Source organism: Vombatus ursinus, unplaced genomic scaffold (genome assembly GCF_900497805.2).
Source record: "Vombatus ursinus unplaced genomic scaffold, bare-nosed wombat genome assembly UNPS02014817.1, whole genome shotgun sequence".
Classification (NCBI taxonomy): Eukaryota; Metazoa; Chordata; class Mammalia; order Diprotodontia; family Vombatidae; genus Vombatus; species Vombatus ursinus.
Genome location: NW_020954595.1, coordinates 11605177 through 11673401, shown reverse-complemented (window position 1 = coordinate 11673401; position 68225 = coordinate 11605177). Strand labels below are relative to the sequence as shown.

Below are 68225 nucleotides of genomic sequence, written 5' to 3'. Positions count from 1 at the left end.
ATTTCACCTCTGCTACATCTCTCACTGATTTCACCTCTGCAACATCTTGTGTATATTTCACCTCTGCTACATCTCTTACGGATTTCAACTCTGCAACCTCTCTCCAAAATAATCCTACCCATCTCTCTGACCCTGTTCCCACCCTAGTGCAGACCTTTATCTTCTTACACCTGGCCTATGGCAATAGCTGCTGGGAGGGTGGGGGTCCTGCCTGCCCCAAGTTCCCCCCCCCCAAACCCTACTCCAATCCATTGTCCATTCAGCCACCAAAGTGGTTTTTTCAGTAAATTCCAGGATCAAATATAAAATCCTGTTTGGCCCTCAAAGCCCTTCATAATGCCCTCCCCCATAATTCTACATCCCAAGGACACTGGTCTTCTTGTAGCTCCTCTAACAAGACCCCCCCCCATCTCCCTACCCTTGGCAGGGTCCCATGCCAGCAATATGCCTCCTTCCCAGCTCTGCCTCTGCACTTCCTTGTTTTCCTTCAAGTTAGGCTAAAGTGGACCCTTCTACAGGAAGCCCATCCTGATCTCCCTTATTACTAGTGTCCTCCTTCTGCTGATTGCCTCCAATTTATTCTGTACATAGCGCTTTTGTACAGTGTTCTTTGCTTGTGGTCTCCCCCATTAGACTGTGAAGTTCTTGAAGGAAGGACGATCTTCTGCCTTTCTTGGTATCCCAAGCACAGTGCCTGGCATACAGCAGACATTTAATAAGTGTGGACTGCCTGCCTGCCAGCCCCTCCATTGGCTTCCATTCCTGGGTCCTGGTCAGTCTCTCCAGGGAGAGCTCCATGTACTCCCTGGGTTTATATACGGAATAAAGAGTTGCTGAGCTTCAGTGGAGAGTGGTGAACCTGGAAATATGGCCCTGGGTTCAAGTCCTGGCTCTGTCACTTGCTACTTGATCTCTTCAGGCTGTAATTTCAATCACTAAAATGCAGGTGCTGGAAGGCATGGTCCCCAAGGTCCTTTCTAGTTCTTGCCCTCTGGGCCTGGGGAATATCCTTCCTCTAAATGCGGTAAGCGTCAGTCAGCTGCCACTGATGCCCTCCAGACCACCCAGAAAAGCTGATGGTCCCCACAGGAAGCTCACGATCCAGTTGAAAGACAAGGACACACAGACATGAAGGTGAAAAAGCACAGTGCCTGATTCCTCTAACATTGTTAGCCAACAAAGAAACAGGGCTGCACAGGAAGAAGTCATATTAAGAGAGGCTGAGGAGACAGGACAGGGCAACCCTTGTCTTGGGTTGAGGGGCTGAGCAAACACCGGACACAGAGAAAAGAGGGAGGTGGGTAGCTCGAGTGTCCAAATTCCCAATTCCAAAGGGTGAACTTGGACTTGTCAGGAAGTCAGTGGGTACCCTGGACAGGAGCCTCCAGGCTGGCTCTCACTCCGCAGGCCCATATACCCAGCTCCCATGGATGGGGTCCTTGAAGATATCCACCAGGGGTATCCAGGCTGGGCCTGCCCTGCAACAGACCCTTGGAATGGAGATCAGGGCTCGAGGAAGCTCCAATGAGCCGGACATCAGCCATAGGGCCAGCAATGGGCTAGACATTCCCTTATCATGTCTGTGGTTGGCCCCACCTCCCTGAGAGTTTATTTCTGTCCATCCTAGGAAGAGTATGCCTTGGTGGAATTAATGGCAGGTAACTCCCTGGCTTTGACCTGACCTGGAAATTAAAGAACTCAATTAATAGATCCTCCTCTCAAATCAGGGGAAAAGTCCAACAGTGTGCCAACAAGCCAGAGGCAATCTGTCTACAGCTGAGTGTTGGGTAATAAGGGAAAAGGTCAATCACAGCTTCGCCAATGGCTGCGAGGCATCATGAACACGGAACTCCTGAATTCCTTCTTCCTAAACAGATCTAACTTTGGCATCTACAAAGGCCAAGAGTTTTCCATTTTCAGCCCCCCCTCCCCACCATCAACCCCTCCCCCATCCCATCTTTGCCACAGCAAACTATTGTCCCGGGGCCTAAACTGGCTGGGTGCAGCTGAGATGGCCTCCATTGTGTTGGCTGGGTCAGGGGGCTGACCTTACAGCTGGCTTGTTGACCTTAATGCCGTGGGGAATGTGCGCTCACCCCTCTCGGTGGGCTCAATGGTTGGGGTCCTGAGGGGTTGTAGGACTGCACACCCCAGCTCCAGGTCTAGCTGTGGGCCTGGTGTCCCTTGCCAAGTCTGAGGTCAAAGGGCAGGCAGACCAAGAGCTCGGAGAACTTTCTTTACCTTAGAAACTGGGCAATTCTGGCCATGACAGCACCGGCCCCTGGCTGCAGGACATTCCCTGTGGGCAGAGAGGGGGGCACTTCAGATGAGGGCAGAGCTACAGAGAGGACGCCTCGCGTTCAGGCCCAGGAAACTCTGAAGACCGAGAGAGCCGTCCCAGGGAGCAAAGGGCTGCCTGCGGCCTCTGGCCGGGGTGGGGTTCTTGATCACTTGAGGGGAGGGGTCATAATTCGGGATTCCTTGGGGAGACAGTTCTGTTTTTGTCTTTGTGCACTTTGTGCTCAGTGTCTGGTACACAGTAGGCGCTTAATTATTGCAGCAAGTTCAGCCAGTGTATCCTTGGCCAAGAAGGGTCCCTCCTCCCCTCCCTGGGCCTCAGCTTCCTTCCATGTTTAAGGCCCCGGGGGGGGGCAGCGCCCCTCGAGCTGCGGGCCCACACTCACCCACGCAGATGTCACCCAGCTCCCCGGGCGGCAGCCGCACGTCCCGCAGCACGGCTGTCATCACGACAGCCAGCAGCTCGTCTGGCGTCGTGTCCTGCGGGGACAAAGGGATGGAGGTGGGAGATCAGACGAGGCCCGGGGAGCCCCGAGAGGGGGGATCCGAGGCGAGGGAGACGAGCGGAGTCCGGCCCGGGGACGGGAGGCCCGCTACCTTGAAGCCACCGCGGCTGGCCTTGCCGATGGCCGTGCGCCGCCCGTGCACCACCACGATGTCGTCGGCGGGTGCCCTGGAGGGGGCTGCGGGCGCGGAGCCCGAACATGGGGCGGCCTGAAGGCCCAGAGCCCAGCCCGGCTCCGGGCGGCCTGACAGGTGACCGAGCACAACCTGCAGGCGCTTCATCCTGAGCCCGACTGACCCGGCCCACCCGCAGCGGGCGGTTCCCCCCCTCCAGGCCACGCCCCCGTCCTCCTCGCAAGGACACGCCCCCGGATGCCCCGCGCGACTTCCGCCCGGCTGGCCACGCCCCCGGATGTCCCGCGCGACTCCCGCCCGGCTGGCCACGCCCCCGGGTGCCCCGCGCGACTCCCGCCCGGCTGGCCACGCCCCCGGGTGCCCCGCGTGACTTCCGCCAGGCTGGCCACGCCCCGGATGCCCCGCGCGACTCCCGCCCGGCTGGCCACGCCCCCGGGTGTCCCGCGTGACTTCCGCCAGGCTGGCCACGCCCCCGGATACCCCGCGTGACTTCCGCCCGGCGGGACGCGTCGTTGTCCTCTCGGTCTGTGGCCCCTGTAGGGTTCCAGAGATCCGAAGGCCCGCCCGACAGGCTATGAGGCGGAAGTGAGGCTCCGCTCATGGGGGGGGTAGAGGGAAGCGGGGGGGAACAGAAGGCAGGCTCCGCCCCGCGCCTGTGCCTTGAGGCTCCCTCAGGCGGTAGGAGGTCTTGGCGCAGGCGCACACCTGCCTGGTCAATTCCACTTCGGTGACGTCATCCCTCGCTTGTCCTCCCCGACCCTGGTCCTTTCCCTCTTCATCTCCAGCCTGGATCGTTGCGACAGGCGGCGCGGGGCGGGGGTCTGCCTGCCTACGGGGTCTCCCCATCCAGTCACCCAAGTGATTTTCCTAAAACCCAGACCCGACCAGGTCACTCCCTACTCAGTAAGCTCCAGGGGCTCCCAGTGGCCTTCGGGGGCAAGTACAAAATGCCGTTCGGCCTTCGAAGCTCGTCACCGCTCCCCCAAGTCTACACTTCCCCGACACCGGCATCCGGCTCCTCCTCAAATCCAGGAAGGCTGTGTCCCTCCATCTCCCGACTCCACGCATTTTCTCAGGCTGCCCTCCGGGCAATGCTCTCCCTCCCCACGTCTATCGACTGGCTTCCTGGGCTTCCTCTAAGTCCCAACAGAAATCCCATGGGATTCCCCTTGGAAAAACCCCAAATTTCCCAATGCAGGGGCTACTCTGGGTGCAGAGTCCGCAGAGCGTCCACCTTCCTAAAGACTATCGCTCCTGAGCCCCTACCAGTGAGGGGCTCTTTAGCAGTCATCCAAAAGACACAATTAGCTCAGAGCAAAGGGCATTTCCTGAAATGGCAAAGAGAAGAAATAAACCATCTCCCCCACAAACAGGGGATTTCTGTCTCCCACACACAGACACCACATCAGCAGGAAGGCTGGACGGGCACCCAGCACACACTAGCACCAGTGGATAATATGATTGCTCATGCCAGCCTCTATCTCCCTCTCCAAGGAACATGGTTCCATTGCACTGTTGGAGCCATACTGCTACCTTTAGCTTCAGACTCTGCTGACACCCCAGCCTAGGGAATTGGCCAGGGTGCCCACACCCTGAGACTAGTAACATGTAAGGTCTGGGCTCTCCCACGTCCCAGGCACCAGCCTGGTAACCCCTCCAGCTACCCTCCTGCTTGGTGGTTCTTTCCTCAATATTTTTTTCCCCCTTAACTTTCAAGGCTGTCTGACTTCCTTCTTAACCTCCTGTTCTCTTCCGTGCACTTTTAAAAAGTGAGTCAGTGGCTCTTGATTTTTTAGGCAGTATGGTGGAGAGAGTCCTGGGACCGGAGTTAGGAAGACCTGAGTTCAAATCCAGTCTCAGACCCTTACTAGGTGTGTGATCTTGGCCAAATTACTTCAATTGTAAAATGGGGATAACAAAAGTGTCTACTTGCTACAGTTGTTGTGAGGATCAAATTAGATCATTGTAAAGCGCTTGGCACAGTGCCTGGCACATAGTAGGAGTGCAATAAATGCTATTCTCTCCCCTTTTCAGTAACCCTATTGCTAACTCCTCTATTCTCTTATCTCCACCCCCTCCCCAACTGCTCCCAACTGGGAAGAAAAGATCTTTATAATAAATAGAGTCAACACAAATCCCCACAATGGGCAAGGTACAAAAATGTGGCACCTCTGATTCTGCACTTGGCATTCATCACTTCCCTCTCAGGAGGTGGGCAACGTGCTTGCACACCTTCCTCACTGCCCTCTGGCATTGTGCCCGATGATGGCATTGGTCAGCGTCCTGAAGCCTTCCAAAGTTGTTTTCCTTTATAATGGTGATATGAACTGGTCCCCTGATTCATGCAACAGCTTTCCATTTCAGCCCTCCCCTGTTTTCCACTGTCAACACTCCAGTTTGGGCCTGGGTTTGGGGCAGTAACTCTCTGCTGGTTTCAAATCCACACTCTTCCCTGTCTGATCCATCCTACACGACTTTGCCAGGCTGAAAAGCCATGATGGCTCCCCACCACCTTTTAAAAAGGCCTCCACCATCTGGCTGCAAACTACTTTCCAAGCTTTCTCTTCTGTTATGCCCTCTCCCCCACAAATTTCGTGAGCCAGCCAAACTTTATTCACTGTTCCCAAACACAGTATGATTTGCCACTTTTTTTGATGCCCTTCCCCCTACTCTCTTCCTGTTGACATTTTAACAATCCTTCAAAGCTCAGACCAACCACCGCCTCCTTCACTGACAGGTCCCCAATCCTGCCCTGCCCCGAGCTGTGTCCCATGGCCTTGCTCTAGGCCTTTTTTTTTTTGTCATTTTATGGGTAGCTGTGTGGCAGGCCTTTGGGCTGTCCATCTCCAACTTACCATCTTAGTGACTCCACTGACATTTGCATGACTTGAAACTTTGCCTATAGAATCCCTGCGTCAACACAAGTGTTAGAAAGATAGACTTTTGTGTAGGGGAGCAGTTTGGGATCATTGCACTGTTATCGATTCCTCTTCCTTTCATTCTGATGTGGGCCCAGGTAACTATTCAGATACAAGTCCTAATTAAATGGAATGGTCTTCCAAATACATGTTACAGTTTAGACAATAGGGACTTTTAAAAACTATATTTTATTTTTTTCAATCAGCCACACTCTGATTTCTCTCCCACCCCAACCACCCTCCTCCATTAACTGAGCATGAAAGGAAAAAAAGGCCACTGTTAAAAACATGCATAGTCAAGCAAAACACATTTCTACATAGAAACTGTGGTGACAGGGGAGGGGAGGAGAGATAAAGAGAGACACAGAGACAGAGACAGACAGAGAGTCCAGGATAGCGGGGAGGATAAGCAGTTCTGTTTAGGACAGGCTCCTTTTAAAATGTCCACTGGACTTCCAGTTCATGAGTCTGAGGCAGGAAAGGCTGACTTGAGAATCACCAGCACAGAAATGGTAACTGACTACATGGAGCTGATGGGAATCACCAAGTGAGGTAGGACAGAGGGAGAAGGAAAGGAGACTCAGGACAGAACCCTGTGGGACACCCATCATTAGTGGGGGTGGGCTGGATGAAGATCCAGCAAAGGAGACAGAGTGCTCAGATAGGTGTCAGGGAGAACCAGGAGAGAGGGGTGTCCAGAAACCTAGAGAAAAGAGAGTCAGGGAGAGAGCAATCAACAGTGTCAAAGGTTAGAGAGGTCAAGGAGAATGAGGACTGAGAAAAGCCCTTTCTTTGGATTTGGCAACCGGGAGATCACTAGTAACTGGAGAGAGCCATTTTGATGGAAGGACAAGGTCAGAAGCTATACTGGAAGGTGTTTAGGAAGAGAAAAAGAAGAGAGAATGCAGAGCCCTCCATGGGAGCCAGCCCTTAGCAGAAGGTTAGCTACAAAGAGCAGAAGAGACGATAGTGAGTGGGGATAGAAGGGCCAAGTGAAGGTTCTTCTAGGTTAAGGAACCATGGGCATGTTTGCAGACAGTAGAGAAGGGGTGAGGAGGGAAAGATTGAAAATAAGTGAGTGGGGATGACAGAGGGGGCAATCTGCTGGAGATGGAATGGAATAATGGAGTGGGATTACTTAAGCAGGTCCAGGGCTTGGTGTTGGTCAAGAGATAAGGGTGAAGCAGGACAGGGGCAGACGGGACCTGAGTGATGGGAGATAAGAAAGAGGGGAAGGGAGGAACTCACTCAATTTCTATAAAAACAGGAACCAGGTTCTCAGCTGAGAGAGTTGGGGGGAGGTGGGCTGTGGGAGGTTTGAAGAGGGCTGAGAAGCTGCTGTGGAGAGTGGGAGTGAGTTGATAAGTGGGGCATAGCAGAATTGCCTAGCGGCTGTCTAACATAAATTTACTATGGACCCTGTCAGAACAGGACTCCACCTCCACCTTTCTCCACCTTCATTCAGCAGCACGTGTACGTATAGGCTCAAAGATAACGAATGGTGTGAGTGACTTAAGGCCAGGCCTTGGGTGGACAGAATCGACAATATAAGGGGTCAGGGATTCAAGAGAGGACAACAGTGTAGGGCTGAGCGGTTCACCAAGGGGTCAAGATAGGGAGGACAGAGTGGCAAGTGCAGGGGAGATGGCCTGGGAGAGAATTGAGGGGTCCAGGGACTGCACTGCGCGTGGATTAAGAGTTGGGTTACGTAAGGGAAGACAGAGGGCGAGGTGGAAAGCCAGCCAAGAAGCTGTGGTCAAATTAAGGGAATTTGGAATTCCTGAACATGGAGGTGGTAGATCGGTGGGTGATGGCCAGGCCATTTGTTTGTGCCTGAGGTTGGCTGGAGGAGGCGTTCACGGGAAGTGGGTAGACTGTGATCTGAGTGGTTTGGGCATTTGAAAGAGTATCACAGTATATGCTGACATGCCCTAGTATGAGAGTTGGGGAGGAGAGAAAACTTGTAAGCCAGGTATCCAACTAACTGAAGGAAAAAGGGGCATGACAACAGCTCCCAGGATTCCGATGGGCTGGACGACATGAACAGCATCCAGCTTCAAGGAGGAGAGGCTACTGAGTGATGGAGAAAGGGGGAGAACCTGGAAGGGCTGATGGGGAACAAGGAGCATTCCAGCTCCCCCGCTTCACCCAGTGATCCAAGAATGAAAGTGGCCAGGGAAGGTGTGCTGGCGTCTGAGGGAGCCAGGCATCAGTAAGAGCTTGGAGACGTTGGGAGGGGGGAAAGGAAGAGATTCAGCATGAAGGAAGACACATTCCAGGGAGCACAGTCAATGGCTGGATGGAGTTTGAAAGAAACTTTTTTCTATTATGAGGGCAGCTCGGTGGCACCACAGAGCACAGAGTACTGGGTCTGGAGTCAGGAAAACTTGAGTTCATAGCTAGCCTCAGACATGTCCTAGCTGTGTGACCCTGGGCAAGTCACTTAACCTCTGCCTCAGTTTCCTCATCTGTAAAATGGGGATAATAGTAGCACCTGCCTCTCATGGTTACTGTAAGGACCAAATTAGATAACTGTAAAGTACCTGGCCAGTTTCCTTGTCTGTAAAATGAGAAGGAAATGGCAAAACACCCCAGTATCTTTGCTAAAGAAAACCCCAAATGGGGCCACGAAGAACTGAACTCGACTTACAGCTGAACAACAACAAAAGCGCTTAGCACAGCGCCTGGTGCACAGTTACATAAATATTAGCTTATCATCATCATCACTAGCACGCATTAAAGATCTTAGAAGAAAAACAGAAAAAGCGAGAAAGAGGAAAACACTTACGAGGACGGTTAAGGAGAATCGTCTCCTACAATCAGTGTTCAACTGTTGTTTGTCCTTTGTATTGGCGGACCAAGGACCTCAGTGACGGGGGACAAGGCACAGTGGCCCACTGTGGCTGATCAGACCAGTACAAGCTCAGAGGGCTCTACCACAGGTCAGGCGCAAACAGTCCGTATGAACGCTGGCAATGCAGATGCCTCTCAATTTGTGCACTGCATGTTTCTGAGCTACGATTCTGCTCTGCTCATGGAGCACGATGCCTTCTCTGATGAGGGCGTGCCATGCTGGCCAGTGCTGTGCTGGTGCCTCCCATGTATCACAATTAACTCCAGAGTTCTTTAGAGACACCTTTAGCATCCCTGGATCGCTCGTTCTGATCATCTTTTAGGCAAACATACATCTGGCATTTAAACGACGTGGCCAGCCCATCGCCACTGCACTCTCTGCAGTAGAGTTTGAATGCTTGGCGGTTTAGTTTGAGAAACGACTTCAGTGTCTGGCACCTCATCCTGCCAGCTGATCTTCAGAGTCTTCCTGAGACAATTGAGACGGAAGCCATGCCGTTTCCTGGCACGGCGCTGGCAGACTGTCCAGGGTTCGCAGATGGTCAGCACATGGCTCTGTAGACCTTCAGTTTGGGAGGCATGGAGGTGGTTCTCTCCAACACTTTCCTTCAGTGTCTCCCAAAAGCTGAACTAGCTCTGGCAATGTGAGTGTCCACCTCATCATCTATGTGGACAGCCCTGGAAAACAGACTGCCAAGGTAAGTGAACTCACCCACAGCATTCAACATTTCTCCATTTGCTGGAACCGATGGTTCCATGTATGGATGGTGCACGGCTGGCTGGTAGAAAACCTGTTTTCTTGGTGTCGACTGTCAGTATGAAGGCTTGCCGGGTCCTTTTGAGGGCTGCTCATCCACCTTGGGTGTCCACCTGTCGCCCATCTCTCACCTGAGGGTGTTCAATTAGATCGTTATACAATAAACGGGAGAAGCTGCTGACACCTGAACCTTACTCACACCTGAAACGGTCAAAGGAGAGAAGAATAGATGCACAGAGTTGGGTACAGAAACACATTTCACTCAACAGGAAAATAGGAGGGAAAGAGAAGGGAGAAGGGAAATTTATGGCGGAATTAGCCCTAAGTAAAACAAACTCTAAGTATTTATAGCTCTTTTTGAAGAGGCAAAGAATGGGAATCTGAGGGGGGTGCCCTTAAATTGGGGGATAGCCAGACAAGTTACAGTATGGGAATGTGATGGAATGCTATTGTGCTGTAGGAAATAATGGAGATGGTTTCAGAGAAACCGGGAAAGAATTTTATGAACTGACGCAGTTAAGTGAGCAGAACAAGAAAAACAATTTATACAAAGGCAACGATATGGTAAAGAGAAACACCTTTAAAAGAATGAGGAGCTCTAATTGGTTTGATCACCATGATTCCAGAAGACTCACGATGAAAGCTGCTGCCCACCTCCTGACGGAGGGGAAGGACTTGATGGCAGGAGACAATGCTGAAATCCCTTTGGCTTGACTATTGGTAAGAATGCCTGTTTTTCTTTCATTCTCAGTTTGGGCAAGGGAGGGGAATTGGGTAGGAAGGAGAGAAGGGACATTTCTGTGGATTGCTAAGGGATGGCTTTCATCACCCCACTATGATGTGTCTTCCAGGTGCTCCAAGATCTCTTAGCAGACCTCTGTCACCTTACTGAAGATGTTAACAATAAAACTGATCATGGTACTGTTCTGTGTCTGACAGCTTTTCTGAGCGAAGGCTGGGGCCAGGCCCCTTCCCTTGCTCTCTCAGCTGAGAAGACACGTTGGTCTGGGGTCTTCTGTGTCTTTATCGATGGTGCTCGAACATGAGCAGACATAATCAAGCCTGTGGCTTCACAGATTCCACCACATGTGCCACATGCTGATTCAGGCCACAGGTTTCTCAGGATTCTTGGCAGCGTGGAGTTGGAATGCTCAGACTGCAATGCTGCAGGGGTTTGTTCGCAAAGCCTCTCCCCCTCGAGACTGGATTTTAACAGGAAAGTCCCACACGGATGGGGCAGTGAGGTGGATCAGTGGATTGAGTGCCAGCCCTGGGATCAAGAGGACCGAGTTCAAATCCGGCCTTCGGCACTTGCCTGACATGTGACCCCGGGCAAGTCATTTAACCCTGTTTGCCTCAGTTATCTCATCTGTAAAATGAGCTAGAAAATGGCAAACCTCTCCAGTATTTTTGCCAAGAAAACCCCAAAAAGGGTAACAAAGAATAGGCCACAACTGAAAAATGATTCAACAACCACCACCCCCTATGTGGTCAAAGACTTCCCCCCACCTCTTGGCAGGGGTAAGTGCCTCTCCCTGTGGATATGGTTTGTTATGACTAGCATGTTGTTTACATTTTTCTTATCTTCTTCCAGAAAGAAAGAGCCAACACACAGAAGATCCCAAGGCTGCCAGGGAACCCTGTGCCATCAAATGTGCAGCAAGAGTTGGCAACACTCTCCTGCCACGGCATCGGGCCCAAGTCTCCAGCAGGAGACTTTTAATAGACATTTGCTAACATGTGGAGTCAGTCAAATCTCTCCCTTACCAGCTCACATCCTCTCATGACCCCTATGGCATCATGGCGGGAGAGCAAAAGGTCCACTTCCTGGCACCATTCACGAATTCAGTAGAGTCCAATATGGCGCTCCCTCACACGGCTCCAACTTCCACCATAGTCCCAACAGTAAAATATTCTCCAGGAGACAAAGCTGGTGGCCCTAAGGATTTCTCTTGATTCTTGGGATTGTATGACTTCATTTCTGGGCTGCTCTCACTGTCAGTCATCCAAGGACAACCAAGGTTAAGAGGAGGTGGAATGAAACCAAGTTCACCAATAGATGGCATCCCCCTGGAACTTCTCTCTCGGTGCCTGGGGCCTCCACGACCTGGAACATCCCACCTCACCTGTGCTCTTCTCACCTCAAAACATCCCTCATTTAAGCCGGCACACGTCACCCATTGGTGAGGTGCTCCTGGAGCTTCCACTTTGTGCAGGGGTGCAGGCCGGCAGGCCTTCATTCTCCTCTAGGTCCTATTCCTGACTTTCTGGGCTTTAAAACCATGGCCTGTACTGGGCACCTTCACACCCCCACGCCCTTTTTCAGGTCCTTTTGCCGTCTTCCCTCCTCAGCCTGCAGAGGGCAGAGACTGTCTTTCTTTTTGCTTTGGCTTCCATCCCCAAAGCTTAGCAGAGGGCCTGGCGCGTAGTACGCCCTTAATAAACACTTGTTTCCTTCCTTCTCTGGCATCCCCATCTCCACAACTTCACCACTGTCACAACAGAAGAGAGCCACTCGGCACCTGTCTAGTGGGCTGCCATAAGTAACCATCTCCCAGGGATTAACCTCTCCACAGCTGGCCAGGTGAGTCTTACACGGGCAGATTCACCTGCTGCTGCATGGGTAGGGGAAGCCGGCCCAAGCCGGGAGACGTCGCCAGAGCTTGCCCCGTACGTGTGTAACCTCCAAGTACCCAGGACCACCTCAAGGAAGCATCAGACTATAACCTCATGGAAGTGAATACGTGAAAGTTGTTACTGGAATTAAACTAAGAATTAAAATCAGGAAATTCCAGTGATTGGGGCCCAGGCACAATGTACTAAGAAATTCAGACAGAGGGCACCCTCTCTCTGAAACAATCAGACTTTATGATTGTGCAGGCGGGTATCACAAAAAGGAAAGGTAGGCTCAGACAACACAAAAGAGGAAATCAGAGAGAAACACATGACCAGCCCGTCTCCAGCACTGCCAGGAAGGACAGAGGCCAGACACAGCTCTGGGCACCGTGAAGCTCCCAATGCCGTATCTCCAGTAAACAGTTTTCTGGTCTTAATCGAGTTTTGCAAAAATGCTTCTCCGTAAGGAAGAAATGTCTTTCTCCAGCACAGTATTAAATTGGTCATCTGACAATCACTCCCTGAATTTGATCATCCAGCTCCCGTAAGCCGACCTCTGACCTCGAGGCTTTTCCTGCCGTCTTCAATTAAGCCATTATGCTGATGAACACGAGGGCTGAAGCGTAACAGCAAGCTACTGAAGATGATTCAACAAAAATTCCACAAACAGTTTACTATAATTGACCTTTTATTAAAAAAACTAATTATAGGGATTGATTTCCAGTACATCTTGTTTTATAAAAAGTACTGTATATATCAAACATTTGTAATGAATCAAACATGACTGTTAATTCCCTTGAAGAGCTGCTTGTTTATTGGTTTTAAAAGGGTTAGTTCCAATTAATAGGGTATATTCTACAAAAGAAAAGTTCCATCATTGATTCTGGCATCAGAAAACTTGTTTAAAAAATGTCAAGCTTTCAACAAGCATGAAGAGGGCTTTTATTGCTGTACTGCAGAAGAAAAGATAACGCTAGCATATTCTGTGTGATGGGCATTCTTTGGAAAAACTACAAGTATAAAAATCACCTGTTTAACTCTGAGGGTCATTCACAGAAAATGGGCGTATTCAAATTTCACATTGTTCAAGGACCACAGGCTCCTTGCTGTAGACACTTTTACTTTAAACAGCTCTTTAAAGGAATAATATGCACTAACAACGATTTTTTCTTGCTATAATATCCGTAATTGAAATGAATAAAACATGGAAGACCAACATTGTCACACTGCGCTCCTCCTTAAAGGATGTTTAAAAAAGCACACATTTTGAAGCTCACTTGTGCTGAAAACATTCATGTGCATGAGAAGCTGAAAAAAAAAAAACACCTTTTTACAACATGATCAAAAGAAAGTTATAAATTTTCTGGAAATTGCACTGTTATTTAAAACACTTCCCCTCCAGTCCAACCCACTTCTCGGCACAGCTCTTTCTTGGCTGGCACAGGTGGTCAGGTCTAATTGGCCACCTGGGGAGGCCCTTCCGGGATGAGTGAAGTGAAGAAGGTGGTGACAAAGGACCAGGCTGAAGCCAGGAGCCCGGGCTGGGGCCCAGCCCCGGCGTCCTCCCCGGCATCCTCTTCACTCTCATCGCCAAGTCCGTCATCCATCAGACGCTCCTTTCAAACCAAACAAAAACCACATTTGTGAGGGACTCACCCTGCTCCGTTCTCCCTGGAGCCCCGGAGGGAAGATGGAAGCGGGTGATCTGAATGGGAAGGAAAGGAACCTGGGCGGCTGCACACCCCAGCCTTACAGAAGGAGGCGAACGAGAGACCACGCTCGGGACTCGAAGAGAGGAGGCGAGAACCTCACCACGTGCACAACCCGCTGGCCTCGCCTAGCCTCAGGTCATGGAATTAGGAGGAGAAAACCAAGCTGCCCTTTCTGAAGCTCCAGACGCAAGGCAGAATGGGGAAAGAAGTGACTAGGAGAGACCTGAGCTCCAGGCCAACATACCATTTCTTCAAGGTCTGGATTATTCCCATTCTGCCCATCATGGTTCACATCAGCATTATTGGGGACCTGGAGCTGCCCTCCTTCTTGTCTAAAGGGAAGCCATCCAGCTTGGTGTCTACGCAGCAACACAAGGAGAAAAAGAATTAGAAATCAGAAATGGCTGTACCATCTAACAGTGGGGGAAATCACCTATTCACGAGTGAAACAAGCCATCCAGACGATTTCCTCGGGCAGCTAGGATCAGTGCCACGGCTCACGTCTCAGGCCACACCACACCCCCCCGTGGGCTTCTCCCCAGGAGAGAAACCCACTGTGGTCTGAGGGCGCATTCGTACTTTAAACTATTGACCGGCTCTTTTGACAGCACATTAGGCCCACGAATCTTCTGGATATCAGTGAAACTTCAGAAACCACTGAAAGGTCATCTTGCCCACACAGACCCAAGCCCTGCCTGGAGGGCTTGGTACTGAAAGCGCCATCTGCAAAGGACAGACTTTGCCTGGAGCTCACTGAAGAACCTCAAGTCCTCGGGCTGCTGCTCATGTGGGCCAGGGCAGAAGGAAAGGGCACCCATCAGATAAAGGAGCTCTGGTGGAGGGGGAGAGACTCTTTGTTCCTGCCACTCAGATAAAGCCCAGGAAGGGCTCAGCAGGCGGCGGGGAACGTGAGCACGCGGAATGAATTCTACTCACAGGTAGACCAGCAGCATGGCGCCCATGACCATGACAAAGCGGCTGAAGGAGGAGTAGAAGTACACAATACTAAGGAGGATGGCAGCTCTAGAAAACGTGTACATCCAGTCCAGCCAGTCTCGGTTCAAGTCCTCCTCGTTGACCACAGGGCCTCCCTGGGCATTCATCTGCACATTGGGATTCAGGGCTCGGTTCTCCGGGGCCCCGGCATTTGGGCCAGGCGGGGGCTCCTGTGCAGGGACATTGGCCAGACTGGGAGCCTGGGCAGCAGCAGGTCGGGCTGGGTCAGTATTGGATGTGGCCTGGGCTGAAACAGCAGCTTGACTGAAATGATCAAAAGAAAGAGAATTACAAAGAAAAGTCACAGGACTTTGTTTGGCCTTTCTTCGCCTGAGGGTCTACATACATTTCACAGGGAAGCAACCTGTGAATAATAATTATTGTGAACTGTGAAAATAAGTGAAAACAACATCAATAAAATTGTGGCTCCCACCCTCAGCCTCAACTGGATCAGGCAAGAAAACTGCACTGGCAATACCAGTAAACCCAAGAAATCCGATGAGATTCCCCATCAAGCCACTCTCATTGACAGAGCACTGTGCCAGGTGCTGATGGAGACCCTCAATGCAGAGAGAGCACAGTTCCTGCTTTCCCTGAACTTACCTTATAACAGCAGGGCCTTTTCTATGAATGTAAGAGAACAGCGAAAAAGTGCTCCTAAGGCCTACAAGGAGGAAGACCACAGCCCCCGGTGGAGCGAGGAGGCCATCAGTGAAGAAAGGACAAGTCAACCGGGTTTTCAGGACAGGCTTCCAGGCAGAGGAATAGGAAGGAAAACATCGCAGGCAGGAAAAAGCTGGAGAACAGCTAGAGGAGGAAGCATGAGACACCCCCACTTGACCTCCCAGGCAAAAGGGGCATCTTTGAGAATCCTCAAGGACTCCAAGCAGAGGAGAGGCCTGACCAGGTCTATTTCCAAGGACGACTGGTGTGGCGGAGTAACGTACCACAGGAGATGAACTGGGCACCCAAGCTGGGGAAGTGGGATACAGACGGTGAGTCCACAAAGCAGACCAAGGAGACCTCAGCAGAGGACAATCAGAGCTGACACGTTACTACCGAGTACCCAAGGAGAGGATGGTCAAGGGGAACGCGGCCAGAGAAGAGGCCATCAGATTGGGTAACTGAGAGATCACATCTACCCAAGCACCCTTGATACTACGGTAGACGCAATCACCACGAGCTCCTCAAAGAAACGAACAACATAAACGGAAGAACGTTCAGTGCTCACAGCGAGGCTGAGCCATCTAATAAAATACCACCAATGACAATACCACCAAAATCAATGTACGTATTTAGTGTTATAGCAAACGACCAAAAGGATACTTTACAAGCTAGACAAAATAATGAGAAAATTCATTTAAAGAAACAAAAGATCAAGAATATCAAGAGAAAGGACAGGGTAAGACTGAAGGGTAGAGCTTTCGGACCTCAAACTAAATTATAAATCATCAGAACCATTTTGGTATTAGTTTAAAAGTAAGAAAGTAGATCAATAGAAAGAATTAGACAAGGAAGAATCAAAAATAACTGACCCCAATAACCCAGTCTGATAAACCTTAAAACAAATTACCTAATAAAGAATTCCACATCTTAGGGCAGCTAGGTGGTGCAGTGGATAGAGCACCCGCCCTGGAGTCAGGAGGACCCAAGTTCAAATCCGGCCTCAGACACATAACACTCACTAGTTGTATGACTCCGGGCAAGTCACTTAACCCCAACTGCCACACCAATAAAACAAAATACAAACAAACAAAAGAATTCCACATCTGATAAGAACTGCTGGGAAAAGTGAAAAGCCAGCGGGCACAAACTAGGTTTAGACCAATCTCCTGTACCACATACCTCCAAAAATTCAAAATGGATACATGACCCGATTTATTAAAAATTACATATTAAATGAGAAAAATAAGTGGATCATACACCTTTCACAGTTAGGGGTAGCAAATGAATTCTTAATCACATAAGTGACAGAGATGGCTACGGTTACAAAAGATAAAATAATTCATTCTGATTACAAAAAAATCACAAAGTTTTTGCATGAACAAAACCCAAAGAACTAGGATAAGGAGGCAAATAAGTGATAAAACCAGAAAATAAACCTCAAATCAAATTCTCTGATAAGAGTTTGATATACAAGACATAGGGACAACTGGAAGACTGAAGACTAGAAGCCGTTCCTCAATAAAGAACTGATCAAAGGTTAAGAAGACAGTTCTCATTAACAACCACATGATAAAAGGCTCCAGTCACAAAACTGTGGAGTTACAATCCCCAGGCACGGCTTCCCTGTGTCTGTGCAGAGGTGCCCACGAGCCATGGGAGAAGCACGGCGCATGCTGGATTTCTGCAATGTGTTGGTTGTGTCGGTTACTTCTGCTTATAATTTTTTAAAAATTCTTTATTATAATAGATGGCTCTCTGGGAAAGAGCGGGAGGAGGGAATAAAGTAGAAGGTGGAGGTACTGTGAAAACAAAACAATAAACCAATTTTAAAAATAAAGAAAATATCCATTAGTAACTTTGGAAAGAACCACTTCAATTGAGTGATAAGACTGAGAGCCAGACTGCACTGGGTTGACATGATAAGGAATACATATATGTGTACGTTTCTCTACATAAGCATGTATGCAGTGCCTACCCTCATTCAGAACGGTATACCCAGTGTAAATGGAAGGTAATCTCAACAGGAAAGACACTGGCAGCACAGGACTTGGAAGAGCCAGAAGGTGAGATTGGAGCTGACTCTTGAAGAAAGCTAGGACAGCTAAGAGGCAGAGGAGATGGAGCTGAGTATCCCAGGTATGAGGCTGGGAGATGGAGAAATACTCCTGGACTTCTCCCCCTGAGCCCCCTGCAACTTCTTCATCCTCCAAGATCACTTCTGCTCTCGAACTCAGACCTGAAAGATCACATTAGCCCAGAGGCTCACACCGGTCAGTCCTCTTGGCAAGTGGGGCCCATCCTCCTTCAGAGAGAAGGGTAGAGTCCCAAAATCTCCATTTAAGGAGGCCAGCCATCTCTTCATTTCTTACAAGGCAGGCTGCCTTCTTCCTTTCTCCCCTCTCTTTTCTGCTGCCCTGTGTGTGGTGCGTTCTTCATTCGACTGTAAACGCCTTGCACGCACACAGTAGGAGCTTTAAAAGATTACTGACAGAGTGTTGCCGGGTAGGAGAGACTGTGGAGGGGAATAAGGTACAAGAAAACTGGAAAGGGAGGAAGGAGCCAGGGCACAAAGAGCTCCTGCTCACAGAAGATTTTACATCGGTGGTGTTGGGGGGCCGCTGGAGTTTACTGAATGAGGGAGGGCAAAGACCTTAGTAGACCTGCCCTTCAGGAAACTCGCTTGGACAGCTGCACGGAAAAGGGACTGGAGGGCCTGGGCCTGTGTCTGAAAGGTGGCTGTGTGAACGAGAAGACGAGGACAAAGACGAGACACAAGAGAGCAACAAGGCGAACTTCTGACAACAGACGGGAGAAGTGGGTGAGTGTGGATGAGGAGTGAAGGACGATGCCCAGGGTGCAAAGTGCAGACCCGGGCAGGGCCCCAGGGAAAGCTGAGCAGTTCTGCTTTGTTGCACGTGAGACGTCGATGGGATGCTCAGCTGAAGAGGCCAAACAGGAGCTCAGGAAAGAAAGGTAAGGTTTGGGCAAAAATTCCTGGCAATCATTTGCATAGTGAAGAGAACTGAACCCCTGGGAAACTAGGGTTACCAGGCAAGAGAGTACAGAGGAAGAGAAGGCCCAGGACAGAGCCCTGGGGGGCAGCCATGTTTAGCGGGAGTGGCCCGGATGAAGACACAGTAAACAGAGACTGAAGTGTGACGGTCTGAGAAGAAGAATCAGGAGAGAAGTACCATGAAAACCTGGAGAGAAAGGATCTGGAAGATGACTGGCAGTGTCGAAGGCTCTCTGCAGAGAGGTCAAGAACGATGAGGGTAGAGAAAAGGTCATCAGATTGGGCAATTAAGAAAATAATGGTCTTAGTGAGAGGGGGGAGTGGGAGGGAAAGAAAAATCATTTTTGCTAATTGAAAAAATAAACCTTAATTTTAAAAAAAAAAAGAGATCATGGCTAACTTAGGAAAGAGTAGTTGTGTTAGTTGAATGCTTTCAGAATCAAGTGAAGGGAGAGAAAGTGGAGGCAATGACCAAGACGTTTTCTCATGGAGTTTAGGCACAAAAGGGATAAAGACAGAGAACCACTACTAGTAGAGATGGCTGGATCGAGCGAGGATTCTCTAGAATGGAGGAAACAGGCTTGTTTGTAGGCATCAGAACAGCAGTTAATAGTTGGGTGAGATTAGAAGACAGGGGAGGGGATGAGACCAAGAGTGCACTATGGAGAAGGGTCTCCCTTCATGGGAGACAGGGAAAGAAGGCATCTGAGTCGGGAGAGATGAGGAAGGGGCAGCTCTTGGCAAAGTGTCTTTTTTTTTTTTAAGTGAAATACAAAGCAAGGTTCTCAGTTGAGGACAAAAAGGTTTGGAAAAGCCGTTGTGGAGAGAGGGAGAGTGAATCAATTAAGGTGGTATGAAAAGACTACTCATGGGGCAGCTAGGTGGCACACTGGATACAGCAGGACCTGAGTTCAAATTCAGCCTGAGACACATAACACTTACTAGCTGTGTGACCCTGGGGCAAGTCACTTAACCCCACTGCCTAGCCAAAAAAGAAAAAAAAAGACTACTCAGATGCAGGGAAGGCCCAGTTGAGATAACGTAATAAGGAGGAATTTCAAGAGAAGTTGGGACTTGAGATGGACCTTCAAAGGCAGATAGGAATGAGAAATACTGACAGGAATAAGGAGGTCATGGTGCCTAATTTACATATTTGGAATGAATGAACACGCAAAAATTCCAGGTGTAGGGAAGGGCATGTTGTACAAGCAATGGGAATTATAAAACGATGTTTCTGACTGGGGCAAAGAGGTTCTTCAGAGGAATGGCGGAGGTCAGGTGGCTCAGGTGGCCTGGGGTCAAAACAAGGAAGGGGCTAGTTCTTCGCCTCAACATGGCCCAACTGCATGGGAAGTACTGAATTCCTTTCAAGGGGTCACATCTGAAGGAGGACAGCCATTAAGCAAGCCACGTCCTGAAGGATGACCAGAATGGGGGTGGAATGAGAAACTACACTGAACAAAGGGACTGAGGACATTCTTTAACATGGGGAAGAGAGAACAACTCATCTCCTCTGGTTTTTAGGATCCTCTTAGTTTACCTGCTTGGAGGAGGCCTATTCAGCTCAAATGTCCACCTTCTCCAGGAAGCCTTTCCTGATCTCCCTAATGCTAATGCCCTCTTCTGTTAACTGTTTCCAACTTACGCCGTATGGATCTTGTGTCTACAGTTGTCTGAGTATTTTCTCTCCAGTCAGACTGAACTCCTTCCTTGAAAGTCAGGGACCATGTTTTTGCCATACTCTGTATCCCCAGCAAAATACCCGGCATCCCGTGGGCGCTTCATCAATGTTACTGTCTGAAGGACTTTTTCCTTCATCTTTTCTCTTGCGTCTTCCCTCCCTCCCTCTTTGGGGTCCCACCCCCTCCTACTGCTGCATAGACAAACCAGGAAGGCTGGGCTGCTGGGTAGTCTCAACCTCTTCCCATTGGGAGGTGAGCTGAGCTGGGTCACTGTCCTGAGTAACAGTGGACACAGCTAGGTTTCCAGTCTTGTGCCCATCAAGTCCACTGTTTTGTACGCCCCCCCCCCCCCAGTTCTGAGAACTCCACACAACTCGTCTTCTGTCCTTGCCCACGTCTTCCGCCCATCCTCCCCAAGCTTCCTTTCCATTGTGGAGTTGGGCACGATCACTGTGGGATTCTCGAAGAGTCCCAAGCCTTGGTGCAGTGGGCCTGCGACACTGGCTGAAAGGTCAGGAACCTGATCAAAATTCTGAGCAATGAAGCTCCTGGGGGTGGATTTTACATTGGGGGAGGGGTACTCCCATCTTCTCATCTTCTATTTTATTTTCAGCTGGTGCAGAATTCCTTTATTTTGAGGTTTGGGATTGCAGAAGTTTTATAAAAAAAAAACTATGCAGCCATCTTACTGGCCAAGTAATTCGGAATTTAAGACTTGAGAGACGACAGCTGTCTTCAAGTAACTGAAGGGAGCTGCGCACAAAAGGGACACGACTTGTCCTTCCTGGCCCCAGAAAGAAGTCGGAAGGACCGGCAGTCCCAGGGGCCAATCTCAACTCAATTCGAGGATAAACGTCCTCCCAACCAGCATGCACAGGAGGCTCCTTGGGGACAGTGCTGAAGGAGGCAGCTGCTGCTCGGCCCCGGGTTCCGATGCTCTACACACTCCTAGCAGAAGACTGTTTCCTCATCTTCGGGATGGAGAACGCTAACCACAAAAGTCAGCTCTCAGGCTTCTCGTGACAATGTTGTCAAATGACAACGTGGACAGAAGTTGAAGAGCCTGGCCTGGCTGAAGAGTCAAGTGCACAACGCAGAAAAGAGCGATATCCCGCTGGACTTCACGGGGCTATCTCAGTGGAGAGCTGCTGAGGGCTTCGAGGGGACAGAGCAGGGTTCAAATCCCACTTCCGGGATCCTGGCAGAGCTGGAGGAAGGAACCCCAGGTACAGCCAGAGAAGAAAGAGCCCGGCAGTGGAGAGGTGGGAATTCAGGCGGAAGGTGACAAGTGCCAGTTAGAAAAGACAGCGGCAGACGTGATGGAGGCAGGAATTATAGGACTGGGCAGCTAAGTGGACACAGGGGTCTGGGAGGAGGAATTCATGTCCAGGGCCAGGTCAAGTGACCACGACACGATCAAGCCATTCCTAGGAGGCGGGCAGCACTAACGAGAGCCACCCTCACCAACCCGCTCCGTGTGTTCCCTCCTCCTGCTACAACCTGCCGAGCGCCACGAAAGAGGAGTCTCCTCTCCCGTCTGTACTCTCCTCAGCGAGCTCCTGAGCAATACTCCCTATCTCCCCTCGAGGGTGGATGGAGAGGACAAATGGCAAGGACTTGACCTTGGGAAATACTGGACAGTCAGAGAAGAGGAAGAGAACAGACGGCCATCACGGAATGCAGAAAGAGAATCCGCAGGCAGGAAAATCAGGATAGCCAAATGGGGCCCCAGGAAAACCACTTCACGTTGGAGAAACTGGTCGACAGTGGCCTGGCCCACATCTCCCTATAAATCCTACCATCTCGGAGCCACTCTAAAAACACATGCTCACAAAAGAAGTCCCTTTGCTCTCTTTCCAGCAGCCCAGGAGCTTGAGCTCTGGGGACCTTGGGGCAAAGGATTCTAGGCAGGAGATGGCAAGCAGGTCACTGCAGAAGGCCTGAGAGGTCAGGGTCTTTGGACACATATCCAGGGGAGAGCTTTGGACTTGAAACTTGGTCGGACTAAAGTTAAGCTGTGGGGGCAGCTAGACGGCGCGGTGGATAGAGCACAGGCCCTAAAGTCAGGAGGACTTGAGTTCAAATCCAGCCTCAGACCAAACACTTGATACTTACTAGCTGTGTGACCTTGGGCAAGTCACTTAACCCCAATTGCCTTTAAAGGCAATTAAAAAATATAAATAAATAAAGCTAAGTTGTGAATCTACTCCCCCTCCCTTCCGGCCCACCAAGGTGGGGGGGGCAGCGGTGGCGCTATCTTCCCCTTAACCACGTTAGAGATGTTTGTATGCTTGTGCCTGTTAAACTTCTGAAGTAAACACTCTGTTGTAAAAGCTAATCTGACTCTAAGTGGTCAAATAAAACTAGGGCGTCTGGACCCCTTAAAATTGGAGAAACACAAATGGTAGGAGCTTGAGTCACTGGCAGAGACAAGATACTCCCTCCCACCCCTTCCTGAGTCCCAAAGAACCCTAGGGGAGGGGTAGAAATGTAAGTGGTATGGTGGGAGGGTGGGGGGGCCAGAGGCAGAGTAATCATTTTTAGTTATAGGGGCTTCATCTAAAATAAAACTTGGCCCTTCGAATTAACAGGGAATCTGGGAGAGATTCTCTGACTGGGATTTTTTTTCCCCCAGTGTTTTCTGTACAAAATGGGCCACTTGACAATGCTGGCCAGGCTCCAGTTGGATGGCCTCACGCACGGAAGGGATCGTGAAGGATTTTCTACCTAGGACAGTTTTGTCCTCTGAGAGAGTGGGTGCTGCCTAGTTAATCGCAGGTCCTAAATTCCTGTGCGGAGAGCTCCATGTGATTTGGAAAGCTCCAAGTAGACCAACAGTCATCCAAGATAGAAAGCCAATCTTCTCTGCCTTGGCTTTTCATCTTGAGTTGAGAAAGGCCATTTGCGTTCCAAGTCAGGTACCTGTCAAGGACCAACATGACCAATAATCTGGGCTAAACCTTGTGACGTTCCCTGTTGGTGGAATCTGTAAAACTCTGTACTTAGGAATAACTCTGATTTTGGTCTACACACAGGGCTGGCTATAAACGATCACGCAACAATGACTGTTTCGAGACTCTGTACTATATGGCACTGGGAAAGTAAATAAAAGAACATTGCTTATCGTGCCTCCCCAGAGGGCTGTTCCGATTGAGGACAAGGGCTATGGTCAAGATGCACCCCCACCTATCTGCTGGGGACAACAAATTTTCCCAATGAGGAATGAGAATATAACGGGACTGGAGCATAAGCCCAGATCATCTAAGATGGAGGCAGCCACGTGGGAGAGGCCAAAGACCTGCTTCTGGGAGAAGGCGTTCTAGGTTGGCCTACCCTGGGGTTGGCAGCAGCCTCTTTGTAGTAAGTGCACTTCTTCCATTCTACCTGAAGAAAGCACAGGCTCTCTCTTTGCGGTGGTCTCACCACAGGGCTATACCATGTGGGGGGAGGTGCGGGGGAGGCCTTTCCCTTCTGCTTAGGCCTCGTGGCCCCAAGGACCATTCTTGGGGCTTGGGTCTGTTTCATTACTCTTTTTCAGTTCTAAGTGTAGACATGGGGTACTCAACCCAGAGTCTGAGCCATGGTGACCCGGGTACCCAGGATTCCAGGCCAGACAGAGGCTGCAACTGGACCAGCAGGGAAGACCGACACTGAAAGCTGGAGTCCCTGGACCCAAAGGGTGAGAGGAGGAAATGGACTTGAAATTGGGTGGGACTGAGGCTATGTAGGAACTGAGTTAAAACTGAGTTAAAAATGCACCTTTCCTCCCTAGAGCCTGAGGGTGTGGGGAGGTATAATGCCCCCATGGTGTTTTTATATGTTTACTCATAATGCCTCCAAAGTAAATATTCCTTTATAAAAGCTAAAAAAACAAAACTAAAAACAAATAAGCAAACAAAAAAAAAACCCACAATCCAATTCAACGAAGCATTTATTAAGCATCTACATTGTACAGGGTAAGGGGAAATCTGACATCCCAGAGAGAAAGACAGGCCTGGGTTTAGGAAGATCTGGTGTCACCTCTGGCTTTGTCACCTTTGGCAAATCACTTAACCTGTCACCACCCCAGGCAACAGACCATAGGGTAAGGGCACTGCTAGAGGGAGATGCTCTTATTAGGCTCCCAAACATCAACAAAATCACAGGCCTAAACACCAAAAAACCGTGAGGACGCCACTAGGGATGAACAAAAAGCCCCAAGTGTCCCAGCCCTCCAGACACTTACCTCCTACTGAAACAAGAGAGAGGGAGGTGGGGAAGGAGTACTCAGCCCCTCCTTAACCATCCCCCAGTATGGCCTAGTCCAGTCCACAAACAATCTTCTACAGGTGACTGAAGGCTAGTCTATCCCAGGTCCCAGGGGTTCCTTGAAGGCAGCCAGGTAGCACAGTGGATAGAGCACTGGGCTTGGAATCAGGAAGACTCACCTTCCTAAGTTCAAACCCAGCCTCAGACACTTATTAGCTGTGTGACCCTGGGCAAGTCACTTCGCCCTATTTGCCTCAGTTTCCTCATCTGTAAAATGAGCTGGAGAAGGAAATGGCCAACCACTCCAGTGTCTTTGCCAAGAAACGCCTAAAATGGGGTCACGGAGTCAGACACGACTGAAACAACAACAAAGCGGCTCTTTGAGCTATCTTCCCTGCCGTCTAAGTCCAGGGCACTTATCGAGGGGACTCCCTCACATTTTGTCCCATCAGTCTACAAACATCCACTGGGTTTCCTGAAGAGAGTAGAGACCTTTCCTCCACCTGTCCTGGGCTTACGCCTCCAAGTTCTCTTAGGAGTAACTAGGAGGAAGGATCTGAGTAGGGCTTGTTGCAGATGGGGGCACCCACTCATCAAACGGGAACCCCTGATCCACACCCACCTCGCGGTATTTGGTCAGAGCCCAACGACTAGAATCAAGAGGACCGACGTCAAGTTTCTGACTGAGCAGGATAAAGAATGCTACCAAATGGAACATCTGACTATTCATCTGCTTAGAACCTGAAAGCAACGACAAGTGAAAAAGCACTTACTACTGCATGTAGTACTGCCGGGCGTACATCTGCTGCCACCAGAGCATCTGGAGAGGGCTGAATGCCGGGTAGACAGGGAGTCCAGCTGGGAGAGCCTGCCCAGGAAACTGATCCCCAACGTTTCTAAAACAGAAAAGGGGGCAGAGAGGGGAACAAATCGCAGGAGTTTTTAAGCAGGTGTAAGCTATTACCTTAAAATTACTCTTCTCAAATGTGTGTACTAACCATCTCAAAATGTAGCTATTGAGTTCCACCACATCTAAGCTCTAATGGCAGAACACAAAAAGTTCCTAGGTCTGAGTGACCACCATCATTTGAACCCAACAATTCTGACAGAAACAAAGAAAAATCCACTTCTTCAACCCACAGTTGTTAAGCCCAAGTACTAATGACCTCCAACCAGCTCTCTCTTCTTCAGCCATTGTCAGCAGTCACCAGAGTTCCATTTACAACTGGGAATGAAGTCTGACTTTATTAGTATCTTTTGTTCACACATCAGCCGCATCTCCAAATACACGGCCTGCTCCGCCCATGACCCTGCTCAATTGGCCGTCCCTCGTAGCAAGGACTTAAAAAGACCAAAAAACAAGCCATCGGTATCTAAATTCTCCATCCACCCCCTTCCCTCCCCCACAAAGGGGGCAGAGAGAGGCCCTGGGAACAATCTCAGGCACTCAGGTACACAGTACACAGTTTTCTTTTACAAGAATTAAGTTATATCGATATCTTTTGTCTGTACGCGGCCTATACTTGCCAATACATTCCTCCCCCTCCCACAGAATCTGCTATTATGACAAAAAGAAAAAACATCCAGCCCAACAAAATTGACACCAAAGAAACTGGACTCTGTGAGCAGAGCTGCCCCCTCCACAAACAGCTTCTTCTGGCTCCATCGTGGTCCTCCGAATGGCTGTCCCTGCTGCTTTTCCCATTCTCACTGCCGCAGACGCTGCGGACACTCGCGTCCTGACAAGGCCTCCCTGGGCTCTGACGTCGTCATATTTGCTGGTCCTTACAGTTCAATAGGATTTCATTACATCTGTGAACCACAGCTGGTTCCCGTTCCTTCGCTGTGTATTGGAGCCTTTCTATCGCTAAGTGACCTCTCTTGAGTTCTTCTTCCTAGCAAGAGGAGCTACAGGTCAAAGGGCTTGCACATTTGGATGAGAAAAGTCCCCAGAGATGATTTACCACCGTTTGTAATAAACCTGACAGCAAACCAGTCAGCCCCTGGCTACCGAAAACTACACCACAGGGCTGTGTAAATGCTGTGATGGCAAACTGAAGACTGATCAATGTTTACATCAATGAGAACTACGATGATATAACGTACTGAGTGTGGCTCCCTTCTGTGGAGGGAAGACAAGTGGAGGGGAGAAGGGGAGAGGACTAGGAGGTGAAGGAGGGGAGGGAGGAGGGAAGGAAAGACCTAGGAAAGGAAGAATGGGGGAGCTCTACATGCAGTGAACACTGAACAATTCCCACTCTTTGCCTTTTTGGCACTACCACTGGCCCTAAGGTAAAAATGAGGCTAAATCCCCTTTTCCTACCCTCCCACCTTTCCTCACTGGAGGAGTGGAAGGATGGATTAATTCTGAAACTGATCCACGCTCACGTGTTAAACACTCCCCACCCCCAAAGCCTTTCTCTTTCCCCCGTTTATCTTACAGCACATTAACAGCGGCTTTCTGGAGACAATCTTAGCCATCTAATCTATGGTGGTAAGTTGAGGCTAGAAAGTGACAAAAGATGTAAGAGTGATTGGGGGGTGAGGGGAGGATTGGCACACTGGTGCATTCTTGATGGAGCTGTGAATCAGCAAAAACGACTCTCGAAAACAATCTGGAATGATGCAACTAAGAGACTAAAATGTCCATACGGGGAGCTCTTTTTGTGAACACAATCAAGCATTTATTAAACACCTACTGTGTACTAGGCATGGTACCAAGTGCTAGGGATACAAGGAAAAGCAAAGAAGAGGAAAGCCACTGAAGTGCCTGTTTTCCCGAAGCTCACAGTCTATGGAGCAGACAATGAGCAAACACTGGGCCCAAGCCAGAACGCCACAGAACCAATCCATGCTGCCCATCAGCAGGAAGGCACCAGGAGGAGGTGGCGGGAGGTGGGCCAGGAAAGGCTTCTCGTGGACGATGGTCCCCAAAGGGCAGGGAATGGGACCGTGCTGTGACAACTACAGAAAAGCCTGCCAAGAGTGCTGTGATCTGATGCAGGGTCAAGTTAGGAGCGCCAGGAAAGCCACGGACACGAAGAGTGCAGCCGCATAAATGGGCGAACCCAGCCCCAAACCATCCTGAGCAGCTGCACAAGTACAAACCAGAGGCTCGGCCCCAAAGAAGGGGAAAGAACACTCAGTCCTCGTCCTCTTCCTTCCCCTGCAGCCATGGGAGGGCCCATCACATTTTTGCACGTGTTGTCAGACTTTTTCAATGTTTCATTCAGTATTTTCTCTTTTTCCTTTACTATTACATGGAATGGCTCTCTGGGAGCAGAAGGGGAGAGATACTGGGGGAAATTTTGGTGATTTAAAAGAAACCCAAAAACAGCAATAGAAACATTTTTAAAAAAAAGCTCAAACCAGGCCACAGAAAGTTTAAGGTAGTGCCAAAAGCTTGGTATGACCTGTTGGTGAGCGCTGGCTTCCAGCCTCGCCATGACTGCAGACCTGCACCAATCCCGGGGCCTGAGGTATGAGCCCTTGGGGTTTCCTGTCCTGTTACTTGGTGGAATAGAAATGTCCTTCTCAAGAGAGGTTTCAATCACGTATCACTCATTAGGAACAATTCAATTCTCAGTGTGTTTTCCAGGGATTGCTTTGATGGAACACACTTAAATGAGCACAAACAACACTCACCTGCCTCCCAGGGTTGTTGGGAGGACCAAATGAGATCCTAACTGTAAAGCACTTAGCATGGTGCCTAGCACACAGTAGGCACTATATAAACTCTAGCTATTATTATCATCCTGAGGGAGTTTCCTCCTTAAAGTCTAAGAATCCAAGGAAATGGCTCCCTAAAAGTCTTTGTCAGGTGAACTTCATCTCTGACCAGGAACCCGTCAATCCTGGGTTTTAAGCTAGGGCCCAGAAGTAAGTAAGCAATGTATTAAGCACTTACAGTGCGCAAACGAAGTATTGTACTGAACCCTCAGGATACCAACGTCCCTGCCCTCCAGAGCTCACATTCTACTGGGAGAGGCTTCAGCTGTAAGTCCTTGGGGTGCAGCAGCAGCAGAGCAGACGGCCCTCTCACGCTATTCTGCTGGCACGCCTCCACTTCCAACGTTCCACTGTCTGACGTGCCACAGACTTTGGGCCAGAACATCTTCTTTCTAGGTCTTCAGTCGCTGTGGTTCCAGACGGCATCTTCTGAGGATGATGGCTAAGAGAGGACCAGTGGTCCAAGGTATGGGGCCACTCCCTGGAGCAAAACTTGGGCTCCACTTCCCTAGGCAGGGCTGTTTAGCAGTTGCTGTGGGTATGGTGAAGGCTGGCCCCTTCTCCAGGGTGGTTTCTCCCCCGAACAGTGGGTATGGAACATGGGCTGGAGGTAGCAGACTGGTCGTTCCCAAGGCTTTAGGGGTCAGGAGGAGAGCCAGCAGTTGGGGTGAGGCAGGTGGCCTGACTCCCCTGACACAGTCTATCTCCAGTATCTTGCTCAGGGTCCTTTGCTGCCTGCCAGGGACAGCTGGCTCACTTCCCTTCTCCACAGTGGCTGCTTCCCAGGATGAGGACAAATTATATCCTTGTATTACTTCCTAACCAGCTACTAACTTCCCAAATGTGTGTCTGCCTTCAATGGAGAAAGGTGATGAAACCACCAGCTGGGCCCCTAATGGGTTCCCCTTCTGGCAGAAAAACCTGTACCCATATATTAGACACATGCCCCAAGAAAGCAGCAGACTGATCTACTGTTATCGGGGCAACCAAGCGCAGCCAGCAATCCTCCAATCGATGACCAAAGGAGATAGCTTCCAAGCTGAGTTGTATGCGAAAAAAAAAAAAAATATGCTCCAAATCATCAATAATTAGAGAAATGCAAATGAAAGCAACTCTCAAGGTGCCACCTGACACCTAGCAAATTGGCTCACATGACAAAAAGAGGAAAATGACAAATGCTGGAGGGGAAAACAGGCACACCAAGGCACAGCTGGCGGAGCCATGAACTGGCCCAGACATTCTGAAGAGCAACCTGCCCGAAGCGTCATGAAACTACGCGTGCGCCCATCACACACAAAGAGAGCTACAGCTACTCTAGCTGATGCAGCAAACTAAAGGGGTGCCCGCGGATCTGGGGGCGACTGAACGCAGCACTGTCCCACACGAAATGATGAAGGGGGTTGTTTCAGAGAAACCAGGGAAGACTCACAGGGACCGAAGCAGAGTGAAGTGAACAGAACCAGGAGAACAACCGATACAACTGAAGCAGTGACCAACCGGGGGCCAAAGGGCTGAAGGAGCCTACCACCTGCCTCCTAACAGAGGAGCGACGGACTCCAGACACAGGAGGAGTCTTGAGCTTCAGGACACGGCCGATGAAGAAATCCATCTTGCTTGTCTCTCTCTGTCTCCCCCTTTCTGAGGGGGGAGTGGAGTGAGAAAGAAAACAAATTCTTGTTAATTGAGGGAAAATAAGAAGAGCTGGTACCCATCGCCAGGCCCTAATCGGCAGCACTCATTCCTACTCGAACCCTCGGCGGCTCAGCTCTCACCCAGCAGCTCCGATGCACTTACTGGCCCGTGTGGTGGTCATCTTGGAGTAGCCTGCTCCCTGCCCTTCAGGAAGTGCCCCTCCGTTCTGACCTATGGCATCTGGCTTCAACTCCTTCAGGCCATTTTCTCCTTCCCCCTTCAACGGTCTTAACTATCTCCCGCCAGGTGCCCTCCGACCTTGCCAAGAGCCCATCCTTCCCGGGTCCACGGTCCACAAATCTAAATCTAGTTCTCAGACATCTGAACCAACTACTCCCTTCTCACACTTGCCTCTCCCTTCGGGCCAACAACGTCACCCACACCTGCCGACGTCGGTCAAATCTGAGAAGGCGGGAGACCTCTGTCCGTCCTTTTATCCGTGGCTGCAGCCCTCTCCTCCTCTCCTTAGCAGGCCTGGATGACCGCTCGTGCTGGCTCCTGCGGCCCCACAGCACACGCCTCACGCTCTACAGGCCCACCTGCGCCTTCTGCAGGAAGAGCCTTCAGTCCATGAGAGCTGAGAGGCTGTGCCGACCTGGCTGTCTTTCCTGGCCGGGCACACCCGCTGGCCTGCCACGTTCCCGACTCGGGGCACAATACTTTTTCCTTTTTAAACTGTTGTCTGTTATCCATGGCTGCTTCTCTTGCTGCATTCACTTCAAAGAGGAATCACAAACCCAAGAGAAACCCGGGACACGACTGTTCTGTTAACAGACGGAATCCTGGTCCACCCCCCCCCAACTACTGCCCCCTGAACTGGCAGCTTGTGAGATGGCCCTGGCCTTCGGCTGACAGGGCAGGCAATCTTTCCTGGAGGTAGGTCCTCTTGGGTACAGGAAGCTACAATGGGCTTCTTGGGAAATTTCCCCCCAAGTGCTCTCCCTAGGACACAAATACTGGACGGGATGAGGGGCTAACGTGTTTTCTGTCATCCATCTTGTCCTGGGGGATTTCCCAGATTTGACATATAAATCATAAAATGATTCTCAAAGTATAACAATGTAGGTGCTTGAATAATTGTAATTAAACCACAAACATCATAAAGGACTTATATCCACGTCAGGTGCTATCTGTCCTCGCCTTCCCAAAGGTACACGTGTGTGTGTGTGTGTGTGTGTATACATGCCCACACATGTAGTGACTACAACATGAATTCACCTACTGTAACTCACCCACTATGTGGGAGATGGTAGGCCCAATGCATGAAGAGCTCGTCTTGTCATTCTTGTGCCCTGGATTCAGGTCCTGCCCATGGCACACCCAGGCTGTGTGCTCTTGGGCACAGCCCCTCAAGGTGCTGTCTGAGACTAAGTCGGTGAAGAGATGTGGCTCTGTCCTGGCAGATGCCAATTCCTCACTTGGGAGTTCCCTACACAGTAAGCATTTAGACAGCCCTCCAAAACTTAAAAAGTGCCATTTAAGGACCAAATGAGATAGTTGTAAAGCACTTAGCACAGTGCCTGGCATACATTAGGTGCTGAATACATGTCTGCTTAACTTCTCTAAGATTTCAAAGCACTTTAAAAATATTATCTCATTTTACCCTCACAAAAATGAGGCCAACAGAAGGAAGGAAACTTGCCCAGGGTCACTCAGTCAGTAAGCACCTAAGGCCAAAGCTGAACTCAGGACTAGTTAACTCCAGCCCAGTTTTGGATACTGTGCCAGCTCCTAGCGACCTCATCTGAATTATGTCAAAAGTAGACAGTACCAGGCCCCAGAGAGACAGCGACAAAACCTCAACCGTCCCTGACGTTAGGGCACGATGCGTCCCCTGAGAGGCTGACCATCTCCTCCATCTCCCCCACAAGCCCAATCCCAACGGCCAATTCACTTACCCTTGCATGACGTACGGGAACGGCAGGCTTTGCTCGGGATCGGCTGGTGCTTGTGGTGAGCTCCGGAACCTCAGTCCTTCGGAGCCAGAACTGACTGTGGGAGCCAGGGACTCTTGACTCGAAGACGGCGTTGATGATCCCGAATTATCTGAACTCTTAAAACACAATTTGAATTTTTTCCGAGTAAGTTGGTTTCATAGCAATCCTAGGGATTACATCTGTATGTTACCAGCACAAGTGACCCTCCATGTTCCCACAGTTACATCAGAGAGCAAGGTCTTTGTCACGGATGCTGGAGCTGGTGAAGGGGGAAGGCTCCTGCCAGCGAGAGCTTTCACTCAGAAGAACTATCTGTAATCGGTTCAATAAGGTCTGTCACTGGGGCCATGAACTGGGGAGGGGCAGGGGCTGCTAACCGCCTTAAAAGGGTCCAACCTCAAACCTCACGAGGCGGCAGGGAGAGCCACAGAGCAGCACCTAGCCTGGAATGTCTGTTGTGGGGGGGGCGGGGGCCCTCTCCACATCTGCTCCAGCAGAACACAGGCATGAGATGACAGAAGAGCAGATAACCGTGCCATCCACTCTTTGTTATGCCCACCGAGCAGACACGAGGCAGGACAAATAGACTGTGGCAGCGCAAGGGCGTGTTTTGGAAAGAAGGAGAAAGCAAGGAAGAAGCCAGGTATGATGGCAGGGCTGGGAAGAGCCCCTCTTTGGGGGCATCTGTGACACTTCCACACGGTGGGTGTGAAGGCCCTCCCTGCAAGCTGTGGGGACCACCAGCTCATCGAGTTCTTACTGTCTCCATCGCTGCTGCCTACTCCAATGTGCCTCAGCTCATCTATGTCTTTCCCGGTGTCTCTGAACTCATCCTTAAAGGACGGGGACGAGCCGTGACATTCACATACCCCATCTCATTTGGCACTCAGTCCCAGATGGATGGACGCCCAGGGCCCGGGGAAGGTGTGACTGTCACGGCATAGATAGGCCACGGACACCACCTGTCCTGTGTGGTGGGAGCCTGGCACTCAGCAGCTGGATGGGGGGGGGAGCAGGCAATCAGGGGGGTTCCCCCAGCACCTCTGACTGTGACAGCCCTGAGACGACCACTTTACTGGTTTGTGTGCAATGGTGGAGACAATGCTCTCCTTTCCAGTCTTGACCAGGGCTGCCTTCACTGCTCAAAGACAGGAGGAGGGCGAGGTGCCCGAATAAGGTAGTTCCTCTTTTTGAGGAAGAAAGCTCCCTGACAAGAAACAAGCTATTAGCCTTGTTCAAAGCTGTTTTGGGGTGCACCCTCACTGCACGGTGCAAGTACCACTACGTTCAGACTCCAAAAGGGAAAACTAAAAGCCATCCTGAGCTGGGGAAAGTGTGGATGGAAATCTTGTCAGATAAAGACTGCCTAGCTCGGCAGGGCGTCTGCTGCCTGGAGATCCAGTGGCCTCAATGGACAGGAGGAAAAGCTGCATGACTACTCAGGGCCCGGGGCGACTGTCCACCAGGAGATCAGACGTGACTGCCGCATTTTCCAAAGCAGCAGGAAGTGGGCTCACCACGTGCCAGGCTCGTCCTGATCGTCAAAGGCCAGAGCGCCAGGGAGCAGCCCAGCACAAGGATCAGAGCCAAGCAGGCTCCCAAGTCTGCAGACCCTAACTGCCTGGGTGACCTTGGCCTAGTCACTTCCCCTCCTGGGCCTCAGTCTCTTCATCTGTATGATCAGATGACTCCCACAGCGCCTCACAGCCCCAGCTCCAGGGTCCAGAGAGACTGCCAGCTCCTGGAATACACTATTCCTATGTCTGTCAGGACTGGGGCTTGCGGGCAGGGGAAAGAAAGGAGGCGACCTGCTTCGCTAGTGAAGACAAGTCACCAACCAAGAAGAGAAAAAAAGAACCAGGGGAAGGGGGGGGGACAGCAGCGCCTTCAGCATGTGTCTTTGTGGGACCAGGGCAGCTTGGTGGTGATTCAGGGAATTCTGCCCTGTCTCCAGCAGGACAACAGGCGGGACACCAAGCGGGCAGGCCACGAGGCAGCAGGACTGCAAGGGCTCTGACAACCCCAACCCAGCCTCATGAGGATCCCTGGAGCTGCCCGAGGTCCTCCCGCTCCCGGGGGTGCTTCAGAGACAGTTTATACAACAACCTCACTTTCTAGAGCAGGAGTTGAAGCCTGGGGGAAGGGCCTGGTCTGACGTGAGAAAGCAGGAATCAAGTCTGGGGTTCTTCTGTGCCACCCCCAGCTGCACCCTCCTGGCTCTAAAGATGGCAGTCCAGGGGCCTGGTTTACAAGGTACAAAAAAGCTTAAGATGGACAAGCCTCTTCCCAGGATTAGGAGGCGGGGGGGGGGGGCAGCAAATCTGTACACAGCCCTAACGGGATCGGAGGACAGAACAAAGCCTGGGGCACTGAGGCACAGCTAAGACCGCAGGAGAAGAGGCCAGCCATGCAGGGTGGGCCCCAAATACTTCCCCAGGGTTGCCCATCGAGCTAGAGTAACCCTGTGTCCTCCAGGAAGAGGTGGGAGAAGGCAAACCTTCACAGGAGAATATCAGTTTCATATCTAAGAATGAGGGAGGGCAGTGACTGATCCTGGCACTGGACAGTGGCGTCCCTGAGAAGGAAGGAGCAGCAGAGAGCGCCAGGTGAGCTCTCTGCGGCTAAGTGAGGCAGCTGTGGGGAGTCTCTCCCTGAATGCCTGGGCTGATGCTGCCCTGTGGGGGGTGACCTGGGGAAAGGCTGGGCTTAGGCTGCACTGGGAGCTGCCCGTAGTCCTAGGTGGTCAGGCCCCTCAGCATTCTCTTGGGTATGTCTATGCCAGAGGCCAAAGGACCTGACAAGCAACAGGCAGAGTCAGACATGCTAATGGTACTCATTAAAACGAGGGAACTAATTCCAAAAGACTCACGATGGAAAAGAACCAAGGAGTTTGAATGCAGATTGAAGCACACTATTTTCACTTTTTTTTTCTTTCTCGTGGTTTTTCCCCTTTGGTCTGATTCTTCTTTCACAATATTACTAATGTGGAAATATGTTTAATATGATTATACACGTATAGCCTATATCAGATTGCATGCCGTCTTGGGCAGGGGGAAACTTAGAACTCAAAACCTCATAAAAGTGAATGCTAAAAATTTTAAAAAATAAAAATTAACAACACAACCACTAAGTAGTTGGCGAAGGCCTGGGGAAAAATAAAATAGAATGAAGCAACTGTCTGGCAGAGCAAATGGAAACATCCCTTCCCCATGGAAGGTAGGCCATTTGGGGCCACAGTCCGATGGCTCTCCTCTGGGACTAATGCAAACAGCTGACAGGCACTCCCCAGGGAGAAGCTCTGAGGGAACAATCAATACCCCACTTCTGTGGCATCTTGTGGCAACAATCCTCCTCCAAAAATTCCTAGGTGTAAATTTGGTTTTAATCAAAGCAAATTCAAACTAATTTTGGTTTACAAATTTCATTACACTCTCTGAGTTAATCTGAAACAACGCTGGCACCACAAAACCAGAGACAGGAACAGCCCCAGCCTAAGTTCATTAGGACACAGAGCGGTCCTTCCTACGGAAGCCTGGCAGCACAGGGTATCACAGCCAATGCCTACTACGGTCAGGCCAACACACTGGTCCGGTACAAACCCTGCCCTTCTGAGGACAATGCAGGTTAACATTAAAAAGTAAATCCAGGGGCAGCTGGGTGGTGCAGTGGCTAGAGCACCGGCTCTAGAGTCAGGAGGACCTGAGTTCAAATCCAGCCTCAGACACATAACACTCACTAGCTGTGTGGCTCTGGGCAAGTCACTAAACCCCAAATACCTCACAAAAAAAAAAAAAAAAAGTAAATCCAGGCCCTTGGCCCCCCCCCCCCCACATCAGCATATGATAAAGTGAAGTATTAAGTAAGTACCTGAAAATGAACTACACTTGTCATGAACCATTCTCCCTAGAGCACGGCTAGAGCTCCCACATCAGCCAGCTGGAGGCTCCCTGGGGATTCCCCAGGTCAGTAAGCATTTACTGAGCTCCTAACACTGGGGTAGGTCCTAGGAATATGAAGACATGATAAAAGGAGCCCTGCCCTCAGGGTGCTTAAGCTCCCTAGTGGAAAAGAGACAGTAGTAAACACCGAGGAACTCTGGGCAGGGGATGAGCACTCTTGACCAACCAGGGAGGTGAGGACAGGCTTCTTGCCCCCAAGCTGTGCTGGGAAGGGTTACCCATGGTCCAATTCCATGTTCAGGGTTTGGGGCGGATGAAAACCAAGAGCCTTCCTTCCCACTCCCCCCTCTCCCCACCCCCTGCCAGTCAAACACTCACATAACTGCTGATGGAGGTCAACGCTTCCTCACTGCCTCTCCGGCTGCTGGGCTGTGGGGAACTGGGAGGAGTTCGAGAAGCACAGACTAGATGGACCATATGATATTCATCTTGCTAAAACGAGACAAAGTGGAGATCACCAAGCAATCCTCAGAAGCATGTCGTCCAAAAGGTAGGTGGTCAGGCCACAGCAGCTGAGTGAGTGAAGCAGCGCCTCCTGCCTTCCCAGGTCTCCCTCGGGCACCAGAGCCCCGGCTCTTCTGAACCTGAAGAGCACCTTAAACCTGGAGGCCCCACGGTGTCAAGCCAGGCTGTGTTTCCCACACCATGCAGCTGGGGGCCAGCACTGCCGCCCACTGTGCCAAAAGCAACCCGTGGTTTCACCATCAGAAACACTTCCAGGCCCCGAAAACTAAAGCCGACACCCTAACTAGCACTCAGCGGGGCATGCACATTCCAGTTATGCACGCGACGCACATAAGAAGTGCAAATGATTTCAGCTTGAAATGAACTTCCCCAGACCGTAGTGGGCAGCAGGTCACCCGGGACAGCGGCTGCCATGAATCTTCACTGGAAATCCCGTGCTTTGCTGTAAAACTATTACTCGACCATAGTGCTCAAGAGCACTCAAAGGACCTCACATCTTTCCCCTCACTAGAACAGGGAAGAAAACCTACAAAATGATCAGACGGCAGAAGAGGACGGGCGACTGCTCTGCCTTGGAATCTGAGTGAGAGGGAAAGAGCGCCCGCCTTGGCGTCAGAGGCCCACATCCCCCGCCCGCCTGAGTGGGCCTCGCTTTCTCATCAATAATGTGAAGGGGGGGGCCCCTCAGGGGAGTTAGACGAGCTGCCTCTAAGACCCCTTCCAGCTCTCAACTGCCTATGACCCTATGGATACTACAAGTGTAGCTACTCAGACCCACAGAGGAAGCAATGAAAATCACATTTAAAAAAGGAGAAAAGAAGATCAGACAAGAGGAAGAATGAGAAGGAAAGAAGGAAGCAGAGAAATGGTGGGTGCAAACAGTTACAAAAAAATGGCAGGGAGAGAAGAGCTGGGAGAGGGACAGGGGGATCTGCTGCTGGAGGGGAGGCTGAGCGCTAAAAGGCCGCGAGGTCTTGCCAAGGCCTGAGCCTGGAATGTGGCCATCTCATAGGGCAGTGGTCATCGGGGATCCAAGCTTATCCCAAACCACAGAAATGCATTTCCAAAGAGGCAGAGGAAGGACACTGGCCCTAGAGCAGAGCACCAGGGGTCCAACGCTGCCTCTGATGCCCATGGACTCCCTGTGTGGCTGGAGGCAGTTCACTTAATGCTGGGGGGAGAGGGGGAAACAGTCTGGGCTAAGTGGCTTTGGAGGCCCCTTCCAGCTGTAGAGCTGGGACCCTTTGCCAGAGAATCAGTACTACAGGGTGTGAGACCTCAGCCATCACCATGGCTGCGCCCTCGTCCTCGGATACAGGGATGGACAGGGACGACGGCGCTGGCCCGCCACCCACCAGGAAGTACCTTTTCAGGCCAAAGATCTCAGGAGCCACACGGAGGCTCTCCATGACCTTCGTGATCGCCACAGATAAAAAATGCTTGGGAGTCACAAACCAGGAGTTATAACATATATACAACAAAGCATCCCCTCAAATCACAGGGTCATATATGGCTCCCCCACATAGTAATCTATATCTTAGCTCATCAACCATGTTACTGTTAAAGGCCAAGTTAAAAAGTCTGATTCAGGTAATGAGTAGTGAGATTTTACTTCAATTTCTACCTATATTCAGCACTACCGAGCTGTCTCAGCATCCCTCACTGGTCACATGGAGAACCCAGATAAGATAGTTTGGGTGGATCAATGCAAATCCATCACCAGTAGAAAAACCATGCCCATACCCTCCTGGCAGAGTCAAAAGGACCTTTTAATGTAAAAAAGGGCATTGTTTTTAACCCCCACACATATATGAATACGCACATACGTAGTAAACCCATTGCACAGCTGGCTATGAAACACAGACCTTGCTGACTGGTTAGCAAACTAATCTGACGGCTTCTTATTATGTCTTCAAGAAAGCTCTTTATCCTTACCACGTTATTCTTAAAAAATAATTTCAGGTTCTTTGAAAATGAGAAAATAAAAGTGGAAACCCATTCACATTCAGAACATGGCCCATTTTAAAAAGAAACGGATTAAGCAAACTTATCAAACAGGGTTGGAAGAAGACCTTACTTTTCTGACAATATCTTTCAGCTGCAGGTGGTCAGGAAGCAGTCGGCCAGAGTACACCAGTCTTTGATCCTTCGTAGACTACAAAATGGGACAAAGAGAAGAATTCAGCTTTCTCTAATCACACAACTTTACCGCTGCGAGTAACATCCCTAGGTTCATGTTAAACAAATATCCTTTTACTTTCACAGTATTAGAAAATCTGCCCATACAGGCAAAACCTAACACCGTTAATTGGCTCCACACACAAATTAGCTGAGAAAATGCTGGTAGCAGGATTAGAGCCACAGAAATAAAACTGGGCAGGCCTATCAGGGAGAAGTGTCCCTGCTGGGTTGGAAATATTAAGATAGGGTATAGTTGAAATGTTTGAATGACTTTATTGAAAAAGACACTGGGCAAGGCAACCTTATGTGGGAAATGCTTATGGAATGTCATTATTTTGTCATTCCAAGTCAGATCTGATGAATATTATTGACAGCTAAGGATAACAATAACAAAAGCAACAGTAGCTAGCATTTCTATAAAATGCCTACTATGTACCAGGCACTGCAACAAGTGCTTTAAACAAGTGCTTTATAAATATGATCTCATTTGATCCTTACAGTAACCCTATGAGGCAGATGATATTATGATCCTCATCTTTCAGGTGAGGAAAACGAGGCAAATGGAGGCTAAGTGACTTGCCCAGGGTCACACAGCTAGTAAGTCTGAGGATGGATTTGAACCTGTCCCCCTGACTCCAAACCCAGTGACTCCATCCAGTGTGCAACCTAGCTGCCTGTACAAATATTTCCAAGCTACAGATGATTTTAACAATTTTCAGTCACACAGGTGCCAACTAAAAACACGTGGAAATCTGCCTTCTCATCTAGACTGAAATGCCAAATTTGCCCATCATTATCAAAATGACCCTCCAACCCAAAAGTGGACAGAGCGGTAACTGATTTTCCAAAGATGGGAAAAGTGGGAAAGTCCTTCAGTGTACGATCTCGGGTTCCTTTCTCCATTCGTATCAGAGAGAACAAGTCTCAGTGATGCCTGAAGCACAACTTAAGACTGTTTTCATTTGATCTTCAGTTAACTAACTAACTGAGACATTGGCAATGACATTCCCAGCCCCACCCCATGGACGTGCTGAGGCTCATACATTTCTGATGCAGAATGTGTATAAAAAATAGGAACAAAAAATAGGAACAAGCTGAAAAAAATTCCCAACAACCAGACGGCAATGATGTTTCAGAGATGATGGGACCAAATCAATTTTATAAACATATTAATATTCCCTATTTTCACCTCTATTTGTTTTACCTGTCTCCACTCCCTCCGGCAAGCTTTAATAAATGTGAGTTTCAGAAGGAGAAGGATTTAGCAACAGGGACAGGTCATGCCAGGCACGGCCCGGACCAGGACGTCAGGGCACTGCCGCAGACACACAACTGCTGGCTTCACCAGGCTTTTCATAAAGTCTCTCATGTATTCTGTGTGGACAATCTGGAGAGCTTCAGGACAGCACAGTTCAGCGTCAGCAAAACAGCTTAAGTGACCAGAGCCGATCAATCAAGAATGGAGACTGACAGCAGCTTGGGAGGGCCCTCTCCTTGCCCCCAGGCCATCCAGGTTTCCAGAAGGGACTGGAAGGGAGCCATGAAAGAGCTTCCTGGAAGAGGGGAAGGCGACCGGGAGCTAAGAAGGTTAGGTACGGACAAGGACCCAACAGTAGGCCCACACAGGACGACGGAATCCAATCTGACAGACAAGGAATGTCAGGACAGTTTCTATAAACAATCGCAGGAGGGCTTAGAAGATGATGCGTTAGCAACGTCACTCAGTGGTCAGTATCGCATTGGGTCACACTGGATGGTGTCCAAGGACCCTTCCAATGCTTAGATCCCATGACTGTGCCTAGTCTAACCTCGAAAGCAAGGAACATTTTTTTTCAGCATAAAGAGAGGCAGAGTGGCAGACTGAAGAGAGGGCCAGCCAGCCTCAGGATCAAGAGGTCCTGGGTTCAGGTTCTGCCTCTGATACAAAGTGGCCTGGCCTGGTGATCCCAAGCAAGTACAGACTCCAATTACCAACAACTGCCGATCTGCATCTGCAGACTGGAGCTCCTGGACCGCCAAACCCAAAGACTTCACGGCTGCCTCCTCGGCAAAGGAAGGTAATGGGCAACATCTCAATGAATGCCTACTGTGTGCGAGGCCCTGGGAATACAAAGACCAAGATGAAGCGATGCCTGCTGGAAAGGAACATACATACTCTTAGGGAGCGCTATCTACACCCTGCAGAGAGAAGGTAACCGTGAGAGAGAGGCCTGGGGCGGGTGAGAAGGAGAGGACAGGAGAGGCTCCAAGGAGACATGCTGGAGCCGAATCTGGAAGAGAACCAGGGTGAAGGGCCTGGGTTCTAGGCAGGGGACGCAGCCGCAGGTTGACGACCCCTACCTAGCCTGAAGCGCTCAGGATACTCAAATCTGAGCAGAAGCAGGAAAGCCAGAAGTCCAGGAACAGAAAAATGTGTGAAACAAGACTGGGCAGGTCGCTAGGGGCCAGCCTGTAAAGAGTTCGAGGTTTTGCCAGGAGCCACTCTGACCCTGTCGGTTCAAGGTGGATGAGACCCATCTGTGTTCTTGCTATCCCAAAGGGTTTTCCTGGGGCAACTAGGTGGTACAGTGGATAGGGCACCAGGCCTGGAGTCAGGAGGACCTGAGCTCAAATCTGGCCTCAGACCAGACCCTTGACACTTACTAGCTGTGTGACCCTGGGCAAGTCACTTAACCCCAAATGCCTCACCAAAAAAAGAAAAAAAGAAACAAACAAACAAACCCAAAGGGTCTTCCCTTCCCCAGGGTGAGGTTCTCAGAGGGTTTTCTGTTCCTATATAGGCTCCTATGAGTCCTTTGAATCTTAAGCATTTTTTTGTGATGGGGAAATAAATGTTGTCCCACAGCCAATGCCCAGATTGTCCAAGTAGTGCCTATACAAAAATGTTTCCACACTTGAGGAAACAGACATGTCACACCTAGATTCTGTTTTTTATATTTTCTCAGATTAAACTCTAGGGCAGTGGCATGAGCCAGAGACAAAGTGAGCCCTTGAGGGTTAGGACCTCAGCACCTGATCTGGCCTGTGCTGGCCCAGGTCCACAGGGGATCACCATCTCTTTCTAAACTGGAATCTGGGAGGACGGGGGCCTGGGCAGGGCACACAGCATCAACAGCTTGTTCCCACGCACGAACAAAACATGATCCCCAAATTGTCTGGCTTCCCCGTACTTGGCAGACACTCAAGAGAAATCACAGGTCACAAAACACAGCAGCAGACTGACATCCCTCCAGGAGACAAGAACGACTCCTTAGAGTCAACATGCTCACTGCAATGTCGACCTCCAAGTTTTTTTGGGGGGAAGTTCCTATTTAATCTGTTTTAATTTAAAAAAATTTTCTGAACCTAAAACACCCAAGCTTGGGCTCACATTTCGGTTTGCTGCTACTAACTTACTAAGTTATCAAGCAAACCAGCAGTGGTTTCTTTCCTAAATTGCGATTTCTCTAAAATCACTCAAGCTCCCATTTTGCCAGAGCCTCAGGATCTCAGCTGGGAAGGGCCTCGCGGCCTCTTCACCTCGTCTCAGTGCCAGCCAGCGGCCCCTCTGGCCTGCTGGAACGGCCCTCGTCGTGGCCACGTTTTCCCGACGCTCGGCTCCAATTTTCCCTTTACCACGTCCACCCCATGTGGCCAGTTCTCGTCTTCAAGACTGAAACAAAATGAGCGTGAAAAGCTCCCAAGCGGAGATGGCTTTCACGTCCTTCCAGCTCAGTTATCTACAGCTCCTTCAGCTCATGGTGGCCGCGGCTTTGCCCGCCTCTCAACCTTTCCAGTTTATCAATGTCCTCCCAGAAATGGGGTGCCCAGGCAGTGAGGTGGCGCAGTGGATAGAGCACCGGCCCTGGAGTCAGGAGGACCTGACTTCAAATATGGCCTCAGACACTTAACACTTATTAGCTGTGTGACTCTGGGCAAGTCACTTAACCCCATTGCGTAGCAAAAACAAAACAAAAACAAAAACGACAGAAATGGGGTACCCAGAGCTTCAAACAACTCTCCTGAAGTGCACAGACAGCAGAGGGCCTCTCGGCTCTGTAACCCTTCCAGGAAACTCTCTGGGCCTCTCTCGATGCAGTCCGAGGTCCCAGGCCAAATCCAATGGTGGACTCATCCCAAGATGGCAGGCCACTACAGCCACAGATCTCTTCCTGGCAAACTGCCAAAAGTGCTATCCCTCATCTCGGGTTGGCCAAATCAATTCCTTAGACCCTTGCTAGCCCTGGCATTCTGAGAGGGGAAAAGCAACCTCATCATGTCATCTCTATGCACACTTCATCCCCAGACCAGGTTCTCCTCTGCCCTCTGGAAACCCCCAACTCAACATCTGTTAGCAAAGTCCTCCCCTTTCTTCCATCTCTCTTCGTGGAAGACACTCCTGGAGGCCAGCTCCTTACCCAGCTCCCTTCCTTCCCCCACCCCACTGGCCCAGGTCTTGCTCTTCCCTGCCACTTCCCCACTGGCCCTCTGCCACCATCACTCAGCAGCCTCTGCTCTCTTCCCGTGAAGCTCCCTCAGTACTACGCTCCATATTTTAGTCACAGCCAGACAAACATTTATTCAGCACCGACTGTGAGCCAGGCACTGTGCTAAGCACTGGGGACACAAATAAGAAAGATGGTCTTTTCCTGCAAGGGGTTTCTGATCTAAAGGGGGAACACAACCCACAAAAGCAAGGAGAAAAGGCGGGAGAGGGGTACCTGGGAGCACAATGAAGCTGGGAGCAGAGCAGGCCAGCAGGAGAGGAAAAGGTGGCCACTCTGGGAGGCTCCACCCATCTGCCCTCCCATGCACGAGGCTACTGAGACCATGAAACAAACATCCCGCAAACCTCTGATTCTTCTCCAAGCCCCCACCCTCTCTTCCCCACTGAGGGCAGCTGGGCTTCAGGTTACTTCCTCCAAGCCCCTCTCTGTGACCTGTTCCTTCAAGTCCTCCCATCTCTGACGAAAAAAGGTAGCCCTTCCTGCCACAGCCAACCCAACCTCAGATACTTACTAGTTGATTGACCAGTGACTTAACCTGCCTCAGTTTCCTCATCTGTAAAGTGGGGTTGCTGTGAGGATATTTTTAAACCTTTTTCGAATCCTGAAGTGCTGCTCAAATGCTCTTATCAGCCCCTCTACATATGCCCTTGATCTCATTCTCTCCTGTCTCTTGGCAACTTCAGTCTTCCTTTATCCACAAACATACCTCAGGTCTTTACTATCCTTTTAAACAACCAACCAACTTCCCCTGGACCCAGGCAGTCCCGAAGCCCAGTCTCAGGCTCAGTCACCTTCCTGGTGGACTTCCTTCAGCGTCATCACTAGCCTGGACCTGCTCTTGCCACGGCCAGCAAGGCCTCTCTCTATGGACACTGACGGGCTCAGCCCTGACCACGTGGTGAGTCCGGAGCCCAGTGGGTCTCCACTGGCCCGGCTCCTAGGACGTGACTCTCCATTTTCTCTTGCTGTCAGACCACACCTTGTCAGGCTCCTTTCCCGAACCCTCTGCTCCCTAAACATCCGTATCCCCCCAACTCTGCTCTTCTACCCTCTTGTGTCTCTTGGTAGAAAGAGACAGAGTGAAAGAAAGGCCTCATAGTGCGATGGAATGCTGAAGCTGGAGTCAGAAAGACCTGGGTTCAAGTCCTAACCCTGACACTTACGAGGCCCCTACCATGTTACTTAACCTCCACACACCTCTGGCTCTTAAGTGACAGAGCTGCTGGGAAGATCCAAATCATGGGAAGCAGAGATGTCTCCAGTACACCAGAATCTGATTAAAATGTCACTGGGAAATGATGAACAGGATAAGTAAAAATATAACAGAACATAGAAGAGGTGCAGTGGATAGAGTACCAGGCCTGGAGGGGGGAAGACCTGAGTTCAAATCCAGCCTCAGATATTTCTGGGCAAGTCACTTAAGCCTGTTTGCCTCAGTTTCCTCATCTGTAAAACAAGCCGGAGAAGGCAATGGCAAACCACTCCAGCATCTCTGCCAAGAAAACCCCAAATGGGGTCACAGGGAGTCAGACACGAATGAACAACAACAATGCTAATACGTGGTTTTCTAAGTCAACATGCAGAGGCCCACAGGGATCCTCTGGTACAGTTTTTCCCCCCAATTTTTTAACATTTTTATTTAAAATTTTGAGCTCCAAATTCTATCCCTCCCTGGGACGATAAGCATCCAGATACAGGTTATACACGTGCAGTTATGTAAAACATTTCCATATTAGTCATTTTGTACAAGACTCAACTACAAGAAAAAAATGAAAGAAAAGTGAAAAACAGCCTGCTTCAAGTCTGTATTCAGACAGTATCAGCTCTTTGTGTGGAGGCAGATCGTCTGCTCCATCAGGAGTCCTTTGGGATTGTCTTGCATCACTGTATTGCTAAGAAGAGCAGTCAGTGACTGTTGACCATTGTTACAATGTTGCTGTTACTGTGTACCATGTTCTGGTTCTGCTCACTTCACTCCTTCATAATCATCCTGCTTGTCATTTCTTATAGCACGATAATATTCCATCATAATCCGAGTCTCACAGTTTGTTTGGATACTCCCCAATTGATGGGCATTCTTTTGATTTCCAATTCTTTGCCACCATAAAAAGAGCTGCAATAATAAATGTTTTTGTACATGTGGGTCCTTTTCCCTTTTTTATGATCTCTCTGGGATGTAGACTTAGTAGTGGGTATTACTGGATCAAAGGATATGCAAAGTTTTATAGCCCTTTGAGCATACTTCCACATCACTCTCCAAAATGGTTGGATAAGTTCACAACTCCACCAACAGTGCATTAGCGTCCTGGTTTTCCCACATCCCCTCCAACATAGTGGTCCCTGTTTTTATCTAAGTTTGGTACCACTGATGTAAAGCATGTGCAAATTTTCAAACCTTTTATGTCAACTCTTATTACCTGTAGCCTCATCAGCAATCAGGGGTTCAGGTGACTCCCAAATCTCTACAGCCTGCTCTAAGCCATCTCCCTAAGCTCTAGCAGCCTGCACCACCTCAGACACTCACTGGGAGGCCCTGGACAAATATGACAATCTTTCAACAGCAAACATTGATAACAGAGTTTTAAGACTGGCTAGGCACTTTACAAATAGGAACTCATTTGATGCTAAGGACTCTGGGAAGTAGGTGCTATTACGATCCCCATTCTACAGATGAGGAAACCAAGGCAGACAGAGGTTGAGTGACTTGCCCAGGGTCAGAGAGTTAGTAGTCTCTGAGGCTGGATTTAGGTCCAGCTTTCTCTATCTGTTATGATGCCACTTCATGGACTACCATGGCCTCTGTTCCCTCATCCATAAAAAGGGTTTCTGGGAGAATCAAATGAGACCATGTACACAAAGCACTCCATTGTGTCTCATCAGCCTCTCAAATGCACTTAGTCCAGGATGGGGTCCTCACTACCTCTGCCTAAACTCAGCCCTTCTGGCACCTTTGCTGTTTCTGTCCCAAGTATAGTCTCCTGGTAATCCCCCAACTCCTCACTCTGTCCCAGCCCAGTCTGGCCCTTTTTCCCACCACACTTTTGCCCCTCCTTCTTTCTGTCTCCTCACACAGTTACTGCCTCTGTCCAAGCTCTCACCCTGATGTGGACTCCAGCTCCACTTGCAGGCTTCTCCTTCTCCGACTCTGGCTGCCACATGAATACGCTGACATGGTTCAGCAATAACTTCTATTCAAATGAGTCACAAATCTACCTTGACCTGTCCAAGCTTCCGCTCTTGCCTGCCCCACATCCCAAACGTCCACAAGCATCTCAAATTCAGTACTTCCAGAACAGAATTCTTTTCTTCCTCCCTAAAACTCCGTCCTCCTCCAAACGGTGCTGCTTCTGCGGAGGGCATCTGCATCTTTCCTCTCATCCATGTTCACAAATTCTAAACCATTCCAGACTCCTGTTTCTCCCTCAATAACCCAAGCAGCTCTCACACTCTAGCAAGCCTGTCTTCTCAAAGGCTCTCACATCCCTCCCGTTCTCTCTACTCCCAGAGCCTGTGAGCAGGCTTCCAACCCTCACCCCCACTAGCCTGGAGCACTGCCAGAGCTTCTACACTGGCCCCCCATCAGCCTCCACACAGGTCCCAAACTCATGTTCCAAAAGCACAGGGCTGACCACGGCTCTCCTCTGTGGCTCCCCATTGCCTCCAGGGTTTGGCTTTTGAAAGGCCATCCGTCATCTGGCTCCCACCTGTCTTTCCAGGATGATCCACACCAGAATACCCCTCACAAAAAGAGCCATTTCAGCCAAACTGGCTACCTCGCTACTCCCTTCTCCTGCCTTGGCCTGGGCTTGGAAGCCTCTCCCTTCTCATCTCCACCTCTGCCAATCCCTCCCTCTCCTCAGTCCCAGCTCAGGGATCCCTCTTGATGCCCCTCCCCAGAAATTACTCATCTGTGGACATGGTGCCCCTCCTCCCCATCCAGCAGATTTTAAGCTCCTTAAGGGCAGGGGCTCTGAAGTATCATTTGAGGCTCTGTACCTCCAGGGCTTAGCCCTGGGCCAAATTCATTGCAGGAGGTGCTCAATAAATGCTGTGCAGAAAGGAGGGCAAGTCTGCCTGAACAAAGTGCTACAGACCTGCAGCCCTGACAGCCCAGTCACCAAGCTGAGATACTCCTGCCTGTCCTTGAAGACGGAAAGGATGGAAACCAAGAGCGGGACCAGACCTAGCAGAGAGGGCAGCATGTAGGCATAGATCCTTCTACACACCACGCTCACTACACCGTGATTTTCTCTCTTTCCCCCTCTCCAGGCTCTAAGGCAGAATGAAACCACTAGGATTTGGTTCACGGTTTCTTCTCTGGATCCACCTCCACCCTGGAGGAAAGCTCCTGGGAAATCTCTAAACGGAACTCAGGAAGAACTTGTGCTCGAGGTTTCCCCAAAGTGTGGGTAGCACCAGAGTCCCCAGCTCCTACAAAGGCATTCAACATACAATATGGTTATTCAGGGGCTGCTAGGTGATGCAGTGGATAGAGCACCTGCCTGGAGCCAGGAAGACCCGAGTTCAAATGTGACCTCAGACCCCGGATAACCCTGGGCAAATCACTTCACCCTGTTTGCCTGTTTCCTCATCTGTAAAATGAGCTGGAGAAGGAAAGGCAAACCATTCCAGTATCTTTGCCCAAAAAAAACAAAAAACAAACAAAAAAAAAACCCCAACAACAACCCTAAATGGGGTCATGAAGAGTTGGTCACGCCTGAACCAAGTGAACAACAATAAGTTATTCAGTAGGATGCAACCTTTACTTCACCCCTTACAGAAAATGCCTAAAAGGTCAAGGCCGTGGAATTCTACCCATGAACAAAAACAGAAACACCAAGTGCTCCAGGATCCCCGAAGCTCCCTCAAAGGCGAGACCCCACTTTCCCCAACATGCTTCATTACCAGTCTGCGGATTAGGCGGCCAACTGGCTTGGGAGCTGGGCAAACAGGTCTGTGCCCTTTTCACTGTATCTGTCCAGTCTGAGTAGCTCAAGTGTACTGGAACCCTGGCAACTGTCGGCTTTCTGTCCTGAAGAAATAGGACAGAGCAGGCAATCAGCTGTCTCTAAGTCTGGAACTAGAACTCAGACTAGGAGCCAACCACCAGGCAACTCCCCCGTGAACACTCGTCAGGGAATCTTCCTTTCTGCCAGGAGGCCAGATACCCAAGTGCCCCCTTCTCTAGACAGAAGGGGGCTCCACAGCAGTCCAGCCGAGCTCCTCTCCAGGTTGCATGCACACGTGCACTTCTGCTGTTCTCCCCATTCTGTCTGGAGGGGGACGAAAAGAAGGCCCAGACACAAACCTGAATGACCAGGAGAATGAGGAAATAAGCAAGAGCAGTGGTATGAGGAAAAGAATGTGCTCCATTTTGGACATAACGGGCTGGAGATGCTGAGAGGACATCCAGTTCTAAATGTCCAACTGGGAGTTTCGAGCCCAAGGAAGAGGCTGTGATGGGCTGGACCGATGTGGCAAGTCAGTGCATAGAAACGATCAAGGAACACGTCGGGAGACGACACAGAGAAGAGGGTCCAGGACGGAGCCTCCGAGGACATGCACGGTTACAGGGGCAAGATGAAGATGAGGAGCCAGCAGAGGGACAAGCCAGCACACAGGGAGTAGTGTCGGGAAATCCCAGAGAGGGCCGGTCAATGTGCTAAAACACAGCGGAAAAGCTAAGGATGATGGGGACCCAAAAGACCAACTTGACTGGGTAATTAAGAGCTAACTGATTTTTTTTTCTCTTCTGTTGAGTTTTGTTTCCTCTTTCTGATGGTTCCTCCTATTGGTTTTAATTTTTACGTACAACATCACTAATGTGAAAATACGTTTAATATGAACATAAATGTATAGCCAAAAATAAAAAAATAAAAAAAAAGAGCTAACTGGTCACTTTGGAGAAAGTGGGGAAGAAGGCAGGAGCCAGACCACAGGAAACAGGCAAGGAGTGGCGATGGCTTTTGGCCCTGAAAGGGAAGAAAATGAGAGAGCAGTTTTAGGGAACAGCCCTGTCCAGTGAGGATGTAACAGCACAGAGATCAAAGATTACGCTGTGAGGGCCACCTACACCCCTGACCTCTCCACGGTGTCCTAGAAACCTCTTCCTCCACAATCACAGCAGGTCAGTAACTCTCACTCTGGAAGGACCTTCAGTGCCCTGGGCCCCTCCCTCTGATCCAGCCAGGTATCAGAGACGTTGGCTTTGGCTAGAAGAAAAGCCACATCTTCATCAGAGACTGGGATGAAGACGAGAATGGAGGTGGCGGTCAAGGGGGGACTGAAAGAGAGTAGGGGAAGACAGAGGTTCAGGAGGGTGTCTGTCTTCTCAGTGAAGTATGACCTGAGGTCCTCTGGTGTGAGGGCAAGGGAAAGCAGAGGAGAGAAAATGTGGAACAGCCTCTATAAGGAGTGCACCAGAGAATGAGGGAGGAGTCAAAGGTTTGCCTGGTGAAATGAGGTGAACACGTCTGCTGGAAACCAAGCAAACTATCACTTCCTCTACTGCCATTCAAGACCAAGTGAGTAGACTCAGAGGAGGGGGCTGGTGGGACAGGCTCTAGATTGGGAAGGGGAAGGAAGCCAGAGCAGGGGGGAGGGCCTATAAGAGTCTGAAGAGGGGAGGGGGAAGATCAAGAAGAGGTCAAGTGCAGCACAGAAAATGGCACAAGATATCATGGCCAGCTCCTTGATCATGGGACTTGGTGGGAATCACATGTCACTTGGCCACCACCCAGGGTTTGGCCTTCTCTTCACGTTCCCTGAGGTCGAGTTGAAGAGGTCACCACTGGAACCGAGACTGAAGGACTGGGAGACCAGGGTGTTGGAGGGATCATCAGCATGAATGGTTAGGTCCCCTAAATAGGGCAAAGGATGAGGTAGACAGGAAGACTGAATGAAGTACTGAACTCTGGGCAGCTGGGTGGCCCAGTGGACAGCATGCCAGGCCAGGGAGACTCATCTTCCTTCCTTCAAATCCGGCCTCAGGCAAGTCACCCTGCTTGCCTCAGTTTCTTCATCTGCAAAATGAGCTGAAGACGATGGCAAACCACCGCAGTATCTCTGCCAAGAAAACCCCAAATGGGGTCATTCAGAGTCAGACTCGAAAGAACAACAGAATAATCATGAGAGCTAGCACTTTTAAAGCTTGCCAAGTGGTAGATCCTGACAACCCGGGTAAGTAGATATTTATTATCCCCACTTTGCAAATGAGAAAACTGAGGCCGAGAGCCTGTTAAGGGACTTACCCAGGGTCACGGAGCTAATAAGCTTCCGAGGAAGGATTTAAACTCAGGTTTTCCTAATTCCAAATTTAGCAGCTTCCTTCCTGACAGGAGACCTTTCCTGATCCTTTATACCACAGGTTCTTAATGGAGGTCCATGAAATTGGTTGTTTGCTTTTTTTTAATAGTCTGATAATTACATTTCAACATAATTGGTTTCCTTGGTAATCAGCATACAAAAACATGACTCTGAGAAGGACCACAGGCTTCACCAAACTACCAAAGGGGGAGCAGGCAGGTGATGCAGTAGATAGAGCACCGACCCTGGAGTTAAGAGGACCTGGGTTCAAATCAGACCTCAGACACATAATATTTCCTAGCTGTGTGACTCCAGGCAAGTCACTTAACCCCAACTGCCTCACCAAAAAAACAAACAAAAAGAAACAAAAAAGCAAACTACCAAAGGGGTCCCAGACACAAAAATGGCCAAAGACCTCGACTCCTCGATCCCACTGCTTCCCCCAGAAACGACAGTATAGACAGCTTCCAAGTACCGATCTAATATGTACAGGCTGTTCCTCCTGATGGACTGAAGCTCCTCGAGAGCCAAGCCAGTTCCATTTTTGTCTCTGTATCACTGGGGAGAAGACTGGGGCCTGGCAACAGAGGAGGTGCTTAAGGAAATGCCAGTGGACTGATGGGCTGAGAAAGTCTTCTTCAAGAAACAGAAAGCCTTGGGATGCCAGGTAGCGGCTTCATCACTTCTGCCAGCAGAAAGCCACGATGGGCATCGGGAGGCAACCTGTGGGAAAGTTCTGGATTGGTCACCAGAGGGTTCAGATCCCAGCTCTGGCCCCTAAAGCCTGTGACCACGGGAGGCCACTGGATTCCTCTGGGCTCTGAGTTTCCTCATCGGTAAAAAGTCTGAGTAACCACTAAGGTCCCTTTCCCTCCAGTTCTAAAGGATTCAGAAGAGAAAAAAAAGAGAAGGGAAGAACTGGTTAAGAAAATAGTGTCTGAGGATAGGATTTGGCGCTAACAATTAGGAGAATGCAAATCAAAATAAAGGAGAGGCCCCCTTGGACAGTTGCTGGAGGGGCTATGGGAAGACTGGCACACTAAGGCATTGTCAGTAGAGCAGGGAGTGGATCCAGCCTTTCTGGAAATCCAAAGTCACTAAGTCTGGCATACTCTAAGGCAGTGACATTTATGCTCCAAAGAGAATAAGAAAAAAGGGGGAAAAAACTCGTTTGTTTTTGTACAAAAGTATTTGCAGCTGCTCTACTTGTTGTGGCAAAGGACTGAAAACTTAGGAGCTGCCCATCAATTGGGGAATGGTCAAACAAATGATGGGATGCGGGAATATAACAGTATGGCTGGGTCCTAAGCAGTAACGAAAAGGGCAGATTCAGAGAAACCTAGGAAGGGGCATATGAACAGAGGCAGAGTGACGAGAGCAGAATCACAACTAGTTATGCAATGACTATTACACTGTAAAGAACAACTTTGACAGAAATGATTACGCCCTGTGATTAACGCAGCAACCTATTCACAATTCCAGGGGACAGATGATTTGTTTTTTTCCTCTTCTTTTTTCTGCTCTGAGTTGGGGACTATGTGGAGATTGAGCGAGGGAGATAAGCAATAGTATTTATTTTTTATTTTAAAAGCAAAGAACGAAAGGAGGGTCAAAACACAGAAGTGAACAAGAAAATTCAGATGGCAACATGGAAAAGCAATACCAAAAAAATGTTTTTTAATGGGATTTGGGGGGCAGCTAGGTGGCACAGTGTTTAGAGCTAGCAACGGCCCTGGAATCAGAAGGACCTGAATTCAAATAATTCAAATTCAGCTCAGACACTTCCTAATTGTGTGACTCTGGGTAAGTCACTTGACACCAATGCCTGAAAACAAACAAAAAAATCCCACAAAGAACAGAAAATGGGATTTGGATTCCTAGGCTAAGGCTTAAAACACACAAATAACAAGATCTTGGTCAAAAATAGAGTACAGCTGGCAGCAGTTAGATGGTGAAGTGGATAGAGCACAGGCCCTGGATTCAGGAAGACCTGAGTTCAAATCTGACCTTGGACACTTGACACTTACTAGCTGTGTGACTCTGGGTAAATCACTTCACCCCACTGCCTCACAAAAAAAAAAGATTATCAATAGAAAAAAAATTAAATTTATGAGCAGCTAGTTGGCCCGATGGATACAACTCCGGCCTTGGAGTCAGGAGGACCTGAGTTCAAATCTGGCCTCAGACATTTGATTCGTACTAGCTGTGTGACCCTTGGCAAGTCACTTAAACCCGGATTGCCTCACCAAAAAAAAAATAAAATAAAATACAGCTAATGAGGACTGGTACTTAGCACTTTTTTACTTGGAGCATGGGGGGTCTTAACAGTTTTTGTGTCACTGTGCCTTTGGCTATCTGGTGAAACCTATGGACCTGTTCTTATAATAATGTTTTTAAGTACATAAAGTGAAATACTTAAGATTAAAAAGGAGAAAAACTATATGAAAATACAGTTATCAAAATATTTCAAAAAATCGAGTTGGAGGACACCAGGTCAGGAACCTCTTAAGGGCTTGCTTCTAAATCTTAAATTCAAGGCTTTAAACTGAAGGGGGTGGGAAAAAAACGAAGTAGCCAGTGTAGAGCCACCGATGAGAAACCAGAGAACAGCAATGAAGTAGCCAAAAGAAAGCAGGAAGGCCACTCGACGTGCAAAGGTGTTGAGGCCAAGAGAGGAGTCTTCCATGCTGGGTGACCAACCGTACAAGAGCGGGCTGTGGGGTTCAGCCCCCGAAGGTCTCTAGATAAACTGGTTCGGGATGGCTGTTTGCTGAACGCATATAGTCAGGATTCTTTTCCAGATACAGAAACCGTCCCCATCCCACACAAACGCCAAAATAGTGCCCTAAGTGGCTGGCCACTGGCAGGGGGCCACTGGGGGCAGTCACATCACAAAAGTGCCAAGGGGCTACTGGGGGCAAGCGTGACACCACCGATCGTCAGTTCTCCCTCATCTCTAGTGGGATCAAGGGAGACTCTTCCAACCAAACCAGGTGCACGAGTGTCCCGGCGAGTCACCCGAATGGACTCAACCCACAGGAGGGGACACCACGACCGCACCGATCCTGATGGAAACAAGGTTTCCGGTCACCAGAGTCCATTTCCGAGGAGGACCGAGAAGAGAGCACGACTCCCACCCCACCCCCTCTCCCGTCCACTGATTCTCGTGTATACGATCGGCTCCTACCGAGCCCGGGGTTCCACCAGCACCGTCGAACATCCCCCCCCAGCGCCGTGTACGGCGGCCCGCGGAGGGGCCAGGGCGTCCCGGGGGCCGGCACCGGGTGGCGGGAGGGAACCGACCACTCCCCCCCCCGGCTATGACTGGGGGCCGCCGTCGCAGCCGGACCCCAGGCTCGGCCCCTCCGGGCTCAGCGGCCCCCATCACCACCCCGGGCAGACCTCGGCCCGCCTTCCCGAGCCTCGGCGTCCTCACCTGGGCTACGGGGGCCCCGGCCCCGCCCCCCCACCTCGCGGGGTCCCCCCGCCCCGACTCACGGGCTTGCCGGGGTACGCGTCGGCCAGGTGCGCCTTGAGGCGGCCCACGGTCCACTCGGCGGGGCAGCGGATGGTCTGGTCGCTGTAGCGCTGGTTGGGCGTCTTAATGACCAGGGTTACGGGCAGCGTCTCGGAGCCGCTCGGGCCCTCCATGGCGGCGGCCGAGGGCGGGGGCCGGGCCGGGCCGGGCCGGGCCGCGAGGGAATTATTCCGAGTCCGGCTCAGTCACAAATCCACGGGCCGACGACGCGCGGCAGCGGCGGGCCATGGGCGGGCGGGGCCGCGGGGGCGGAGTGGGACAGTCCCCGCCGGCTCCGGCCCGGCCTCCTCCGGCTCCAGGCTCCGGCTGCGGGGCGGGGGGGGGGGGGGGGGGAGGGGGAAGGGCCCCGGCCCCCGCCCGGCCCCGGCCCCCCCCGGCCACGCAACAAGGCGACCACCGACGGGGCGGGGGCCGGGCCGGGCCGGGCCTGCAGGGCTGGGCTGGGCTCAGGCGAGGCGGGGGCCGCGCCGGCCTCTCCCCTCCTCGCTCCCTCCGGGCGGTCCGAGCAGGGACACGGGGACGGAAGCCCGGCCGGGCCGAGCGGCGGCGTCAGAACGAGGCCGGGTCCGCGGGGACGGAAGCCCGGCCGGGCCAAGCCGCGGCGTCAGAACGAGGCCGGGTCCGCGGGGACGGAAATCCGGCCGGGCCGAGCCGCGGCGTCAGAACGAGGCCGGGTCCGCGGGGACGGAAGCCCGGCCGGGCCGAGCCGCGGCGTCAGAACGAGGCCGGGGCGGCCGTCGGCAAGTGGGAGGCCTCCACCCGGGAAATTGCCCGCGGCCTCAGTCACAGCCGGCAGGCGCCGCCCCCGAGGCCGCCCGCAGAGGAGGGAGGCAGCGAGGGCAACTCGCCCTCGGGGGCCCGGGCCTCCTCCTTGCGGAAGACGCCGGCTAGGCGGCCGCCTCTCCCCGGCTCCGCCCCTACCCCTGCGACCCGGCCCCGCCCGGCGCTCTCGCGAGGGATGGAGGGAGGAAGCGGGGAGGGGCGGGGCCAAGTACAGGGGGAGGGCTAGAGGGTGTTGCGTCTGCGCGGTGAAGAGAGGGCGGGGCATTGGGAAAGTGACTAGCGGCTGGATCGGGCGCGCTCGCGCCTTGGTGTGCCGGGAACGCGCCCGGGCCACCACGGGCTGACGTGCTTTCGGGGAGCGGAAGTGCGTCACTGCAGGGAGGACTCCGGGGGAGCTAGGCGGAGCCCTGCCCCACTTTACGGGCGGAGAAACGGAGGCTCGACTTCGGAGTGGGGCAGGGAGAGGACGGAGAGGTTGGAGTGGGTGACCCCCAAGGGTCACGCTGCCAAGCCTGGCAGCGGCTCTTGTGATTGTGGCCTGCCCGGACTTTGTGCCGAGGGTCGGAGCCCCACTTCTCCTCGGGGTAGCCCACCGCGCCGGGCTTTGGGAGGAACCTTATAATTATCATCTTCACTTGGGCCTCACTCCAACCCCCGGGGAATCAGCCCCGTTTTACAGAGGAGGAAACTGAGGCAGGCAGGTTAGCCACACAGCTAGTAAGAGGTCTGATGCAAGACCCAGATCTTCCTCACCGAAGCACAGGGCTCTGTCGGCAGCCTGAGGAGGAGGAGTTGGAAGGGGCTGGGGGGACAGAAAAATGGGAAATGAGCAGCTCTACTGGGGAGGGGGGGGATCAGGAGAGGAGTCCTCTGGCCCCACCTGCCCAGACACCTGGAGGGATTCGGGCCGACCTTCCCAACAGAGCTGGATCCTGGGGACTTGTGTGGCAATACTAGCATTGCACCGTCTGCCTCTGACTCCTTTGATTTCCTTCGTCTTGAAAAGATCTCGCCTCCATCCTCTTTTCTTTCTCCCCATCCCTTGTTCTTTTGCATCAGCTCCCACCCAGGACCCACCAAAGAGTCATCAAACCCGACAAATCTGTTTCAATGGCCGGGCCTGGAAGCTCTTGTCTCCTAACATAAGGTCTACTTCCTTGGGTCCCCTCCGGGCAAAAAGAGGTCGAAAGGGGTCCTGCTCCCAGTGCTCCAAGTCTTGAAGTCTTTGGCAGTCTTCCAGTGGATATACAGTGTTGCCCAGGTTCTGCCTCCAGGCCCGCCCCCTTGCTAAAATGGATCCCAGCAATCCCATGGAGGAGTACCCTGGCCATTCTTCACTCTGGCCGGAAGTGCTGCTCTCAATATTTTTGTCCCAGGAGACCTTTCCTGCTTTCTTTGCACTTTTGGCTGTGGGCCTGCTGTACAGTTTAGTGACTTGGGAAGAATAGAGAGATCAGGGTGAAATGTCCTCAGTAAAGTGGGGCTGATTCCCCCAGTGATGGAGTGAGGCCCAAATGGAGATGACAATTACAAAGAGAAGGGGGGCGCCAGGAAGCACCCCCACCACCACCAAAGAGCAGCTTGGATTCAAAATTCAGCCCATTTTTTTTGTTCCACCCAAGTGTTTCAAGGAAGTGCAGGGCAGGATGGGATAGGAATGTGAGGTGCTACGTCCTTCCATGGGGTCCAGCCCTTAAGTAGATGAAAGAGAAAAGGGGGGGGCAGCATTATTTATTAGTTAATTACTAAGTGGCAGGAATACCAATGCAAATAAGATGGACCTACCTACCCTAACACGTGTCAAGATGCTATTAAGAGACACCCTGTTTTCCAGAGCTAAGACCCAGCAAGCAGGCTGTGCCCTGAGCTTGGCATAACAGCAATCCTGGGTAAGCAATTAACCAAGGATCAGTAGTTACAGCCTCTAGAGTGGGTGCAAGTTGTCCTTTGCCAAATGGCATCCAGGAGCACTGATTGCTTTAAGAGATTCCAGGCTAGGCTACTCAAGAAGGTTTCTCTGATTAGAGTAAATGGGTAAACTCAGCAGTGGCTGGGGTTCAGGAGCTGCTGCCAGGCTTGAAGATGGGTGATCCTTTTGTTAACCAACTTTTATATAACATGTTAAGGTCTGAAAAGTACTTTACTCTGTAGCAGCTTCTTCCAGAGTTATTCCCCTAATCTGCATTTGCACTGATGTTTTGCAGTTCCCTAAAGGCAGCCAACTAGTCCTACCTTCTGAGTTCTATGGGTAGGTAACCATAAAGTGCTGAGTTTTCTAGTACTTTTGCTCAAGAGCCCCCATAGGGGGCTCCTCATTAATAATGTCAGCCAGACACCATTAGCTTTTAGAAAAGGGATTTACTGATGTAAGATACTGTGTCTTCATATGTAGTATGGGTGTTTTCATGACTGAAAGGGGTAGAAAAATATTTTATAGTAACAGATAAAAATCAATTTTACAAGAAACACAGCCCCTTTAATGAAAATGCTCAAAGAGAGACCCAGACTATTCTGAATAACAGAGTAAACTGCTCCTCAATAAATGTAATGAAAGGACCTGTTTAGAGGCAGAGAGGAGGAAGAAGGAGAGGGAGTTTATGGGGAACAGGAAAGGGTTCATGTAGCTGCTGTTTGAATTGAGTCTTAAAGGAAATAAAGGATTCAAAGAGGGGGAGGTGAGGAACAGTTGCATTCTAGGCAAAGTCAGAGAGATAAAAAGTGGAATGTCATGAGTAAGGAAGTCAAGGAAGCCAGTTTGGCTGGGACAGAGAGTCAGGGGAAAGGATGAATATAGAATAAGGTTAGAATGGTAGGATGCTAGGCTTTTAGTTCTAGAACTGGAAGAGCCCACAGAGGCCATGGAGTTCAACCCCCTCATTTTACAGATGAGGTAACTGAGGCTCAGGGAAGTGAAGAGACATTACACAGAAGTATTTAACGCTGAAGTTAGTCAGTGAGCTTTCCAAACAAAGGCATCGATATTTGATCCTAGAAGCAATAGCTTTAGAAATATCACTCTGATGGCTGTGAAAAGGCTGTGAAAAGAAGGGTTGTACCAGAAGACTTCTGAAGTCCTGGGATCCAGCACAGTACAGTAGGGAAAAAAGTGGGATTTGGAGGTGGGTTAAACCTGGGTTCAAATCTCAGGAACTGTGGCACCTCATGGTTCAGAGCCTCAGTTTCCTCTTCTGTACAATAAGGGGGTTGGACCAGCTGACTTCTGAGGTGTCTTCCAGTTCTAGGAGCTGATGATTCTCATTCTCTTCAGCCCCTGGTTCTAGTCTATCTGGAAATCTTTGCTCCTGACTTGGCTGTTCAGCATGTCATTAAATCTCAATAAGCAGGTAAACCATAAGTGTTTCCTGGCTCCCTCGATGATACATCAGATTTGGTCACCAAACATTAAGCATTCGCAGTATGCACAGCATCGGGCCAGATGCTAAGGACTTTATAAAGACAGTCCCAACTCTGAGGATTTCAAGATCGAATTGTTTTGTCACTCACTTGGCCAGACAAAGCAGGCCCTGCCTGCCCGCAAGGAGCTCTAGTTCTATCTGGAGAGACAACATGGACCCAAAGCACACACAGAATAAGTACAAGCCAACTTTGGAAGGGAGCTGGGGAGAGGGAAAGAACTGGGCAGAAGAGGAACAGAAAGAGGAAGACGGACTGAGCCAAGGACTGAAACTAGGATGGTGCCTTCGGGAGCAAAGAGAAGGTGCTAGGTTCAGATGCTTCCACAGGAGAAAGGCAAAAATGACGAGATTTTGACCATATTGACTATGGAGTGACTCCTACGTAGTTAGCAAGTATTTCCAATTTTTCATCACCTTTGGCACTGTAAAAGTGTTGTTTGTCTGGGAGACTGTTGTTTTGTTTTCTAAAAAACAGACCACGTCTGAAGATGACCATTTTAAGAGGACAGCTCTCCAGGGGAGTGTTCAGGACTGTCAAGGGATCCCCTGAACTTGTCTTTCTGAGTTGCCAGATTTTCCAGAAACACTGGACTCAGAGTACGTGGGAGGCCCTGAAACGTATCAGGGATGAAGCCCCCCACTGACATTATATGTTGTTCGTGCCCCAAGGTGCACTCCCTGTGTATCCTTGGGAATCAAGACAGTCTGCACTAGCCTGGGAAATGGTCTGTGCACCCGGGACCCTTGTTGACAAGCAGACCATCCCATCTTCATAGTCTGGCAGTTCCCAAGGGAAAAGAATACTGCTTTTGCTATCTGAATTATTCATGATTTCTCCTGCCAGTCCCATTTAGATGGGGATTTCTGTTTTTCTGCCTCTCTCTGTTGCAATTCCATAAATATTCAAGCTTCTGTTTGGATTGTGAGCTCTTTGCCCTGGCTTAGGGCTCCTTGTGTACCTAAGGGTCATGGAGTTGTGATTGCCTCTGGACAGGAGCCTTGCCTCTCTGCTTTTCTTTGTTGAGAGAGAGGAAGGAGGGGAGAGTATATTGAGAATGTCTGTGCGGGTTTTTTACATTTGAATTTAGTGTTTTTCAAAAATAGCCTTTCTCTCCCTTCCAGCTCCACTAGATAAAGGAAAACAAAACCCTTGTAACAAATATGCAGTCCAACAAAACAAGCCTGGTTGGTCACATCTCCATCAGATGGAGCCCATCTACAAGTCTAGGTCAACAAGAAGTAGGAGGAGGTAGGGTGGGTGGCCACAGTTTTTCTAAAGGCTGTGTCAGGGAGGTAACCCTCCCCCATAATGGCCTTGCTGGGGATGGTCTGGGTGCCCCCATCCAACTTCTCACTGGTGCTGGCATGGGGTTGGCCCAACCACAAGTCCCAGTTGCTCTCCACACTGTGACTGGCACCAGCAGCTACAAAGTAACTCCCTGGGCACAAAGCTACAAAGTAAGGCCCTGGCTGGAAGCTACAAAGTAATAATGACTGGGACCAGAAGCAGAGCGTCTGCTGGCGGGAACAGCAGTGGTCCCGCAGATCCCCCCTCAGCAAGCTGGAGGGCCCCCTGTGGGCTAGCCTGGGCCGCCACTGCAGTGCCACTGAGGAGCCTGCGGGAGTGGCAGCAGGCTTTCCAGAGCATGGGCCAGTAGGCTCATCAGGAGTTAGGTGGAAGAACAAACAGCTGTGTGAAGCTTGGCCTGCGGATGGGGAAGGCAAACATGCCCCTTCCTCCCACTCCACTGAGGCTGCTGCTGGGCAGGAGGATGAGGCAGCTGGGCCATGGGGGCCTTTGTCTTCCTTGGGCCTCACCAGCCAAGAAGATGTGCCCAGGCAGCTTGTAGCACTCCAGGGCTGGTGGCCTCTCCTAGGAGGTAAGAGAAGGGGGAGAAGCCCATGAGCTTCCCCAAACACTCCAAAGCCCAGCCACTCCAGCCACTAGCACAGCAAGTTTCTAGTAGCAGACACTTGTAAACAAGGGTTATGATGCTTCATGGGTTAAACCAGAAAACTGCAAGATGCCCCATGCCCTGAGGATTTCAGTTAACTGAGATTCCACAGTATATCTGTTAGCCTGGTATCTAGAAGAGAGCTTAAAAAAAAAAAGAAGACATGTTTTCTTTTTCTCTCATTGGGACTTGCCCTAAAGTGTGTGTGTGGGGGGGGGGGGGGCTTCTTGCTTTAATGTATTATGGAAGAGGCTCAAAGCCCCACAGCATTCCTCTTTGTGAACCCCCAGGAAGGGGAGCTGGGTGCAAGAGGAAGAGTGAGTCCATTCCTTACTCACCAAGGCTACTTCCAAACTCTTCCTTCCTCTAAAATCCAAGACCCATGTGCTTGTACAACCCTCTTCCCAACCTTTTTGCTGTCATCTCTATACCCTCAAATTGCTCTTCCAAATGCAATGACTTGGCTCACCATTTTCTCCATCATCCTTGGAGATCTAAGTGTTCATGTTGGCAACCTGTCCAAACAATTCCTAAGCCTTCTCAACCCCAAGAATCTCCTTGCCACTGTCTCAAGCCCCACGGACTTGGGCACCCATGAGGCCTCCCCATTTCTTTTCATTGCATTCTCATGGCCAGCCACTCTAGCGGAGGCCTCATCATCTCTCATCTGGACTTTGACAAGAGCCTCTATCCTTCACATACTCGCCAGACTGAATTCTGAAAGCCCAGGTTTGACCATGCCAGCCATCTGCTCAAGAAGCTTCCATAGCTACCTAGTGCCTCAGGGATCAAATACCAACTTCTCTGCTTGGCATTTAAAGCCCTTCATAATCCTGAATCAGCTGATCTTCCCCGATGTAGCGCACATTTCTCTCCTTCCCACACACTATATACCAGCCCAAGTGGCTGGCTTGCTGTTCCACCAATTCCACATTCCATCTCTCTCCTCCAAGTCTTGGCATCTTCTGGGAGGCCATCACCTCCTCACCTCTCTCTGCCTCGGGGAATCTATGTTCCTGTCAAGACTGTGCTCCAGGGCTACATTTTGGGGGGGAGGGGCTAGACGATGGGGTTAAGTGACCTGCCCAAGGTCACACAGCTAGTAAGTGTTAAGTGTCTGAAGCCGGATTTGAACTCAGGTCCTCCTGACTCCAGAGCTGGTGCTCTACCCACTGTGCCACCTAGCTGCCCCTAGGGCTACATTTTAAATGAGGCTTCTCCTGATCTCCCACCCTTGCCTCCTTCCAATTACTTTGCATTTACTTTGGTAATAATTAGCATTTTCATAGAGTTTTAAGGTTTGCAAAATGCTTTTTGGATATTATCTCATTTGAACCTCACAAAAATTCTGCATAGTGGATGTTGTTATTATCCCCATTCTGCAGATGAAGAAATTGAGGCTGAGGGAGATTAAGTAACTTGCTTGGGTCATGGCTACTAAGTGAGTGAAGTAGGATTTAAACCTGTCTTCCTGACTCCAGGTCCGGTTCTCTGTCTCTGTCTCTGTCCATCTGTCTCTCTCTGTCTCTGTCTCTGTCTCTCTCTGTCTCTGTCCATCTGTCTCTGTCTCTCTGTCTCTGTCTCTCTCTGTCTCTGTCTGTCTCTGTCCATCTGTCTGTCTCTCTCTGTCTCTGTCCATCTGTCTCTGTCTCTCTGTCTCTGTCCATCTGTCTCTGTCTCTCTCTGTCTCTGTCTGTCTCTCTCTGTCTCTGTCCATCTGTCTTTGTCTCTGTCTCTCTCTGTTTCTGTCTCTCTCTGTCTCTGTCTCTGTCTCTGTCTCTCTCTGTCCATCTGTCTCTGTCTCTCTCTGTCTCTGTCTCTGTCTCTCACTCTTGCTCTGCCCCCTTCTCTCCTTCCTCCCCCTTCTCTCTCTCCATCTGTCCCTCCCTTCCCCCTCTCCCTTCTCTTTGTCTCTCAGTTTCTGACTGTCTCTCACACATATACATGTATCACATTCACTTATCTTTATGCATGTTATTCCCCCAACAGAACCAAAGTTCCCTGAGGTCAGGAACTTTACTTTTGTCTTGGTATCTCGGTATCCCCAAGACCTCACTTCAGTACCCCACACATAGTAGCTGCAGGTGGAATAAACAATGAATTAACCTATAGAGCTAGAAAAAACAATTACAAGATTCATCTAGAAAAACAAAAGATCCAGAATACCAAGGGAACTAATGAAAAGAAATGCGAAAGAAGATGGCCTAGCCATACCAGATCTTAAATTGTATTGTAAAGCAGCAGTCATCAAAATTACTTGGTCCTGGCTAAGAAATAGAGTGGTGGATCAGTGGAATTGATTAGGTGCACAAGACGGAGTAGTCAACGACTATAGTAATCTACTGTTTGATAAACCCAAAAACCCCAGCTTCTGGGATAAGAACTCACTATTTGACAAAAACTGCTGGGAAAACTGGAAATGAGTATGGCAAAAATTAGTCATAAACCAAATCTTACATCATATACCAAAATAAAGTCAAAATGGGTATATGACTTTTATTTTTTTTGATGAGGCAATTGGGGTCAAGTGACTTGCTGAGGGTCACACAGCTAGTAAATGTCATATGTCTGAGGCCAGATTTGAACTCAGGTCCTCCTGACTCCAAGGCCAGAGCACTATCCACTGCACCACTTAGCTGCCCCATGGGTATATGATTTAGATATAAAGACAGATACTATAAGCTAACTGAGCAAGCAAGGAATAGTTTACCTGTCAGATTTATGGAGAACAGAAGAATTTATGACCAAACAAGAGACAGAGAACATTATGAAATGCAAAGTAGATAACTTTGATTACATTAAATTGAGAAGTTTTTGCACAAACGAAGTCAGTTAGGAAGGAAGCAGAAAACTGGGAAAGAATTTTTACAACCAGTGTCTCTGATAAGGGTCTCATTTCTAAAATATAGAGAGAATTAAGTCAAATTTATAAGAATACAAGTGATTCCCCAATTGATAAATGGTCAAAGGATATGAACAGGCAGTTCTCAGATGAAGAAGTTAAAGCTATCTATAGTCATATGAAAAAATGCTTTAAATCACTATTGATTAGAGAAATGCAAATCAAAATGACTCTGAGGTACCACATCACATCTATCAGATTGGCCAATATGACAGAACAGGAAAATGATAAATATTGGAGAAGATGTGGGAAAATTGGAACACTAATGCACTGTTGGTGGAGTTGTGAACTGATTCAACTATTCTGGAGAGCAATTCAGAACTATGCCCAAAGGGCTATAAAAATGTGCATATCCTCTGGCCTCAGACACTTGACACCTACTAGCTATATGACCCTGGGCAAGTCACTTAACCCCAACTGTCTCACCGAAAAAAAAAGGAAAAAAAAAAGTGCATACCCTTTGACCCAGCAATACCACTTCTAAGGCTCTATCCCCAAAAGATCATAAAAATGGGGAAAAGACCCACATGTACAAAAATTTTTATAGCAGCTCTTTCTGTGGTGGCAAAGAATTGGAAATTGAGGAGATGCCCATCAATTAGGGAATGGCTGAACGAGTTGTGGTATATGAATGTGATGGCATCCTGTTGTGCTATAAGAAACGATGAGCAAGCAGACTTCAGAAAATACCTGGAAAGACTTGTATGATCTGATGCTGAGTGAAGTGAGCAAAACCAGAACGTTGTACACAGTAACAACCATGTTGTGCGATGACTGACTTTGATAGACTTGACTCTTCTCAGCAATGCAAGGATCTAAGGCATCTCCAAAAGTCTCATGATGGAAAATGCTATCCACATCCAGAGAAAGAACTGTGGAGTTTGAACACAGATCAAAGCATACTATTTGCCCTTTTTTTTCTCCTGTTTTATTTTGCTTCTTCTTTCTTATGGTTCCTCCTATTGATTCTAATTCTTCTTTAAAACATGACTAATGTGAAAATATGTTCAATAGGAATTTATATGTAGAGCCTATATCAGATTGCATGCTGTCTTGGGGAAGAGGGAGGGGGAGAAAATTTAAAACTCAAAAGCTTATAGTAGTGAATGTTGAAAACTAAAAATTAATTAATTTTTAAAAATGAATTAACCTAGGATCATTTGGAGATGGGATGCTCTGTCCCCACTGTGATGTATTAATTTATCAATTAAACTAATTTATTATCCATTTCATATGAAATGAGACTCTTTACCTTGGAAATCAGTTAAAATAGAGTGGACTTTGGTCCAATGGGTTCTAAAGTCTCTTTCAAAGTCTGAGAGTCTATGTAAATGAATTTGGAATTCCAATATGTTGAGATGATACATCAGTCAACTGAACATCTTGTGCATGAGTCTGGGTTTCTTGGTATTTAGACATCTAGGCTACATAGAGCTGTGACCCCTTTTTCTTCCTTAAATGCCTCCCAGATCTTTATATGCACTACCCCCCCACCCTCTCTAGTCTATCTATACTTTCACCTGCTTTCAGTTAGCCAGGGGTGAGAGAAGATTTTATAAACAAATTCACACTAAGGTGCAAATGACTGTTTAGTCATTCTTCCCTAGGGTATTTGTATCTTAATATAGAATAATCTGAAAGGAATGAATTTCTTTTTTTTCTTTTTTTTTTTTTGGCTAGGAAATGGGGTTAAGTGACTTGCCCAGGGTCACACAGCTAGTTAAGTGTTATGTGTCTGAGGTCGGATTTGAACTCAGATCCTCCTGAATCCAGGGCCGGTGCTATCCACCGCACCTACCTGCCCCCAGGAATGAATTTCTAATGGTAGGGTTTCCGAAGATTTGAGGGGAGGACCTTTTCAATTTCTCCATATCCTTGACTAGACTTAGTTGGATCTTGGAGGGAGATTTAAGGGTTAATTCCCTTTCAGATCTTAGTCGGGCACAGCCAGGCTGAATCTCCTAAGTCCTAGAGTCTCCCCAGGTAGCACGTGCACTGAAATTCACTTCTGGCTTCCTTCGTTTGACTTGATTTTCTTCTTCTGACATTGAGACTACCTGAGTCAAATGGAGAATTTAAATAATTCATCGGCCATCACAATTGTCTTTTCTCACTTTTTTGCTGAAGGACAAATGCAAAGTTGCCCACACTGCCATGTGGAGAAAAGGACTTTTTCATACAGTCGATTTCTCTTGGAGAGCACATGAGATAGGGTTACATCATGTTTCACTACAAATGGGTCTAAGAGCAGACGTGTGCTTCAAGATTCCTTTAGTACCGGGCTTAAAAAGGAGAACCTTGGGGCTGTTAGCCAGTGAGAGCTACTGCCCCTTGGGGTGTACTGTCTTTCAATGGGGAGTGGAGTCAAAAGAGCTGGGTTAGAATTCTGACACTGCCATTCACTGTGGACAAGTGACTTCAATCTCTCTGCGCCCCAATTTCCTCATCTATATAATGAAGAGATTGAATGAGAACATCCCTGTGTGACACAGGGCAACAATACCCTACACACATTCTTCCCATGTGGAAGTTAAATTGTGTGAGTGTGTGTGTGTGTGTGTGTGTGTGTGTGTGTGCGCGCGCGCGCGAGAGAGAGAGAGAGAGAGAGAGAGAGAGAGAGAGTGAGAGAGAGAGAGACCGACCGACCAACCGACCCACCGACCCTTGATTTAGGATTTCATCGGGTGGGAATAAAACCTCCTTCTACCAATGCAGACAGGAATGGGGAATGCAGAGGCTTCGAGTTTCCTTGGAACACAGAGGTGAAGGGACGTGCCCAGAGGCAACCAGACATCAGGACTGGAACCCAGGTCTTCCAGTCTCCAAGTCCCAGCCCTCTGGCCACTATCTCTTGCCAACCTGGATAGGGTCCAGACTGATTTTTCAAGTTCAAAAACTCACTTTATCTTCTGAATAGACATCATACAGACGATTTTCCCACAGAAAACCTTTGAACTTTAAAACAAGGGCTCTAACTCTGGCGTCTGAGGCTCGTGTTTGCATATCCTGATAGCAGTATTTCAATATAATTGTAGGGATGTCATTTCGTGGGTTTAAAAACCTCATTTGGACAAAGTCGGATCCGTAGGCGTCACCAGGCTTTCCAAGCGGTTCACGACACAAAGGGTTAAAAACCTCTGCTTTACAGAAAGGGAGCTGCTCTCTCTCTGAGACCCCAACGCACTGCTGTTCACGCAGACTCCATTGTGTTCCCTTCCGTGCGGTTCTTCTCAAGCATTTTCTCTCTTTGGACAAAGACCCGCGAGGCCTTCAGTGCGGGCAGTTCTTTTAACTAGATGAGACATGAAACGCTTCTTTCACGCGGATGCTGCGGCCCGGTCCTTGTCGGGAGAACAGCCACAAACCCCGGGGGGACTGCCACATCCGCGGCCAAAGTCCCCGGGCCCGGGGTCTGGGGGCGGGGGCTGGAGACCCAAGGGGAGGCCGGGGTTGCCGAGAGGCGGAGGCGGCGCTGGGCTGCGGCAAGCAGCCTTGTCCGTCACTGGAGGTCTCTGAGACTCATTTCACAGCGCTGGCGCCGTTCCCCATCGGAGGCAGGCTTATTTCAGAATCCTGTATAGCCCCGGCTGCGGCAATTACATTCCGCACCTTTGACACTGAAATAGCTTTTCTCATGTGGACAATATTTTCCTTCTTTCTCACGTTTGTTAAAGAGAATTTGTCAAATCTTCCCCTCCCCCGTTTCCCTCTCCCTTCCTCTTCCTCTCTTCCTTCCTTCTTCCCCTTTCTCTTCCCTCTCTCCCCTCCCCACAGTCTGTCTCTGTCTGTCTCTCTGTCTCTGTCTCTCTCTCTGTCTGTATCTGTGTGTGTCACAAACTTTGTAATTCCATGGATCTTAAAATCAATAAAGTTTAAGAAGAAAAGGAACCAACCAGTTTCCTGATGTTGGAAAGATGGTGAGAATTCCAAAGGGAGGTGAGAGTATTCTAGGATCAACAACCCAGGGGGGCTCCTTAACCAGCCCATCACCCTCCTCTCCATCCCTTCATCTCTCCTCTGTGGATGTGAATGGTTGTCTCCCTCTGTGCCGCTACGAATGTATTTTTGTGAATATCTGTATGTGTGTGTATATCTCACTTTCTCACCGTCTCTTTTCCCTCTCCTCTCTCTGTTACTTGTGATGCCCTCCTCTGACTCTGGTGTGTGCAGCTGTCTTTTTTCTCTTTCTCGGTGTATCAGTTTCTCTTCCTCTCCTCTTCCCCGAACTGAATAATAGCATGGTTACAGGCTGGACCAGAAGGCCACTGAGCCCCTTTCCAACCTAAATCTCCTGGAGCTCTTGCTCTGGGTCACTCCTCAAACTCAGCACTCAGGTTTGCAGTTTAGGTCCCCAAGGAAGTGATGACCTTGGAGTCTAGGGAGACCAATGAGACCTCGCTTCTATTTTTTTAATTAATTCATTTTGATTTATCAGCAATCACCTCCATAAGCTTTTGAATTTAAAGTTTTTCTCCCCCCCCTCCCCACCACCCTCCCCAAGACATAGCACAATCTGATATATGCTATACATATACATTCCTATTACACATATTTTCACGTTAGTGATGCTGTATCTCTTCTATTTTCAAATGTTTTTTTTAATTCTGAATTTTAAAAAAGCACTTTAAATGTCCATATACAAACAGAAGAACGATCGTATGTGAAGTCAAGGATTTCCATTCCATATCAATAAAAAGCATGTAATAAGTTCAACCCGCTACTTTGCAGACTATTCTTACTGTCTGTGCTTCCTTATGAGTCTCCCTCTGTACCCATCTGTGCATTTAGTAAAATATTTCAGTGGGAGAGAGGAGAAGGAAGAGAGAGGAAGAGAAGGTAAAGTTTCCAGGAAAAAAAAGCATATATAACTGAAAACAATATATTAAATTATAAAATATAATTAAAATATAAAATATATTATTAAAATATATAAAACATATAATATATGCATATGTTAAACTAAGTATATTAAAATATATCAACTGAAAAATATGTATAATTTTTAAATGGTCCAATGACCCTCCCTTCTTTTTTCTTTCCTTTTTGCTTCAATATGACATTTCCTCAATTAAAAATAAACAGCACCAACAACAAATCCTTGTAACAATTAGTATAGTCAAGCAAAAAAAAAAATCCCTCCATTAATGTCCAAAAACATTTGTGCCTTTCTGTGCTCCTAAGAGAAGGGAGTCTACCACTCCTGTTAGGAGTGGTGGTTCATCATAGGTGCTCTGAAAACATGGTTGGTCGTCGATTTGGTAATCATTGTAATGAGGCCTCAAGTGTAGCAAGGGGCTATGCCCACCCCCCTGCCTACAGAATTCGGGGAATCGCTGTGTGGATCAAAGGGAGGCAGCAGAGACATCTTTAGCTTTTTCTCCCTCTTGTCCTTCTCCTTTTTCCAAGGGAGACATTCGTTCTCCTACCTGGAGGGGAAGCAGAAAGCTGGGGCTAGAAGCTACTCTGCTTTCTTTAGAA

The 68225-nt window shown here is 49.7% G+C and overlaps 3 protein-coding genes across 6 annotated transcripts in view; all 3 read right to left on the bottom strand.

Moving 5' to 3' along the window:
* The window catches only part of ACAA1 (acetyl-CoA acyltransferase 1), a 21668-nt gene extending 18584 nt beyond the window's left edge, over positions 1-3084 (bottom strand). For both annotated transcript variants that reach the window (XM_027835870.1, XM_027835871.1), the window contains exons 1-3: positions 2896-3084; positions 2685-2778; positions 2242-2299 (exon numbers count right to left, since the gene is read on the bottom strand). In XM_027835870.1, the coding sequence (XP_027691671.1) occupies positions 2242-2299; positions 2685-2778; positions 2896-3084 (341 nt within the window). The remainder of the gene's footprint in view (positions 1-2241; positions 2300-2684; positions 2779-2895) is intronic.
* Positions 3085-12872: 9788 nt separating this feature from the next.
* On the bottom strand, positions 12873-53819 carry HERPUD2 (HERPUD family member 2). Of its 3 annotated transcripts, none has more exons than XM_027835785.1 (8): positions 53652-53819; positions 38258-38335; positions 36034-36147; positions 31718-31872; positions 25172-25294; positions 14730-15053; positions 14038-14152; positions 12873-13389 (listed from the first exon to the last, which is right to left on the bottom strand). In XM_027835785.1, exons 1-8 carry the CDS (start codon positions 53802-53804, stop codon positions 13303-13305), a joined length of 1149 nt encoding a protein of 382 aa, XP_027691586.1. In that variant the 5' UTR covers positions 53805-53819; the 3' UTR covers positions 12873-13302. The 3 variants fall into 3 exon arrangements, with proteins under 3 accessions (XP_027691586.1, XP_027691585.1, XP_027691587.1); XM_027835784.1 differs by lacking the exon at positions 12873-13389 and adding an exon at positions 13396-13697; XM_027835786.1 differs by lacking the exons at positions 12873-13389; positions 38258-38335 and adding an exon at positions 13396-13697.
* A 12245-nt stretch (positions 53820-66064) lies between these two features.
* Positions 66065-68225, bottom strand: part of LOC114023313 (pre-mRNA-splicing factor 38A-like) — a 6804-nt gene continuing 4643 nt past the window's right edge. The window contains exon 4 of the mRNA XM_027835914.1: positions 66065-66259. Coding sequence (XP_027691715.1) covers positions 66065-66259 — 195 coding nt within the window. The remainder of the gene's footprint in view (positions 66260-68225) is intronic.

Bases quoted from the DNA above. Each gene is read 5' to 3' on its own strand.
- HERPUD2 (XM_027835784.1), bottom strand. From the start codon at position 53,804: ATGGAGGGCCCGAGCGGCTCCGAGACGCTGCCCGTAACCCTGGTCATT. The intron at 36,148-38,257 runs GTAAGGTCTTCT...GTCTCGTTTTAG, and splicing joins TGAAAGATATTGTCAGAAAA to CAAGATGAATATCATATGGT. The intron at 14,153-14,729 runs GTGAGTAGAATT...GTTGCTGCGTAG, and splicing joins GCCATGCTGCTGGTCTACCT to ACACCAAGCTGGATGGCTTC.